The 66,255-nt window shown below is 37.7% G+C and overlaps 1 protein-coding gene across 1 annotated transcript; it reads right to left on the bottom strand.

Moving 5' to 3' along the window:
* Positions 1-6,412: 6,412 nt before the first annotated feature.
* Positions 6,413-37,799, bottom strand: LOC103253234 (succinate--CoA ligase [GDP-forming] subunit beta, mitochondrial; the record flags this gene model as incomplete). Its single annotated transcript, XM_008051639.2, has 7 exons — positions 6,413-6,588; positions 8,785-8,946; positions 18,813-18,909; positions 25,246-25,335; positions 28,783-28,935; positions 36,730-36,820; positions 37,700-37,799. Coding segments are annotated over 7 exons (869 nt in total), but the record flags the coding sequence as incomplete, so codon positions are not given.
* Between the last annotated feature and the right edge of the window lie 28,456 nt (positions 37,800-66,255).

The raw sequence follows: 66,255 nt of genomic DNA, 5'->3' as shown, positions 1-66,255 counted from the left end.
CAAAACACCTCTTATCAACAGGGTGCCTGAATGAAACGTAATTGTACACCTAACCCTTAACTGTACCCCACAAAACCATAATAAAAAATACTGATTAATTATTAAAAAAAAAGAAAATAACACTTCAAAAAGAATAATAGTAAAACTTTCAGATGCCCTGTCATCATACAACTATCCTTAAGATTCAAAGATTCCTGATATTATTCCTGGCCATTATTGATCGTCTTACTAGAAAATGTGCTATTTTCTCATTGTTGAATTCTAACCCTTTTCTCAATGCAGTAACATTAAGGAAAAAAATACTCTAATTCCTCTAATAATTATATATTATTTTCAATTTATATGACATTATGATTTGATTCATGGTCTATTTCTCATTAACAGTCTACAAAGGCGTCTGCATACAGGATTCATAACATTACTGAGCATGCTGGAATTGATGACAACATTTACTAAGATATCCCAAAGTCTACTAAATTCTTTAAAACATTTACCATAAAAAAAAATGTGTATTGAAATCTGAATTATGAGAACAGATGAAAGAGTAGAAACTTTATTTTTTTTATTTGTTTCTGAGAATATGTCAGGAAGGAGCATGGAAACAGATTTTGAGTATTCCATTAGGAATGCTTTAAAAATATGGTAGCTATCAGACACACCGATTGTGTGTAAGGCATGGAACCAAATGCAGTCGCCAGCACTACTATTACTGAGAAGTATTTGAAGGCAACGTGGAATGAGTGTGAAGTGGGCATGAAGGGCCAGACACTCTTGAAAATTTTAATCAACTGGACATCAAGGAAAGAAATGCAAAATCAACATTTACAAACTCACAATAGTGGGAAAACTACTGCAAGGGAAGGAAGAGAAAAGAGGCCCCGATGGATGGTGTTCCATTCTCTAGCTTATAGAGAGTAGTTAACTTAAATAAGGGGCTATTCAAAGTGGAAATGGAGGCTAAATGACAGGCTAAAAATTCATAAAAACAAAATCATTTTTATTTTTCTTAGACTAGACTATCAGGTAGACTACCATCAGAAAGAATAGCCACCTGAACTTTTAATCTTTTCAATTCTATATGAAAGAAAAATATATTTTCAAGCAGCCTGCAAGAATAGAAATGCGAGATAGTCATTTCAAAAATAATGCTCATGTTGTATAAAGTGCTGGGCACTATATTTGAAAATAAATTCCTACAAGAGTTCCATTACCTTAGAAAGTAAATATTCACTTGTAGATAAGAAATTTCAGCAAATATATGTGGTAAGTAACAAAATGGATTTTGCTTTGTTACAGTAAATTAAAATGGAGACTAGGCCCGAAGAATCCCTAAGCAGACAAAGCCAGTTAGGCCTCATAAGTGAACTTAACCTTGCTTGATAAGCAGACATAAATAAAACTTAATTTGAGCTTTTTCTAGTAAATGCCTATGTTAAAGACAAATAAAACTTAAGGCTAACCAATCAGAAGTGGTCAATTAACTTATATAAGTTATATAAATGGAACTTTTCAGCAGAATAGACCAAATAAGGCAAAAGTATAACTGTAACCAATCAAATATTTATTTTGCTTTACTTTCATGTTTGCCCTTTAAAAAGTCTTCCCCTTATGTTTCCTCAGCAGTCATGGAACCACTTCCGGTTATTCAAATAAACTCTTAAATTTTATGATGTCTCAGTTTAAGTTTTAATAGCTCCATGTCTCTGACATAAGTTCATATATAAAAGAAAAAGAGGATATTCTGCCTTGTATTTAAATACACTCTAAAGTGTATAAAAATTTCAATACATGAAACAGCATATATTGATCCCAAAACACATTTATTAAAATTTAAGGCATTATCCATACATCTCATAATGAAAATAAAGCATGTGCTTTTACTTCTCTGGCTTCAAATTTTAAAGATTCTGAAGCCTAAACCACAGAGCTAAAAGAGCTGCCCTCTTCTCAAATTTACACTAAATGATATCTTGTTCTTTCAAACCTGAGTTTAATCCTCCCTTTATTAAATTGTTTGCTTGGATGTCTGAACAGACAATCATTGCAAGCTACTGAATCACTTACACCTTCCATCAACTTCAAAACAACACATGTGCAAGCATTGATTATCACTGAACCTACTTCAGACACCTTCCAGTTCTGTAGATGTGCATTTAACCCAAATCTAAGTTTTGGAAATGATAATGGAATGAAACACTCAAAAAACACCACAAACTAAATGTTTCACTGTGTCTTAAAAAGAAGTGCAAGTTAGCTGGGCTCGGTGGCTCAGCCTGTAATCCTGCACTTTAGGAGGCTGAGGTGAGTGGACTGCCTGAGCCCGCCGGTTCAATACCCGCCTGGGCAACTTGGAGAGACCTCCTCTCTACAATAAATCAAAAATTAGCCGGGCGTGGTAGCACACGCCTGTAGTTCCAGCTACTTGGAAGGCTGAGGTGGAAGGATCGCTGGAGTCCAGCAGGGCGAGGCTGCGGTTGCCGGGAGCGTGCCACTGCACTCCAATCTGGGCGACAGAGTGAGACTCCAACTCAAAAAAATAAAAATAAAAAAGAAGTGCAAGTTGATACTTAAAACAAGAACTTGAGGGATTATTTTTTTGTCTACTTTTCAGATGAGGCAATGTAAGTTTAAAGAGTATATCCAAATGGGTAATAAATATGTGAAAAAGTGCTCAACCTAATTAGTAATGAGAGAAAGCCCACAATGAGACACTGTCACACACTTACCTGAATGACAGAAACTGAAAAGACTAAACAGAACCACAAGTGAAGTGAAATATGGCAAACACAAAAGAGTGTACAGTGTGTGATTCCAATTACATTAAGTTTTAAAACAGGCGAAACAAATCTGTAATATTAGAAATTACCTTTGGGGTGAAAGCAAGATAGGAGAAGGATTGGGAAGAGGGTGCATGGGAGCTTCTAGGATCCTGATCATGTTCTACTTCTTGATTTGGTTGTAGGTTGCATGGGTATGTTCACTTAGTAATGATTTACCACGCTGTATGCCTAGAATTTGTATTATGTTCTATATATAGGCTATACTTTAATAAAAGTTTGCTAAATTTTTTAAATGATACTGTCATATGAAATGACTGTCCTTCTAAATGAGAAATATGTGAAGAAATATGTGTGTCTTCATTCATGTAATAAAACCACCCTCTGAAGCAAGGAGTTATTATCACCACTTTATAAAAGGAAACATAGAAGTTAAATGACATGCCCAAGGTCCCAAGACCAATAAGTGGTAAAGATAGGATTGGAACCCAGGCAGTCTGGCAACAGAGCCCCACTAAGAATTGCTGCCATTCTTAAACTAGTCCTTGGTGCTTAGGTAACACATTTCTTCGTGGATATTTTAAGAGCTTCAAAATTATGAGTCAAAGTTGGATCTAATACAGGAAGCACAGGCAAATCAAGTGAAGTGGCTTCACTAATGCCAATCACTGACCATTGCTTTTCAAAATCAGGCCTCCCAAAAGCAACAGATTTGCTTAACTTCAGCCTACTGAGTTAGGGCTGTTTTGTGGAGATTCATACCAAATGTCCTTCCCTTGTATTCGTGTACATAAGATGTTTTACATATTCCAGATGTTACAATTCCTATACCTTTGGAATTCTAAGTTCAAACTTAAAAACAGAAGCCACAGCATAATTTAGGAAAACAAAACCCAGTGATAACATTCTATATAGCATTCTTCTATTAAGAGTGTTCAAATTTTTAACAGACAACCACAAAATCTACCTCTATTTCCTATTTTATAACATTTTTACTCCCTATGATTAAAGAATACTAGTGTTTAGAATTATTTAAATCAAAATGATGAAGACCACCAGCAAAACAAACTATTACATTTCTCTCATCTTGAGCTAAGCTGGAAAGTAAGAGAATTATAAAATATTTAATGATATACTTCATATGAAGTTTAGTAAGTGACTTATTGAAAAGACTCTTGCTTTAGATAGTTTAGTAGAGGAATTTTATTTAGTAGAGGAATTTTATTTCACATATATTACAAACAAATAAGAAACACAATTGTTATAGAGATACTTGTGTTAGGTCCACAAAAAAATAGGATTTGGGCTATAGTCAAGCAAAATAAATATAAGTCTCAGCTCTATGGCTGACATTATGAGTGGAAATATATGTTAAACTAATATTTTTATTGAATGATGCTGTGTTTGTACCAACAGAATTATCTTATATATTGAAAAGCAAGCAGTTGTTGCTATTGGTTCATTTGATTTAATGTTAACAATAACTGGTCTTTTATAATTTTGAGTTTCAGTGTATATTGAACTAACTAATCCTTATGTCTAACAAGAAAAGTGATACCTTTGAAATAATTTACTTTGGGCTCTTGGGAATCTCTATGTCTGGGCAAGTGGACAGGGTTCTACTAGAAATAATTACTGCCAGAACTACAACCAGTTTCCTTGCAAAATCAAATCAACTCTTCTATACTATTTTTTAGACTCTGTTTTCTGAATTTTATGAAATGATGCCAGGATTGAAAATACCCATTACATCTCTTATGCTTTTAAACCAGTTTTGAAATTTCAAGATTTGGAAAATGTACTGTGAGATGAGCTGTGCATTCATTTTCCTGATATAGAATGAGAAAAATAAAATAACTCCCACATACCTTTATCTACCCAAGATGACATCTAATCTCAAAAAAGTTTAAATAATCCAAGCATTTGAAAATATTCCATAGGGTAAAGTCAAAATTTTTAAGAGAATGTTTTTAAAAAATGGCTCTGCAGTGAGTTTTGCTCCCTCCCTCCCTATCCTGTACTTTTACAAAATTAAAATTCAAGATCAGCCACCAAGCAAAGATATTTCAAAGAAAACCCAATGATTGTCCTGGTAGATTTAATCCCTTGGTGGCTCTCTATTATTCTTAGCACTGAATTTCAATAGACACTAAAAGTTCAGTATTTTATTACAGTCGTCTGTCCTCTGGGTACTTTGTGGTTCAAGCAGCTTAAAGAGCTGTGTGTTATGTCTCAGTATTTATAGATTTCAATTGGTTTGGGAATCTCTGGGAGGAAAATGATTCTTCCCTTAGAAAGGAGTAGGAAGAAGGAATAAATGAATTAATAAATAATTACAGAGCTACCGATAATGTTTCTACCTAACCAGTGAAAACAAAGTACTCTGTAAACAGAAAAATCTTTCATTTTGCAAGACTTTCCTGATGACTGGATACCTTTGAACTACAATAACTTTGCTATTCCTGAATAACACTGGAGAAATGAAGATAAATGCTGACAATACCCTGCCATATGTTTTGTGAATCAGAAGAAAAGAGTTAGCAAAAATATAAAGTCACCAACTATCTAAGTCATAAGGAAAACAGAAAAGCATGCTACTAATAAAGGATAAAATTTTATGGATGTGAAACAAAATAGGCTATTGCCAATATTTATTGCTAATATACTTAGTAGAAAGCTTCCATATTAAGTTCAGACCATATTTCTTTTAAAAATAAAAAAACTATCGTATGATTTTCTTAGTGACAGTTCAGATTTCCTATGTCTTCAGATAATTTAGTAATCAACAAATTAGATAACCTAACAATACCGAGATAATAATTCTCAAAGTTTGACATCAAATGATTGTGTCTGGCTGAGAGAACTAAATGAAAACCATGTACATCAAACATTCAAAAAATTTCTGGTCTTTCTATGTAATAAGGATTCACCTAAAATCATATTACCATAGACAATTGAGTACCTATAGTTGAAACAAAGTACACTGGTATTTAAATTGGTTATTAAATGAACTGATGAAATATTTATTGAATGCCAAGGATGCACCTACCATGGGTGTGGCAGCAGCATTCTAGATAGCTACACTTAAGTTAAAAAGAAAAGTTGCACAAAACACAATAGAAACTATGTCATCATGTACAGTTATTTGCTACTTAGTGCCTATGTTACAAACTGTAATGGTCAGAGATGAAAATTTAAAAGCACCCAGGAGGTAGGGCCATTATTTCCCAGTGATATATGTATGATCTTGGAATCCTATAATTTTCCAAGATTACAATAATACTCTCAGCATCTTTATGAAAGGAATCTGGGCTGAGTCCCTTCTAAGGCATGTAAGCTTAGGACTAACCGCTACAGTGTAAATTAACCAAATAATGTTTCATACCAACCAACATTTCACTGTTTGGCACCACTGTATCTTTATTATTTCTTTCCACCTCCCAGGACATTGTATATAGAGCCTCCAAAATAAAAGCCTGGGGCTGTTTATAAGTCTTCGACCCAAAATGAGAGTTAAATCATCATATATTTCAATGCAATACATGGCAGCATTTGCATCTAGGACTGCAGAGTACATATGTTGACATATTAATTCTCAGTAGTGGGAACTATTCAGTTCTTGAGGATGAGAAATATTATGCAATCCCCCTAACAAAGAGAAAGGTTACCTTAGGATCAGCTGTGAGCAATTTGAATGCTTGATATACTTGAGATTCCTTCACACCACCACCAAGATCCAAGAAGTTGGCTGGTTTCCCACCGTTAAGAAAAATGATGTCACAGGTGGCCATGGCCAGTCCAGCACCATTGACTGTGAAATGCAAATGGCATACAAGACAGAATACATTTAGCAACAAGAAGGGTCCGCAAACTTTTTCTCTCCCCCATGCTGTCAAAGAACCCTGTCACTGTCAGACCAATTTCCTACCTGTTTGGAATTCCATTCAACAGGATTAGGACAAATCACAGACTTTTAGGACAAAGAATCAGAAAATGTGCATACAAAGAATGCACAAAAAATAATTGGGGATTAGGAGAAGGATTTCTTGAGAAGTTAAATCAATCTGGGACACAGAAAGAAGAGTTTAAGTGGGTAACTAAGTTGGGCTGGTAGTAAAGTAGGGACGTTTAGGATCCAGAAAACTTAAGTTTAAGAGAATTAGAAAGGAGAGAACAGGCTATGAGAAGTTGCTAACGTCTATGAATTACATTCTTTTTACTATCCTTTAAGAGACTGGAGTAAAGAATGAAAATCTCTTAACATTTTGCTTGCTGAGAATATACTCTTTTGAATGTGGCATCTCTTTGAGATTGAACCACAGGGGTCTCAACTTCGATAGGATTTCATACAGCTTAGTATAGTCTTGAATGTTCATATAATATAATACTATCTGAATAAACTAAGAAAACAAATGAATAAATGACAGCACCAAAAACAATATTCCTATTCCCTTTTCCGCTTTCAAATTAAAATAAACAATGTCCACTAGCAATGCAATCATTAAAACTAGAACCAAAATGTGCCAACATCTTAAGAGTCTTTCTTAAGAAACCAAGCAAAGAGTTTTGACATCAAAATTTTTGTTTTCTAGAATTAAGTTTTATTGATCAATTGCACTTCTTTGCTTTTTAGATATAATTAATGAAATTAGTTTTATCAATTAATGAAGTTAATTACTTTTCTCAGGTTAGTAGGAAAAAAAATCTCCCAAACAAATCTTTCATGCTAAAGTACCCTTCACTTTTCTGACCCTTGAATTCCTCAGAAAATTCTATAAACTGTGACTAACTGAATTAAGTTTGGGGCAATTAAAGGAAAAATGGTTGATATAGTCTTAAAACAATTTGAAGTGTGATAAGTTGTAGCTTTTAAGGTTGCCACTTGGTCAAACAATACACATTCCTACAGATGCTGCAAAGAATCTGTATTTAATTTGTTCTAAACACACCATTATGTCTTTCCCCTTTCTAAATGCCTACAAATATTGAGAGGGTATTAGCTTATCAGGATCACAACCATTTGAGTGATCTGTTATATTACAGTTATTGTCCCAATACAAAGAGGGAGCTTTTGATATCACTTGTAATTGGGTATCATTTTCTATTGTATTGAACAGATAAGGTCTCTTCAGCTCTGAATATAATGATACTGTTGGTTTAATGAGCTACAAATCTTTTTTATTTTAATTCCATTAAGATTAAAACCTCAGTTTCCAGTGCAATGAATTGATAGAACCAGAAACATAGTCTAGTGCAATTAAGCCAAAAGCATATAAATCTCTGCACTATAAGCTGTGAACAATAACAGAAACTGTATTGCCTCTATAGACTCATTCTTATCTCAGTCGAATAAGCCATTTTCACAAATTTAGATAAGTATGATGAAATCAATTGTTTTATTAATAAACTGGCATAATGGGTTATTTTGTCATTTGTTTATCACAGAAGCAGAACTTTAGTATAATGATTAAAGTATACGTCTTCTTTTACTCCCTCTGAAAAAGAAATTGTTTTAAAACCAAATTTCAGAATAGTTCTTAGCACGTTAACACTGACTTGAGTAGCAAAGGTTCTGATTTATTACTAAGCAAAGTTTAACTGAGATGTTTAAAATCAATTGTCTCAGGGCAATTTTACCTACCACAGACATTTGGAAATGTCTGGAAGCTTTTATTTTAATTTATTTATGCCTGTTTATTTTCATTTAGAGGCCAAAATACTGCTAAATTAATTATAATACACAAGACAACCCCTACAGCAAATATTTATTCTACCCCAAATCTCAACAGTGCAAGAGCTTAGAAACTCTGCTTTCAACCAGTGACCACTGAACAAAATGAACTTTGAGAACTCTGGATTGTTTCCTAAGGTTTTTTTGGCTATAAAAGAAAAAATCCCACCAAAAACTCATGTTTACTTGCTACTGGTAAATAACATTTCAGAAGTCAAGAGTTCCTAAATTCTGTAAAAATCTGCAAAGCATTCTTTTGACGGAACTGCTTCTTACCAAAGCAGGCAATGTTTCCATCCAGTCCTATGTATTTTAGATCATATCTGGCAGCTTCATTTTCAATGGGCTCATTCTCTGATCTGTCATCCATAGCAAATATGTCCTTTTGTCGGAATTCTGCGTTGTCATCAAAGTTTATCTTGGCATCAAAACAGACAACTAAATAAAGAAAAAAGGAACATATCTGAATATCTCTTGAGGATCTATAATTAAGTTCTCCAGGCTGGTGGGCCTAGGAGAAAGAAGAACAACATGCTGACAATTTTCCTCATGCTACAGGCAGGAAAGGATGCTGTGGCTTTCTTGACCTTTAAACCTCAGAGCTACAAACATAAGCATGACTTGGTCCCTGTTCTTAAGGGGCTTGCGTTCTAGTAAAGAGCATAGTAATTTGCATGTGTTGATCTCTGTTCAAGAAAACAACAACAAAAATTGCCATCACCCATTAAACGCTACAGACTGGCATAACTACACACAGCTTTGATTCATATTTTTATTATATTTCTTGTTTTTAGTATTTAACCGCTAATTATCACTCTTCCCTTCTATGCAAAGAGAGACTAGACAATATACTAATCCTTTTATCTTTCTTTGTCCTTCTTCTGACATTGCAAAATGAAATTTTTATTGACTCAATATACTGTCTAGTATTTCCAAAAGATTTAGTGAAAAGAATGCTGGACCAGAATCACTCAATTTTTATTTGATCCTTAAATAACTCTGTAACCTTTTTTTAACTTTAAAATTTTTTTAAAACATAAAAATCACATACAGTTGACTCTTGAATGACACAAGTTTACATTGTGGACTCCACTTATATAATGATTTTTATTCTCTGAATGTGAAATCCATGTATACCGAGGGCTGACTTTCTGCATACATGGTTCCATCCAGGAAATGAGTATGTGTAAATTTTGGTATATGCAAGGGTCCTGGAACCAATCCACCACATATACCAAGGAACAACTGCAAGTCAACAGCATGATTTTATATATATATATATCATGACATGATTACCATAGTGAAGCAAATTAACATGTTGATCTCACATCATTTTTGTTTTTTGTTTGTGTATATGTGTGAGAGCAGTTAAAAAGTACTCTTTTAGCAGTTTCCAATATATATTACTAACTCTGTAACCTTGATTAAAATAACCTAGCTCCTCTCTATTGACATTCTTGCTTAGGTGTCTCCTAGAACTAGGACCATGCCTTAATTTGTCCTGGACAATCTTATGAGTCTTCTGATTTGAGTTATAAAACACTAAGATATCCAGACTGTCAGTTACAATGTCAGGATGCCAGTCATTATCAGCACTATTGACTCCAACCTTTGATGCTGGTAGAAATCTCAATCTCATATTGGCCAAGAGCCCCGGACACAGCAAAACTCATTTAATGATAGGGATAGAACACAGAGCACTTTTGTGGATTTACAGATCCTCTACACATACAGATAGACTGCAGCAAGAATGGTGCATTATTGGTATCTGGGTTCTGACCCCTTTTAGTATCTCCCTTAGAGTATAAATCAGCCCTCTGTGATGCTATGCCATCATAACATTCTTTTACTTAACTTAGGATACTGATGGACAGAATTCTTTAACCAAGAACCTATAGATACTGCCCATTCTCCTTTGGCATTGCCAACAGGCACCTGACTCTTGAAAGGGAAACAAGCACCCTGACATTTCTCACTCAAGGGAAAGCAATGGCCATAGTCTACTAATTCCACCTGCTTCCCATGGAAAGAAAAAAATGCTGCATATGGCATCCTGGGTAATAGACCCTAGGTAGAAGGCCTTTGCCAAGGGGCTCTCTACCACAATATTAAAGCAATTAGATACAAATCTGTGTAGAACTGCCACATTAACATCTACGAACACTTGTCATAAATATAAATCCAGACCACAAATTAAAGCAGCAATAAGTGACAAGACAGAATCTTACATGAAAGTTAATGTCTGTTTGAATCCTTAGTTTTGCCACAAAATGCCTAACCACTTTGCCCACACATTGTGAACACAGAGTGAATGAGTAATTACTTTCCAGAATATTGAAATCTTAATGATGGAATCCTACAATTACCAAAGGAATTGGCCAATGTTCTCTGCTTGCTACAGTGGCATTTTCTCAGCAGTTAATGACCGGTATAATAATCAATAGAAAAGCAACTTCATTCTTGGCTTTCCACTGGGTTTATAAATACATTCTAATTAATTTATTAGTAATTTCAGCTCCTCCATTACTCATTGGCTAGTCTACTTGTAACTGACACCTTCAAAATGAATAGGCAAAGGCTATCAAATTGACTTCCTAAGTGAAGAGTTTCAAATAAAAGAATTCTTGGTCGAGATCAATAAACCAGTAAATCAAAACAGCTCCCAGATGACCTTTGCTCCTTACACAGACTACAATTACAGGCTGCTTCAGTGAGAGCATAATTAATGGATATGTATGCAAAGTTCAGAAGGCAGTCCCCACTAAATGCTTGCAAAGCCAGATTTTCAAAGGATGCTTTCCTGTGGTGTGATGTTCTCTCAAGGGGACCACCATGGCAGAACTTTACAGTTAACCCAGAGATTCAAGATGGTGACTGTGAGATGAAAGGGGTATGTATCTACGATGGCCCCTTGCCACCTCTTCCCTCTCTACAGTCAAAACTATATAATTTAATTGGACTAATATATGGATGTCCAAGAACTTTGGGAAGTTTAAAACTCTACCTAAATATGAAGTAAGAGGACTTAGGAATTAAGAAAGGGGATCCTAAATCATATTGCTGCTCCTAAGGCTCAAGTACTTTTTTGGTGAGATAGGGATGGAGGACATTAAGGAGGTAGGGATACTCTCTGTAAGACATATATAGTTGCTAAGTATTTTAAAAGTAGGCCAGGTGCAGTCACTCAAGTCTGTAATCCCAGCACTTTGGGAGGCTGAGGTGAGGGGACTGCCTGAGCCCATGGGTTCAAGAACAACCTGGGCAAATTGGCGAGACTTCATCTCTACTATAAAACAAAAAAATTAGCTGGGCGTGATAGTGCATGCCTATAGTTCCAGCTACTGGGAAGGCTGAGGCAGAAGGATAGTTGGAGCCCAGCAAGTTGACGCTGGGATGGCCAAGAGCATGCCACTCCAGTCTGCAACTGGAGTTGAGAGTGAGACTACAATCCCCCCTCCCCCGAAAAAAGTAGTCTGTTATATTGTGATTTATAGCAAGAAATGCCAGTTCCTGGCATAGTGCTCCTAAAACCCTGGTAATTACCTGAGCAATAGGGGTGCTAAAATAGTTTTTTGTTCTAATATTTGGCCTTTGACCCTGATTCATGATACAGAGCTCCTAATTCTTTGGAATTTCCTGGGACACAGAAAGCATTTTTTGCTCTAATACGACAACTCTTGGTGGGTTCCTGGATGGGGCTGGTCGCCAGAAAGACCAAATTATGCTTAGAATTTTTAGCTCCACTCCTCATTTTTCAGAGTGGATAATGGATCACTACTACATGATGAAGCTTCCATAGTAGGAGTGTAGTAGGAGAAAACTGTTATATTTTTCTTCTGTTATACATAGTTCCAAACAAAGAAAGTGCTTTCCTGCCTTACTATCTACAATACTGTATCATCTAAATACTTTTCCTGGAACTTGACCAATTACTGTAGACTCTGGCATCAACAATATCTGGGAACAAATTACAACTGTGGCACTTGCTAGCCAGTTAGCCCTGGGCACACTCTTAAGCCCAGTGGCCTTCTCTACACAATGGGGATCAGAGAATGTTCTATTGTATGGTGTTGGTGGGAGGGGAGTCTGCAGGGAAAACACTCAACCTCCCAGACAGCAGCCCCTCACTGTTTGTAGATTCCCCGCTATCTTCCTACATGCATGTGCTTTTTAACGCTTAGGGTTTCCCATTATGGCAGCCCAGAATATAGAACTCTCCTCTTTTCCTACTGCTGAAAGTTACCTGTACTTACTTTGACCCACTGCTTTATAATCCCAGATGTCTATTTAAGAGCAAATGTCTATTGAAGTATCCACAGGTTAACTGGGGTTGTCAATAAAATGTTGTTTTCTGAATACATAAGAATTTTCCCAAAGGAAGGATTTTAATGGTTGGAGCATTTGGAGCATCATAACTGATAGAAATGAAGATTTTTGGCTAAAGAATGAGGGTGAAACAGAGGCCTTTGGTGACCTTCAAGTCACATCATGCCTTCGCATAAGGCCAAGGTGGCTAAAGATTGGTACAAAACAGCCCCAAATGATAATCTAAGCTGAGAATGGCAAACTATGGCCCTCAAAGCAGCCCACCATCTGGTTTTGTCAATATAGATTGGAAGACAGTCACCCCATCATGTTTACATATTGCTCATGGCTGCCATTCCAAGACAACAGCAAAGGTAAATAGCTACATAGAGACTGAATGGCCTGCAAACCCCCAAATATTTACTAACTGGCCTTTCACAGCAAAGGTTTTGCCAATCCCCACTATGTCACAAATCTCAACACATTTGCATCCTGTTTTAACCAACTGATAGGTATAAGAACCACAGGTATATTTTTTATAGTAAAGGAAACACCTAGAAAAAGTACATTATACTAACATTAAAAAAGAAAAAAACAAACAAAAACCTGCAGCTACACAAAAGGAGTAGATGAATCCCTGAACACTGCCTGACTCTTATACACTTATTGTCCCTTCTACATGTACTTCCAGATCTGATGGGTTAAAAATGAATTGATGTCTTTGTCAATAGCAGGGCAATAAAAATAAACTTGTTTGCTCAAACCTTAGCTTTCTTATTTAATAAAACAACAAACAACTATGATAAAATGTATTTTTGGAGGCACTGAGCTTGGTCCAGACATTAAGATTTTCAATGTCATTTTAATGAAACCTCAGTTCTATAGAAAACGCATCATGAACAAAGGCCATTCTATGCATAAAGTAGGTGAAAAAAACCCTACCTATTAGTATTTATAAAACAATTTTCACCATCAAAAGCACATTGTTACATGCTTGATAGATTATACAAATGAATTTTCCTTCTGAACAAATATCAAAGAAAGCTGTGGCACTTATATGCATAGGGTGTTTTGTTGTTTTGTTTGGTGGTGTGAGGTTCTGTGAGCTGCTAATTCAACAATCTTAACAGAGAACAAGACTGGCAGTTAGAGGCCTCTGACCCTAGAGTTTTACCAGAAGAATGTGCCACAGAATTAAACAAAAGAAAAATACATTTCAGAGGGGAGACTTACACATAAAAGAAACATAAAAACAGCAGGAAATAAGACTGTCATAATTAGTTTGAAAAATAATCTGTCTTTAAGCAATGTACTGTGTTTGATTTGTGATAAATAACCATAATGTGCTATTGAAATACATCTTGCCAAAAATGGCCCTAAAATGCTGATACTTTCAAATTAGTCCCACTTTCCATTAAATATTGATGTTCTGAGAGTTGTATACTTTTTTGAACTTTTTTTAGTTGCTGTGAAAAGAGAAAATAGATATGGAGCGAGCAGAGGGTGGGGGAGGTAAAAAAAACTGAAAATGCTCTTGAAAATAGAGTCTTGTGTATAAAGACAGAAACAGAGAAACACCCACCAACAACATGGGTACTTGGTAACAAGAAGCAACAGGGTAGTTATTTAGGGAAATCAAACTGAAGAAAGAAAGGAATTCGGTATTCTAGCTAACTCTGGATCATCCAGCCTTAAATCTCAAGGAATCTTAGCCAGATAGTCACTGCTTCAAATTGGATCTCACTCTGTTAGCTCAATGACTGGATTTGGGCTCCAACTGATAAAGATGCCTTAAAGCAGTAATTAATCTCTAGACTGTAGACATACTATGTGAAATCATTCTCTCTTGTCAGGGACTCTCCTGTGCATTACAGTTTGTTTAGCATCCCTATCCTATCCCCACCATGTGCCAGTAGAACTGCCTTCAAGTTGTGATGGCAAAAAAATATCCCCAGACATGGCCAAATGTCCCTTGGGGACAAAATGCCCACCCTCCCCACTGTACCACTTGCTTTAAAGATACTTTAGAAAGAAGTCTATGTGAAGACAAAGCTGGCTGAAGATGGGACGAAATATGACATAAAATTTCACAGTTGCTAGCAAAATGAATGGGTGAATGAATAGGTGAGTAGATAAATAATAAGACGTTGCTTCTTACATGGCCACATGATTGACGAATAAACTGGCAACACAGTTGGGCAATAAAAAAAATACAGTCAACTTATCTTTGACTATTTAAGTAACAGTTCACTTTTGTTTCCATAAAGTTGGGCCATTCTGGTAGGCGTGTTTTGGACACAGCAAACCTTCTTCCAATAGAAAACTGTATCTCTCCTATTTCATGTTATTCCTGCTCAGTGATTGGCAGAGGCACAAACTTGTGACTTAGGAAGGGCCAATCAGAATGGTCTAAAGGGATTTCTGTGGTTGCTGGAGGAGAGTGATAAGCACTGGGAGCCATCTTTGCTGCCAGCTGCAGAAAGTCTGTGAGGAAGAAGCCAATTCAGAGGCAAGCAGAGCGAGAGAACCAGAGAATTCCTGATTCTCTTCTGGCCTTAAGCCAGTTCATACCTTAGAATTCCTTGTTATACAAGGAAAATAACTTCCCCTAGGGTCTTTTTAACAATAACTAAGCCGATGGGGATGTTTGTCACTAGCAACCATTATAATCCTAGCTAACACTAAACTCTGTTATAGTTAGAAGTATCAAATTATATATTTTTAATTGGATTATTAACCTCATTGGACAAAATGATTCTTGGACTGCAGTTCATTCTCCATGTCTAAAACCCCATGGGTGACTTAGCAGTATAGATGTTATCAAGACTCTTGATCTTCATTCGACCAACCAGACATCATCTGTTATGCAAATAAATGACCAATAATCTGAATGTTTTAAAAACATTCCTCAATGAGTAACGGAAGGTCAAAGAAACTCTCCTACAAAGAGGTGGTATAATAAATAGGGAAAAATGTCTGATGTGATGCTGAGCTCCTTAAACTAAATGTAAATAAAATTACTCCTTAAAATAAAATTTAAATAAAAATTACTAAATGTTCAGTGTTAAAGTTTTAATGTGGAATGGTTCTGTTATTATTGATCTAAACAGAAATAACTTAAATATTCAGATTATAAATATTAAGATTATCAATGCTTCTAAGATATAAATGACTGCTTTTACAGCTCCTAAATAAAGGACTGCTTTAGGGGATTGTGATAACAATAAAGATCAATTTGTACATTTGGTCATTAATCACCATTTCCTAATTGGGTTTAATTTGACTACTGTTCATTAGAGTTATAAACCAACACACACTCATTTAATTGTGATTATTATTCAATAGCTGAACTTTTATGGTACAATGAACAAATTAATAAAGATAATTTTTTTGCTCTTAAAAATATCACATAAGACTTATGTTTTAATGAACTGTATATAAAGGTTTTATGATTATTCCTTCAGCAAAACTCAAGAATTTTCCTTTATATTTATAATTAAAAAGCAAACTTCAGACTTCATGAGATTTTGTAAGCAACTTCTAAGAAAAGGTTCCTATACCTCTGTTCCCTGCAGCCCGACCACAGATTGCAACTGACTACTTTCCAAAGGTTTGAATAAAACTAGTATTACAGTCTGATTTTTATCCCACACCATGGCTGAATTTCCTTTTTTTTTTTTTAAATATGAAGTAACCAGGCTGCTTATGTATACTAGTTTAAAAGGCAGCATATGACCTTTAAAATTTTTTTCTGTTTTAAAATATAAAACTCAGTTATTTAATTATCAGCCAGTCAATACAGCATGAATTTTGACTGGTATTCTCAAACTGGAGACTACTTCTAGGCCACGCTGAGATGAAAACAAATGAGTAGTTTAAAGGGGAAAAAGTAGAAAAGGCAGGCTGCTGTAAGTGAGTCTAGCATATCAGAATCAACATGCATACCGGACTCAGAGAAACAGGGTTTGAATCCCAGCACCCATAACTAGCTGTGCATGCGAGAGTCACACTGACTTTTTGCAATTATTTATAGGAGCATTCATCCTATTTTAAGGAATTAAGTGCTGTTCAATAAAATAAAATTTAAAAAAATTTCTCTATACAAGGGGGATAACAACTCCCAACTTCACAGGGTTGTAATAAAGAGTAAAAAACAATATAAAAGTATGTCATAGTACCTGGCATGTAAGTTTCTTCCTCTCTCCCTCCTCTCTTGATGAAATACTGATTGTACAGTCACAGCAATTTTAAAAAATATTTAATAAATAAAGGTAGTTATAAGTGCTTATAAATGACCTAGCATAGATTTTATCTCGTGATTATGTGTGTAAACCATGAAACATTTTCTTCAGTCCTCCCTCTCGCCTTCCCTCTCTCCTTCCCTCCCCTCTCTCTCTCTCTCTCTTTCTTTCTTTCTTTCTTTCTTTTTCTTGAGTCAGGGTCTCATTCTGTTGCCCAGGCTGGAGTGCAGTGCCACATGATTCACCATAGTCTCAGCCTCCTGGGCTTAGGTGATCCTTTCACCTCAGCTGCCTGATAGCTGGGACTATCAGTGCGCGTGCCATCATACTCAGCTATTTAAAAAAATTTTTTATACAGACAATGTCTCCCTATGCTGTCTGGGCTGGTTTCAGATTGCTGGGCTCAAGTAATCTTCTCACTGCTGCCTTCCAAACTGCAGGAATTATAGGCATGAGCCACTGCTCCCAGGCTCATTAAATATATTATTTCAACGGCTTGCTAAACATAAACTCTTTGCTTATTCTCATCTGAAACCTATATCTTTCCTAGGTTCTTCTTGTACCACCTGAGAAAAGGAATTACATTTTATGAATGTTAGGAATTAGCCTATTTTGGGTCTGACACTGCACATTTACACATTTACCATCTCACCTTATTCTCACGTCACTCTATGAGATAGGTATCATTTTTACCATTTTATTTGATTTAAAAACAAAAGAAACAAAGCTGTGACTTAGAGAGGCTGAGTAACCTGCCCAAATCTGTAGCCAGAACATGGCAAATGCAGAATTTGTACCTTGGCCTCTGTGGGTTCCAAGAAAATGATATTGTAGCTATTCTAAATCTGGCTACAGAATCTCTAAAGTACACTAAGGAGATAACATTGCATCGTCCAACTTGCTCCATAACTTGGTGTGTTTACACATGATGAATAAACCCAATTACCAATTCAATGGCAAATTCCTATTTACTGACTGCCCACAACACGCTATATAGTATGCATGACACTGGGGGTGAAATGCACTAAAAAAGAAAAGGTTCATGTAGCTTACAATCTGGTATTACTACACTCTCCACCTGCTAGCCTACTCTGCAATCCCAATTTTACCCATGTCGCATTCACAAGTTTTTGCTATCAAATTAATAAGAACTTACTGAATGTGGACAAGACACAGTGTAACGGTGGCAGAAACCAACATATAAAACAGTTATTTATACTCTACAAGTACCTGATGGATAGGAGAACTCTTCCCCACAAGAATACCACCTCTTCTTGCCTGAAGCAGAAGCTGCTAAGCAAATAAGGGGAGGCACTAGGTTACCAAAGTGACATGAGTCTAGCATGGGATGCAAGGTAAAATTATATACAGATTTAAGCAAATCAGAAATCTTCAAAAATTCCAGTTCCATAAAAGCAGGTACATTTATTACACCCAAGTGCAGTGGCTCCCATTCCCACCCAAATCTTTATCTTGGCAGCAGCAGCAACGGTCCTGAAAAAACGTGGTGGGGGAAAAGGGATGGATGGATGTTTCTAAGCAAAACAAGAAGTAGCTTCCTCAGAGGCTTGGCATTTGGCTACAAACAAATCCAAGTGCTGAAATGTTCAACTGCATCATGGGAGCATTTGAAACCATGGCAGATATCAAGTTACTGAAAGAAATTAATGCAAAGCTGCTGCTACAGTCTTTTGTGCAATTTAATTTATAGTTTGCATAAATAATTATACTATATTCATTTGTTTTCTTTTTTTTTACCTTGTCCTTCTGGAGTTTCACCAAAGGGATTCACTTCCACCTGAGTAGCATCAATTTTCAGGAAGAGATTATACAGCTTCTTAATTTGATCTGCAGCCTAAATGTGATCAAGTGAAATGGAATTACACCAAAGCAGTAAAGGAGAATTTATTTTGCTAGATTAATGAAACTTTAAAAATAGCAAGTTATGTCTTTATTTTCAGTTAGGTTTTCTGAAGGGAAAAACAGAAAAGCATAATTATTTTAATTTTCACTGCTATTCATTAGAAGAAATTGCTCAACTTTCCTCCAGACACCAGAAGAGACCGTTATCAAGAAAACAAAATATTTTCAGTAAGGCCTAAAATGTTGTTAATCTTTTTGTAAATTATCATGCCACTATTAGCAGAGTTATGCTGCAATATAAGCTACAATCATTAATACAAACAAGCTCCATTTAAGTAAAAGGTAAACATGATTTTGAGAGTTTATAATGACTAGGTTTCCTTATTATGCTAGAATAAAACAGTTATTATATTCATCAATCCAACACATAATCTGAGAAACAACAATTACCAAGCGTCTAATGGAAACTGTTGCAAAACAGGAAGATGAAAGTTCTTAAAGGCATAGTTACTGAATGGTACAGTTTGTCCTAAAGGCATTAACCACAAAGGGCAAGAACATCCAAGGTTGCCCTGAAGTTCTGACCCTGGCTTAGTTTTTCTCACTACTTGAAATTCACTCATTCATTCAGTCTTTACAACCAACACTGATTCACTGTCTATGACACAGCAGGCTGGTATCCCATGAGCTGAGGCTTGAGATGAGAACATGAATGAGATATGACCCCACCCTGGAAAGCTCTCGTTTACAACAAATAGAACATGTAATGCACAGAGTGAGATGGTCAATTATGGTTGAATACTGGGGATCAGTCTCAGTCCTGCCTCCATTTTATCTTACAGCCACGGTTTTCCCTCTGCCACATCTCCCTCATTATGCCAGTCTTGCATTATTTGGCATCAGATCCATTTTCAGCTCTTTCCCATGTCTACTCTGTATATCAGGGGAGCTGACTCTTAGGGGCTGAGTTTTCTAGGGTTCTGGGTCAGCTGGGACACAGAGGTGGGAGGAAGGGAAAAGGCAGGGCATTTCTCTCTGCCTGCCTTGGGCAGCCCACTCCTTGAATCAATTCAGAACTTCTTAAGCCTGTATCAACTTAGCTGAAAATGAAGCTTAAATTTTGTTTTTTGGGGTTTTTTTTTTGAGTTGGAGTCTCACTCGTTGCCCATGCTGGATTGCAGTGGCATGCTGACTGCCACCGCAGCCTCAACCTACTGGGCTCAGGAGATCCTTTCGCCTTAGCTTTCCAAGTAACTGAAACTCCAGGCACTTGCCACCATGCTCAGCTAATTTTTTGATTTATTGTAGCGATGAGGTCTCATCAAGTTGCCCGGAAGGGTCGCAAACGTATGGGCTCAGGCAATCCTCTCACCTCTGTCTCCCAAAGTGCTGGGATTACAAAAGCGTGAGCTACTACACCAGGCCAAAGATTTTATTTTATTTTTTGAGTTGGAGTCTCACTCTGTCACCCAGACTGGAGTGCCATGGCAAACTCACCGCTACCCCAGCATCGACCTGCTGGGCTCCTGTGATCCTTCCGCCTCAGCCTTCCAAGTAGCCGGAACTACATGCATACGCTACCATGCCTGGCTAATGTTTTCTTCACTGTAGAGACGAGGTCTCGCCAAGTTGCTCCGGCTGGTCTCAAACCCGCAGGCTCAGACAATCTACTCGCCTTGGCCTCCCAAGGTGCTGGGATTACAGGCTGAGCCACCAAGCCGGCCCTTCTGTATGTTAATGTCATTGTAATGATACCTTGGCACAGCATTTTGGGGATGTTTGCTATTTTCACTTTTACTGTTATGCAAAGACAGACTATAAACATTTTTGGAACAGAGCTGAAACACAATTAGATCTTGGAGATATTTCTAAACCAGGCTGGTTCTCCTTTGTAAGACCTTTTATTCCAGAGGCTGCACACCAAATGGCTATAAAGGCTAGGCACATAAAATGTATCAGTCTGACCAGATATAATAATAGGAAACCATAGGAAATGGGTTCGAGTGTTAAAAATAAATTAAACGCCCATCAAAGAAAGCATACTCCTGTTCTGCTTGTAGTCAGTTGCTTACTACTGCCATCTACTTTCTATAGCCACTCTATACAAAACATCTTGCTTTCTTTTTGCTACCAACTAGTGTTATTTTAAGGCTGTTTATCAAGCAACTTTTTTAAAGTTAAAATCCATAAAATCAAATATATATACATACAACACACACACACATATATGAAATCTTGACAAGTTTATAAGTACCTTTAAAATGTTTCAATGGGTTAAAAGTTCTAAAATACTTTTCTTGCATTTCAGAAAATATCATCAATATTGCCGTATGATTCTCAAATCTAGCTAGACACACAAACCATTTCTAGGGGTGTTAGAGATTTTGTATTAAGTTGACCCATTATATCTTTTCAATTTATGGTATCTACGTTTTCAGAAGTTAATAGTGCAGATGTTGATTAAGACACACTTGAGAAACTTGTAAATTTTAGCCATACAGTAGTCCCTGCCCCCACCTTCAGTTTCACTTTATGTGGATTCAGTTACTCACAGTAAACAGTGGTCCAAAAATACTAAAAGGAAAATGCAGAATTATGGAATATGATCCTCGGATAGCATGTAGCATTAAAGTTACATGTATGATCACCAAAAGATTCAATCGTTGCAGCAACACTTTGGTGAGTTAAAAAGAAAGAGACAACTACTTCCTATTACAATGTTCTTCCAAAAGTTGTCGCCAAGAAAACCTGCAACTATTGAAGATACCCAACTGTCAACAATGTTTGCTCCTGACACCCAACCACTGACACTGTCATGGCTCCATGATCCGGAATCACCTAAAGCAGATGATCCTCCTCCTGACCTTTCATCAGAAGGTCAGCAGTCGCAGAATCCTACTTCACAATGCCTACGCCATTCAGCTCATGTCATCTTATGCAGACATTGTTTCATTTCAGAGAGACCATATTCACATAACTTCCATAATAGCATATTATTGCTGTTCTATCTTATTAGTTATTGTTCATCTCTGCTGTACCTAACCTATAAACTATTGTCATTATTATTATTTAGTTGAAGTCTCATTCCATCACCCAAGCTGGAGTGCAGAGGCACACTCACGGCCACCACAGCGTCGACCTGCTGGGCTCAGACAATCCTTCTGCCTCATCCTTCCAAGTACATGGAACTACAGGCGCATGGTACTAGGCCAGCTAATTTTTTGGTTTATTGTAGAGATGAGGTCTCACCAAGTTGCCGAGGCTGTTCTTGAACCTGTGGGCTCAGGCAATCCTCTCACCTCAGTCTCCCAAAGTATTGGGATTACAGGTTTGAGACACCACACCTGGTCATAAATCATTTTTTATCATAGTTTTGCATGTACAGGAAATAACAACATATATATCCTATATATAATTTATATAGCTATATATATTACATACAAACAGGATTCATTACTATCTGTACTTTCAGGCATCCACTGGGACCTTGAAACATATCTCATGTGGATAAGGAGCAATTACTATATCATGCTTTCTCATGGCTTCAGTTTTTTTTCAAAAAATTCTTGCGGCAATAGATTTTAGGCAGGAACACATACTTGGTAGTTTTTATGTAGGGTAAAATCCAATCTTTATTTTTGTTATGTCTGATATTAATCATATTTTAGAGATAACAGGCATGAGTCACAGGAAAGACATTAATAATTTTACAAGATAATCATCTAATATGTTATTCATCCATTAGTGAGGCGCCCTCCAAGTGCCTAAACCACACCCTAGATGAAAATTAAGTAACTTTCAAAGTCACATTGAATCTAAGGGTCCTGTAAGATGCCATTTCCTTATAAAAAGATCATTTGATGATTAACGTTTTCCCTTCTCAGGTGGGTCCTCTGCTCACTGGACGCCAGCTCTCTAAAGCATTTTACCAATCCCCACAGTTTAAGCAAGCATTATAAAGCATAAATTCCCAATCTGCAACTCCAGTTTATGGCTTTCCCTGGGCTTCCATGCCATAGATTCCTTCTGCTGAACAAATACACCTGTGTATCCCTAGGTGAACAAATTCTAACACAACTACAACTGAGAGAGCCTTGCTCTCTCCTTCACATTCTCTCTTCAGCCCCTCTTCCTTGACCAGCAGGCTGACCGCTTCTGGTGTGTGAGTGCCTAAAGAACAATGACTATTTTTCATTGTTTCTGTTCCCCAGGGCCCAGGAGAGTGAGCAACCCCCAATCAGTGCTCACTCCTAGCTCCTGAGCAAATGAAGATTTAAAGCCTTTCATGAAGCTGGCAATGAAAAAAAAATGAATTAAAAATTTTCTTTCTTCCCCTGGATAAATTACGTTAAAAATATACTGACAATATAACTACTTAATGACCTCTGAGTATGCCTGTTCATCTTCCTTCTATAGGTAACTCATTTAAAACCTAGAGTGTTTCAGACACTGGGAAAACACAATTAAACCATCTAAGAGCTATAAATAACTCTTAATTTTCTCTTATAATATGTAGCAGGGGAGAGTATCTTATGACATACATAATACTATTATTAACTTCTCTAGAACTCTCTATTGTGTTCACCTCCTGAGTTTTCAAACATGTGGTCAGCAGATTTTGTCCACTCCAGATTTATTTTTCTGACACGTAAAGTCACCTACCACTGACTAGGAAACTCTTCAAAGTGAACAGCCTAGGTGTGTTTTTTTACCTATTCACGTACATGACAAATGGTTCTTGGGCAACAAATAGATATGCCATGCCCTTTGTGAGCTGCTGGCAACACAGCAGTGAGCAAGATGGGTAAAATCCCAGTTGCGGTGAAGATTAGAATCTAGCAAAAGTGACTGCAAATAAACAAAAGAAATACAAATGTGCAGAGTGATATGGTGGAATAAACAGGGTCACTGAGTACACTCTAGAGCTGGCTGTAGGGCTGTGTAGTTACAACACAGTGTCTGTACAGGAGAGGGGCTCTCGGTGGCCACCACTGCTGAAAGATAAGACCCTTAATAAATGTCAGGTGAATAGATAATGTAGCTAGTAGTCTCATTCTCGGGAGGTGAAACCCCGACTGTGGCATGTATCCAGGAATCTTCTAGTATCTTCCTCGCAACAGATCACTTCCCTGGCATCTCTCTGCCAGTCTTAGAAAAGACAATCAGAAAAGACAGTTCCTCTAAGTATCCACTGAATCCTGACCCTTTCTGTCTTGTCCTGACATTTAGTCCTAGATGATCCTGTCTTCTCCAACCATCTTGAATCTTTTGCTTTCCAACGGAGCCTTTACTACCATTTTCAAGTAAGTGTTGTCCTCCCTTCATTTAAACATATATAATTTTTAAAGTCTTATTCTGCTTTACCCTTCGACTTGCCTATTGTCACCATCAATCTTTGAGAGAAAGAGTCAATAAAAATTAAAAACAGGGGGGAAAAAAAGAGTCCACAATCAACTGTTAGATGGGAATAGTATTACCCAACTAAATTAAAGGACTACTCTAAAACCATCATGGAGCCCAGGCCAGGAAACACACACGTGTATACAATTTGAGGTTCTTAAGTTGCCTTCTCTGAGTAATGGAGGAGGAAAAAAGTAGCTAGTACGTTCTGATTTAGCTTTGGGATAAGGAAGCTTACCTAAGTAGCCACAAAATCATGCACCATGGGGTGGACTAAAGACAGAGCAGGGCTCTGATGCTTAAGACAGATTCTGTTCCTCAACAGCTCTGAGGACAATTTTTCTGTCTTTGAAGCCAGGGGATATCATTACTAAATTGGCATATTTTATGCTGTTCTCAGGGAAATATTACCTTCATGCCATCCATATTCATCTCAAATATGCATTAGCTATGAAAGAACAGCAATTAGTTAAGTAATGTGTATTATTAATCACAATAAAAATGGACCTTATAGAGCACCGTAATAAGGAGTTCCACACATCATTGTACTTAGTCCCCACTATAAGCTTCTCAGTTACAAGATATTATCATTCCCATTTTACAGATGATGAAACTGAACTTCAGACAGGCTGATCATACACATGCTAGAGAGCAGCACAGAAAAATAAAGATGATCATATATCATAATGCATATATCTGCATGCAACACACATGCGCATACACACCAAAATATACATAAACACACACTATAAACATTCTCCCTTACAACACCAGGAAATAGTTCTCTTTATCATAAACACCTGGATGAAAAAAATTATAAAACAATCAATAATCCTGTTTCTTGGTCAACACAAACATTAGAGGTAATTAAGTTCCCAAATGTTTTCTTACACAAGTCAGACACATCGTTCTCCAATCACTCATGTACCTGGTTTTTCAAAGGCCCTCGGAAGCCTAGATTTTCTGCCATCCTCTGAGCTTGGCTGTCTTGTATCCCTTCAAAAATGTCAATTTGTTCCTAGTAAAAATAAATCAAATAAACAAAATTCAGACAGTCAAGTGAAAAGATTTACAACTCAAAAGATAGAAATGCTTAGTATTTATTTGCAAATGAGTAATTAAAGTGTGGCACCTTTCCAGAGATCCCTGAGCAGGGCTACCGCAGATGCCTATAGGGTATGTTTTAATTAGCAGACCATCTATGAAACAGTACTTCCAAAAACTACATAATTCTTCAAGGTGGCATGCTGACAAGACAATCTGATGCCAGTTTTCACTTTTAATTACTATACAGATGGCATTGATGAATATTTAGTCAGTTAATTTTTATGACATCTTTTGGAAGGCTTCCAAAGTAAGGTTTTCCTGCCTAATATTACTGTTAAGTTTAGAGCTTTTCATAGAAAGGTTAAATATTACCTTATGATTTAAACACACTATTGACGAGAGGTATTAATTATACTTTAGCTCTACAAAATGCTATTCTCTCAAAGACACTGAGTGCTGTTCATATATATTATTTCATGCATCCTCTTAACAAATGGGATGGCTTGTTTTAAATAATGGTAATTGTGGAAATGGCTAGATATTATTGGTAAGTCTGCATGTAAAGTCTCAATTTCTAAGGTGGTTAACTTAAATACATGGGCTTTCTCTGAGTACTCCAGTTTCCTCTCACATTCCAAAGCTGTGCACATTAAGTGAATTGGCATGTCAACATGGTCCCAGCTGGAGTGAGTGTGAGTGTCTGTGTGTCCTGCAATGGGTTGGTGTTCTGTCCAGAGAGAGTTCCCCCCTTGCACTCAGAGTGGCCAGGTCAGCCTCCAGCCACCTGTGACCCTAAGCAGGAATAATTAGGTAAATTATTATCTTACTTGTTTTTATGAAATTTTCTGAAATGTATGTATAGCTCACATTTATTTCAGTGTATAACAGTAGAAGTGTGTTGATCTTTATTTAGAAGTTGGGTAATGTTTTTGTGACCAGAAATGTGCCATAGGAATTTAACTCTTGTTTCTATAAATCAGTCTATAGTAAAACTGGTTTCATTATATGTCATTTCGATCAAGTCACAGTTTCCAAGGACCTGTTGACAATGTTATGTGAGTGCTTACCGTACATTATCTAGACAAAGTGATTTAAGAAATAAAATCCCTCCTTTTGAAAGGGAAACAAAAGCATTTTCTAAAAGAGATAGGATGTTTCTGCTAGATATTTTTAATGTGATTTTGACACTAAGAATCTTGATTAAAAATGAATTACCGGCCACTGAGAAGAGTGAATTGCCTGAGCCTATGGGTTCGAGGCCAGCCCGGGCAACTTGGCAAGACTTTGTCTCTACAATAAATAAAAAATTAACCAGGTGTGGTAGCACCCACCTGTAGTTCCAACTACTTGGAAGGCTGAGGCGGAGGGATCGCTAGAGCCCAGCAAGTAGATGTTAGGGTGACTGTGAGTGTGCCACTGCACTCCAGCCTGGGTGACAGAGTGAGACTCCAACTCCAAAAAAAAAAAAAAAAAAACCGAAAAACTGGAATTACCCCTATGATCCATCAATCCCCCTACTAGGGATATACCCAGAGGAACTCAAATCATTCCATTGAAAAGACACCTGCACATGCATGTTTACTGCAGCACTATTCACAATTGCAAAAACATGGAACCAACCGTGCTGCCCATCCAATTTGGACTGGATCTTTTAAAAGTGGCACATATACACAATGGAATATTACACAACTATGAATAAGAACAAAATTATGGGCTTCACAGCAACTTGGATGGATTTAGAGTCTATCATACTCATTGACCTTTCACAGAAATGAACTAAATATCACATGTTCCCACTCATAAGTGGACCCTGAACATTTACCATAATACTATAAGAAAGGGATTGGCAGTAGTGGTATACTGCTGAGGTGGGGTGGGGGTAGGGGGGCAAATAATATCAAAAAATGTATCTGATCTCAAACCAGGCGAAGTGAGGACTAAAGGGAGACCCAAACTTTACCTGTGCCATGTCCACTTAAATACCTAATCCTGAATTGTACACATTTAAAAAATAAAATATAAAAAATAAAATAAGCCGGGCTCGGTGGCTCAGCCTGTAATCCCGCGCCTTTGGGAGGCTGAGGTGAGTGGATTGCCTGAGTCCACGGGTTCGAGACCCGCCTGGGCAGTGAGACCTCATCTCTACAATAAATCAAAAAATCAGCCGGGCATGGTAGCGCATGCCTGTAATTCTGGCTACTCGGAAGGCTGAGGCGGAAGGATCGCCGGAGCCCAGCAGGTCGAGGCTGCGGTGGCCGGGAGCGGCCACTGCACTCCAGTCTGGGCGACAGAGTGAGACTCCAACTCAAAAAAAAAAAAATAAAATAAAATAAAATAAAATAAAATAAATTTAAAAAAACTGGAATTACAGTTCTAAAGACCTTATGTTTTTCTTCTCATAGCTGAGGTAGGTCAAGAAGCACTTTTCATACATATTACGTCATTTAATCCTCACAATCTGCAGGGTAGAAATTACTCTATGTTCATCTTACTGATTTAAAAAATGAGGCGTAGAGACTGTGAGAAACTTGCTGATTAACTAAATTTGACCTCAGACATCTCTGACTCAAACTAATTTAATATCAATAAAAGGAACAAGATCTCAAAAACTGAAACAAAGTGACAGAATCCAAACCTCAGAAAGATTCTATTTTATTTATTTATTTTACTTTTACTTTTAATTTTTTTTGAGTTGGAGTCTCACTCCGTCACCCAGACTGGAGTGCAGTGGCCGCTCCCAGCCACCGCAGCCTCGACCTGCTGGGCTCCGGCGATCCTTCCGCCTCAGCCTTCCGAGAAGCCAGAATTACAGGTGTGCGCTACCACGCCTGTAATTTTTTATTTATTGTAGAGATGAGGTCTCACCAAGTTGCCCAGGCAGGTCTTGAACCTGCGGGCTCAGGCAATCTACTCACCTCGGCCTCCCCAAAGCACGGGATTACAGGCTGAGCCACCGAGCCCAACAAAGATTCTATTTTATATCAATAGTATTGAGAGACCTCAAAGAAGTCTCTAGTTCACACGCGGTCTCTTAGAAGAGAATTTCTGGATTATATATAATGTAAAATGTGAGACAGTTAACCAAGAGAAAATGAAAATATCACAGTCCTCTTCCATTGGTTAATTCCTGGGGCAAGTTGGATGGAAAAGAACCAGGAAGGAAGAAAAGAAAGGAAGGGGAAGAGAAGGAAGAGAGGAAAAAAGCAAGAAACAAGAAGGTCCTTAAATACTGAATACCTTGATTCTACCAACTTTCAGCTGGATTCCCAGTAAAAAAAAAAAAAAAAGACTCAACATCTTAATACCCTAAATCACAGAAACAGATTTACTGCTTCCAGCCTTAGACTCCACATTAAATATTCAACACCTTCTACAATAACAATCAATTAATACATGGCAGCCAGGAATTCAAACATACCTTAAAAATAAGTTCTGGATTTGAAGCGGCCACCTCTTCAATGTCAACGCCCCCTTGGGGGCTGCCCACCAGTACAGGGCCATTGCAGGAACGGTCCATCAGAATCGCTAGGTAGGTTTCTCTGGAAATGTCCAAGGCTTCAGCAACCATCACCTACCACATTAGTGGGAAAGTCAAATTAATTCAGCATAGAGCTGATTTCCACTTGCTACACAAATCTATACAAACTTGCTACACAAATCAAACGGCTTCATTTTCAGGCTCTTAAAACCCAGGAAGTTAGTTTCCAGAGATTTCAGAGTTCTGTTCTCGTGATGCCCAGTGTCCGTTTCTCACCTACTTAATTGATCCTGTTAACTTGTTCCAGTGACAGGTATTTGGTTTGCCTCAAGGAACCTTCCCACTTTAATCTTCTTTTTTTCTTCCGTGAGAAACTGTCGCTTAAAAAATACTCTAGGGAAGCAGCTGTTATTTTAATTTGAGATATTAACAGTACATATATATTATTCCACTGACTTTTCTCAGAGTTCAGACACTGGTGGAAAACCAAGTTTGATTGCCAAAGGATTCTTTTACAGTATGTCTTATGCATCATGTGCTTACATACTTCTGTCTCTTGGATCACTGTGTTTTATTTCATTTTATACTCTTTTCATTTACAAACAGAATACTTACTTGTTAAAAAATACTGCAAAATGACACCAAAAAATCCATAAATGAGAAAGTCAAAGGAGCCCTCTGTTGTACACTTTCCACCATATACATAACCCTCAAGTCCCAGTAGTCAGGGTAATCATTAGCCTTTGTAATCATTAGAAAAAGGCATTTTGGCCAGGTACAGTGGCTCATGCCTATAATCTCAGCACTTTGGGAGGCCAAGGTAAAAGAATTGCTTGAGACAAGGAGTTCAAGATCAGTCTAGGCAATAAGAAGACCTCATCTTATCAAAACAACAACAACAACAACAGAAAAAAAGAAAAAAAGAAAAGAAAAAGATATTCAGAGGTCTTTCTGCTCTGCACAACTTCAACTGCAGGCAGCAGCCCCACCAGGAAAAGTCACTACTAACTTGTTATTGTCACTTCTATACAATGGAATCATTCTACATGTGGAAGCACATCATTTATAAAGAATGTCTTTCTTCTTTTTTTAAATCTTAATAGTGAAATTTGGGTATTTCTCTAAGGTCTTCTCTCTTCATTGTGACTACACAATACTTATATGTCAGTATATATTTAATCATGTTCCTGCCGACAGACATTTACGTGGACTTCAAGTTTTCTAAAATGCCATTTTTTAGTGAATATTTTTGTACATATGTCTTTGCTCATTTGTTTTAATATCCCCGTAGATAAGAAACATAGAAGTAAAATGTCTAGGCTTCTGACTATGAATATTTAAAATTTTGATAAGTACTGTCAAATTGCCCTTGAGAGGTTATACCAACTTACGTGCCTAACAAGAATGGTGAAAAGATGTCTTGGATAATTTTTATAGAATATAAAAACAATCCCATAAATAATCAGTAATAGATGTAAAAATAAAAGCATTTTCATTGCTTTTCTTAAAAGTAATTTAGTAATGGATTTCATAAAAAATTTACAGATTAGATAGCATTAGATTTTTAGCTATTCAAATGCCACAAAAACACCAAGTTTTAAGTCACATGAAATGGCATATATATATATGATTATCTAAAAAGCTATAAAAAAATGAACATAGAACTTCTTTTTAAAAAACTTTTATTAAATTTATCACCAGTTAAAAATAAAATATAAGGATCTGCATAATGAATTTTTTAATCAAAAAGAGTATATAAATATGTCTTAGCACATAGTGTTAGGATTATCTTAGAACCATTCTGATTTAAAGTTGGTTGTTCTTTCCAACAATGTAAGTCAATGAAGGTCAAACCATCCACCAGTTCCCTGGAAAATGTTGATTATTAAGAGGTAATTTAAAAAATCTATATACAACAAAAACCAGTTTTTTGATGTCATCATGCCATCTATATGACCCAAGATGTCACAGTATTTTAGGAATTTAAAGAGATACCCAAATGGACTCGACGAACACTCATCCCATGAGAAGTTCCATTACATACATTTCAAAACAGCTTCATCTGTAAGTTACATGAATTATAATAATGGATACATTCATTCTGCACAGTCCTCTAGTAGAGATATTTTTTAAACTTTCTAGGCCCTATTTACCACAAAACAGATTTTTCTTGGCTGGGCACAGTGACTCACACCTGTAATCCCAGCACTTTGAAAGAGGCTGAGGTAGGAGGACTGCTTGAGCCCAGGAGTTCGAGACCAGCCTGAACAACATAGAGAGACCCTGTTTCTTAAAATATATATATGTTTTCTTAAATATATTGTGCTGTTCAAGTTGTAGTCTGTGGATGAGTGCTATTGCACAAACTATTTGTAACAGGACCATGAAGAGATAAGATTAAAAGGACACTCTCAATGTTTGAATTCATTGTAGGGCAATGATCACTAGTGTTGTTGAATCCTGGACCACATGTTGAATAACACTGCCTCACAGCCCTAATACTAGCCCCAGGAACACATACACATTGGCACAGATTTAGAAAACAAATGCCCAATGTATACAAATATATACATGTATTAAATTAGCTTCTCAAATAAACATAATCAAAAGTTTCTATAATCCATGGACTTCTGCTTTTAAGAAGATGGAGCAGGCATATTTTTCCCTATTCAACATGCTAAATGCAAACAAAAACCTTGAACGTTGCATGCACACAAAACTTAAGAAGATTCTGAATGTTACAGAGAAGGCACACCAGCTAAGAAGCTTGAGGTCCAAGGAACGACATGGGGTCCTCTGTATTTTCTTTTGCCTCATAAATCTCAGATAAGGTACGGGGTGCTGGGTGCTAATGAAGCCAGCAACCCAGAAAGAGCAACAGACACAGAAGAAGGAATCTCCTGGCCCACAGGGTTTCACTAGAGAAGTCTAGCAAACATTTAAAAAGGAATTAATATTGATAATAAACATGCTGGACACTGAAATTAAGTATCCAGTGCCACTGACAATTACAAAAAAAAAAAAAGGAGAGAATTATTTACACATAAATCTTTTTGAAAAGTATAACAAACTCATATGATGAAAAGTATACAACACTGATTAAATGAATCAAAGTAGGTCCAAAAACAAGGAGAGAGAGAGAGAAGGAGAGAGAGAGAGAGAGAGAGAGAGAGAGAGAGAGAGAGCGGGAGAGAATGTTCACTGATTTGCGGATTGGAAGACTTAACATAGCAAAAATAACGATTCTCTCCAAATTGAAACCTGCAGATTTAATAAAATTCCTCTCAAAATTTCAACAGATTTTTTTAAGTAGACAAAGAAAAAAATATTCTAAACTGTATATGGAAAAACATAGGAACCATAAAAGCGAAAGCAAGAAGAGTCAGTCTACCCAATTTCAGAACTTGATATAGAGCTATAGCAATTAAGACTGTGTGGTATTGGTAGAGGAATGGACATATAGGCTAGTGGAACAGAATAGAAAACCCCAAAACAAACCCACACTGATATGTTCAGCTGACTTTTAACAAAGGTGCAAAAGCTATTCAAAAGAAGAAAAATATGCCTTTTCAAAACTGGCACAGGACCAAGTGGCTATCATAGACCAAAAAAAGAGAGAGAGAGAGAGAGAGAGAGAGAGAGAGAGAGAAAGACAGAGAGAGAGGAAAAAAAAGAGCCTCAACCTAAGTTTCAAAACTTATTCAAAAGTTAACTCAAAATGCACCAGACTTAAATATAAAACATAAAACTATAAAACATATTTAAAAAATGAGTGAAGTATAAGTAAAGTGTTCTTAAAACACATATCAAAAAGGTACAACCCATAAAGAGATATTGATATATTGGATTTCATCAAAATTAAACACTTTTGTCCTGCAAAAGACCTGGTAAACAGAATGAATAAACAAGTTCAAAGTTAGAGAAAATATTTACCAAGCACACATCCAACAGTGGACTAGTATCTAATATAATTCTCAAAGCTCAATAAAAATTTTTAAAAACTGAATGAGAAAGTGGGCAAAAGATAATGTTTTTGTGCTGCTATAATGAAATACCTGAGACTGGGTAATTTCTAAAAAACAAAAATTTAGGCTGGGTATGGTGGCTCACACCTGTAATTCCAGTACTTTGAGAGACTGAGGCAGGAGTATCATTTGAGTCCAGGAGTCCTAGATAGGCTGGGCAAATTAGCAAGATCCTTTCTCTAAAAAAATTTCGAAATTAGCCAGGTGCTGTGGTGCACAACTGTAGTCACAGCTACTTGGGAGGCTAAGGAGGGAGGATCATTTGAACCCAAGAGTTCAAGGCTGCAACAAGCTATGATTGTACCATTGCACTCCAGCCTGGGTAACAGAGTGAGATACCATCTCTGGGGGGAAAATTATCTGACAGTTCTGCAGGAGGCTAGGAAGGCCAAGATTGAAGCACCAGCATTTTGTGTCTGATGAGGGCCTTCTAGTTGCATCCTGATATGGTAGAAGAAGGAAGGGTAAAAAGAGGCCTAAGCTAGTTCCCTCCAGTCCTTTTATCAGACACTAATCCATTCATGAGAACAGAGCCTTCATAACTTATTCACTTCCCAAAAGATACTCTCTCTCTTAATGCCACACAATGGGATTCAGTTTCATCATGAATTTTGGAGAGAACATTCAGGCCACAGCATCCATGAATAGATAATCCATCAAAGACAGTCTAAAGATGGCAGCTAAGCATATGAAGAGATGTCTGACATCCTGAGCTATTAGGAAAATGCAAATTAAAACCACAATAAAATATCACTATAAACCTGTCAGAATAGCTAAAATAAAAAATAACATCACCAAATGCTGACTAGGATGTGGAGACCCTGGTCACTCACACAATGTTGATGGCAATGTAAAATAGTGCAGCCGATCTGGAAAACATTTGGTACTTTCTTAAAAGATTAATCATACAACTTCTATATACTGCAATAATTATCCTCAAAAATGAAGATGTGTGTTCACACCAAAACTCAGAAACAGTTTAGAGTAGTTTTATTTGTAATAGCAAAAAATGAAACAACTCAGATGTCTTTCAACAGATGATGGCTTAACAAACTGTGGTACATCTGTATCATAGATTGCTACAGCAAGAAAAAGGAACAAACTACTGATACACACAGTAACCTCAATGAGTCTCTAGAATATTGTGCCAAATGAAAAAAAAAATCAAAAAAGTTATATACTATACGATTTTCATTCGTTAACATTCCAGAAATGTTTGTGTCCCACCAAAATTCCCATTCCTATGTCGTGTCTCATCAAAATTCCGATGGAAATCTAACCTCCAACATATGATATATGGAGGTGGGGTTTTGGGGAGGTAATTAGATTATGAGGGGGGAGCTCTCAAGGATTGGATTCACTAAATTCAATGAACCCAAATGACCCCAATGAACACCTTCACATCCTTCACCATATGAGGATAGACACAGCAAAAACTTCCCCTTCAGTGAACAAGGAAGTGAATTTTCAACAGACATGGAATCTGCTGGTGCCTTGATCTTGGACTTCCCAGTCTCTAAAACCATAGGCTGTAAACTTCTGTTGTTTATAGGATACCCAGACTGTTGTATTCTGGTATGGTAGCCTGAACCAACTAAGACAATGCATAATGTTTACTGTGTTAGGTATTTAAGTATGTATTAACTTATTTAATGTATAGCAATACTATCTAGCAGGTTATGATTATGATTATGATTATGACATCCATTTGAAATTGAGGTTACTAAATGTTGGAACATGATTAAACATAATGTTGAAAGGAAAAAAAAACGATTTCTACCAAAAACTTCATTGCTATATCCCAGAATCCAGCACCATGCTTGGTACACTAAAAAAAGCCTCACACATACTTCCTAAACACGTAAATCTATGCTGGTTCTCACACTTACAAAACCCATATATTATTAAAAGTTTACCCTTGATCTACCAAGCTGCATAGTAAATTCTAAATGATAACTTTAATCCCTGACCCCCTGCTCAGTTTCTGATCTTTGGTAACACTTGATAAATCAAAGAAGATACACCAGACACCAAATATCCTGGGAAACAGAAACCCTGGATCAAGCTGCTATTTTTTGCTGAGACCTTCTATAAGTACCCTCTGTTTGTCCATCTGGAAAATGAAAGACATGGTGGTCATCATGAAGTCTAATGCCTGTCTCACATATCAGAGTATTCAAAATATTCACTGCCACACTGCCTGTAAAACACTCCAGACTAAAATGTCCATCAATGGGAGATCTGTTAAATACTAATCGCAGTATACTTCACTGTGTAACACTATGCCGCCATCAAAAAAGACAAGATAGAAACATATGTACCAATGTGGAAAGATGTCCAATATTCTGTAAGTGAAAGTATGGTCCTTAAACTTGTATGTAATATGTCCACATAAAACAATTTCTATAAACAAAAATATTAATCACATCCTATGAGGGCACATTTTTAATAAGTTACACAGGTATGGGCTCATAAGCAGATTTAAAGGAAAAATAAAAGTAGTATTTCATGCCAAACAAGAACATATCCACAAAATAAAACATTTTTGAGTTTTTAATTAGTTCTCACCTCTACTTTGGAGGCAGCAAGAAAGAGAAATAGCCACACCAGTTCAGCTTGTTCCCCCTGCCCTTTTTTTTGAGTCAGAGTTTCACACTGTCACCACGGCTGAGGGCAGTGGCACGCTCATGGCTACCAGCCTCAATCTGCTGGGCTCTGGTGATCCTTCTGCCTCAGTTTCCCTTAACATTGAGAAAAGTTGTACATTCTCAGCCTGATAGAGCCAATGACCCATCAGAATTCCAATCTCCCTCCTGCTCAGTGTCCTTTTGTGGATTAGGATAGGCCATTTCATGGTACACTAAGAATGAGCTGGTCGTTTTTTTAGGTCATGTCAAGAATTTCTCACAAAACTCTCTCTGGAAAGGAAAAACTGAATGTACCACCACAGTGTTCCCCAGCATGGTGCACAGGTAGGGACCGTGAATCTGTGACACTGTGTCAACGGAGTAGACAGTTGCTGCCCCAAAATGTGCAGCCCTAATTCACTGTTAGGACAGGGTCTTCCAACCACTGGCATTTCCCAAGGCTGATGCTTGTGATCTGTGTGGTCACACGGGGATGTCTGCTAGAGCTGCCATGAAATTTAAACAAGGGTCCCTGTCTATTTACTTTGCACGGTTCCTGCAACTCAGGCAGCTGGTTCCGGAGCCTTGACACATGAAGGGTATATGGCAAAGGGTGAATAGACTAGAGAGCTATGTTCTTGTTTCAGTTCTTTCACCCACAATTTCATGACTGGAGCAGGCCACTTTCCTCTGGGCTTTATTTTCTGTGTATATGCGCACGTATGCACCCATGCTTTGTGCATACTTGAGTGTCCCAGCTGACTTCCCTAATGCAATATACTCCTAGTAGTAAGAGTGGCTCAAAATGATAGCAATCTCAAAACAAAGAATAGGGGCACTTAGAGGAAAAAAAACCACAATAGGTAATTCTGACAGACAGACTGAAGGTGGAGCTGTGTGGGAAGAGGGAATGTCCTTCACTGAGTATAAGGCTGTTAGAGCAAGCACTTCTCAGCCTTAAACAGAATGTATCTGTGTTCTGAAAGGGAAACTCATTGCTTCAGTCACTCACTCCCACCTACTTTTACTAAATGCTAATGATAATAAATAATACAACTATAACAGAATCCTTTTTATTCCCCCCAAAACATATTATTTACTTAGCAGAGAGGTTTAAAAAAATAAAATGGCACACTGCCAAAGATTCACTGTTTCATCAGATTTTGTCAAAACTGAAGGATGGTTTTCTTCTTTTAAAAACATACATGGAAAATGACCGAAAGCATCCATATTACCTTGTTAACTTTCACACCTTCTTTCGGAGTTTGTTTTGTTGCTAGATTATACCCAATCATCTGTTTAGCCAGCTGTCCCACAACTTTAGGACTAAAAAGAAGAGAAAAAAGAGAAGAAAATCAATGTCCACTGAAAATAATTTTAAAGTCAAGTCCACATCAGCACCTTATGCCCACACTGCACAGGGTCCACCTTCATCCTCACAGACTCCATGGGTCTTTCCACTCACAAACCACGTGCCTAGCATTGTACTAGAGGCTCATAGAGAGCAAAATAAAGATGAGTGAATGGAAGACATAAAAGATGCTTGCTGACCTCTGCTACCCTCTCCCCCAAATAAGTTGCAGTCATACTAAAGAGATAAGGCTGAAATGCATAGTGGAGTTAGATAAGAACTGAATAAAGACTTGACAGTGGACAAGTTGGGAAGTCTTCAACAATGAGAGGGATAAGAAAGAAGGTAAGATCAAAGTAAATAATGAAAAGATATGTGGCACAAACAGGGAGGAGAGGAAAGCGTTCAGCACTGGGGAATGTGGGAGATGAAGTTGAAAAGACAGGCTCAGATCAACGAACACTTGCACTATCAGATGGGAGGCACAACTGATGTTACTGGTAATGGGAAGCCCCTGCAGGTTCTTGCACACGGGAGTGACATTACAGAAGTAGCATTTCACTTGCAAGTGGTATCATTTCCAACATTTATGATGAATCATTGATCGTCTAAGAGAGAAGAACTGTCAAGTGTTCACCAATTAGTGAAGAAAAATCCTTTTATGGGAGCAGAAAGAAAACTGGGCCATTGCCAGAGCCCTGTACCTATAATTCAGTTCTCTCTAGTCGCTATGGCCTGTTCTGTCCCCCGTACAGCCACCTAGGAACTTCTCAGTGTCAGGAACTGTCAATCATGAGCACGATCTTCCATACCTGCTTGGCCCAGAGACAAGAAATTAAAACCTCCAGACTTACTCTTTCGTTAAGTGAACACCTCCTTTCAACCCGCTATTGAAGACACCTTTTCCTCTTCCTCCAGCTAAGATCTGGGCTTTTAAAACAATTTCTTTTGCATCTGAAAAAGAAAAATCCAGAGTGGGCAGCTTATTTTAAATTCTTTTCTTTCTTTTTGTTTGTTTGTTTTTTAGAAGGCAGGATTTATTAAGAAGACAGAAAAGCTGCTGGAGTGGGAGGGGAACTGAAAGAGGTTGCCCTCTTTTTTTTTTTTTAAGCTACAAAGAAAGCAATAATGACATATAACTTCCAAGTGACTGGTAAGAGTCCTGTCACACTAACTTTGAAAATACAGGCAATAAACAACTTCAAAAAAACATCAGTGTGCCTAAATACAAAGCTTGTTTCCCGAGGACATTCAAATGCTTCCCACCAATTAAATAGGCTAATATTCGAACATGCCAAGGGAAAGCAAGGCATGTATGTATGTGTTCCCTTGCTCTTTTCAGTGTGTCAGAAGACGCTAAATAAATCTTGGATGGAAGTATTAATTTTACTGTGTAATGACACTCCCATGTGGCAGAGGCATCAGTCAGCCAGTCAGAGTTGTTAATGACATGTCCGCCAACTGTCAAAGGGAAGACTGGATTATGTGGGTAAACAGTGGAAAGACAAGGCACACAGGTCATATTTAATAACTGTTATTCCTGCAAACCAACAGCTTTTTGGGCAGTAGTTCTATATGTTGATAGGGTTGGGGACAGGAGAGGGAAGATGGTGGCAGAGCCAGTAAGTCTCCATGAGTCCCTGCGTGAGGGAGCGAGTGTTTGAACAATTTGGCCTACATGTCTGTGAGTAAGCGGGGGTGTGAATGGCTGACTGAGTGGGGACTCGGGAGCAAGCGGCTAGGGCTCGCCTGGTGAAGCGGCTGGTGCCGCAGCTGCTCCGCTTGGCTCCTAGCACGTCCCAGAGTGCAGAAGCCAAGCATCATTTTTTAAAATCTGCAAAGCCCTTCCCGGGAAGCAGCTGCCAGGAGTGACTGCCAGCTCCAGGCTCTGCGGCGCCTGGCCAGACACTGGCAGCAAGGGCTGTGGAGGGAGCACAGCGAGAGAGCCAGAGGCAGAGCCCGCTGGAGAAGATGAAACAGGCACCCTGCCACCATCTTGAAAACTGGGCAGGGAAGTGGTCCGGCTTGCTCACCATGGAGCAACAGACCCGGTCTCTGTGACCGGCGGGTTAACTACAAGGGGGACTGATCGTGACTCAGAGGGGATATCCTGAAAAGCGTGTACTTCTTTCAGACAGGATGAGAGCTGAATTTCAGGTGCCCAAAACCCTACCCAGGTTCAGCCAGGGGACCAAGGGTGTGATCAGAAAAGGACGAGGAAGACCTCAAAGAGATCCACGGTGAGTCCGGGGCTGACCTGACCCCTCCTCCCAGCAACCGTCTGAAGCAGACCCACGCAGCTGGGGCACAACCGAGAGGGACGAACCCAGGTGGAAACTAGACTTCAGCCGAGATAGAAGGAATCTTCTCCAGGATAAGCAGGGCTGGAGTACTCCCACCAATTCCTGGGGAGGAAGCAATCCCACACCTCTCAACCGGAGGGGATCACTCTGACCACGCGGGAGTGGGAGGAGAGGCCTGAAGTCTTATCGTCTCCAGCCAGCCCTCCGCCTTCTCTGGGACCCTCCTGCTGGGGAGATTGTAAATGGGGCCAGCACGGCTCCACAGGAGAGAGCAGAAGGACTTACATCAGTGAGCAGCTGAGAGGAACCATTACAAAACCTGCCACAAGAGGGCGCTTAATGCTGAGAATTTTTTTTAAAAAAATTTTCTTTGTGCGTGAATGTGTATGTAAGTTTGATTTCCGTTTCCCCCCATTCTTTTTTTATTTATTTATTTTATATACATTTTATTTTAAAGATGTGGGGTACAATTCAGGATTAGATATACAAGTGGACATCATACAGGTAAAGTTTGGGCCTCCCTTTGGTCCCCACTTCACCTGGCTTGAGAAAAGTTACCATTATTGATGTTATCTGCCCTCTCCTCACCCCAGCAGTGTCCCATTATTGCCAATTCATTTCTTATAATATTATGGTAAATGCTCAGGGTTCACTTGTAAGTGAGAACATGCAGTACTCACTTTGTTTCTGTGATAGATCACTGGGTAAGATAGACTCTAAATCCATCCAAGTTGCTGCGAAGTCCATGTTTGTCCTTCCTTATGACTGCATAATATTCTGTTGTGTATATGTACCACTTTTTTTTAAGGAGTCCAGCTTCAATGGGCAGCACAGTTGGTTCCATGTTTTTGCTATTGTGAATAGTGCTGCAATCAACATGCACGTGCAGGGATCTTTTTTGTAGAATGAATTGCGTTCCACTGAGTATATTCCCAGAAGGAAGATTGCTGAGTAATATGGAAGGTCAATTACTAGTTCTTTTAGCAATTGCCACACTGTATTCCATAGAAGTTGAACTAGTTTACATTCCCACCAGCGGTGTAGAAGCATTCCCTTTTCTCCACATCCTCACCAGCATCTGTTTTTTGTTTTATTAATGATGGCCATTCTTAATGGGGCTAGGTTGTATCTTAGTGTGGCTTTGATTTGCATTTCTCTGATAATGAGTGAGGCTGAGCACTTTATCATGTGTCTGTTGGCTGCACGGATATCTTCTTTTAAGAAGTATCTCTTTATTCCTTTGCCCACTTTGTAATGGGGCTGTTTGTTTTTTTCCTTTCTGCACATTTGAGTTCCTTGTGGATCCTGGATGCTAGGCCTTTGTCAGATAAACAGTTGGCAAAAATTTTTTTCCTATTCTGTGGGCTCTCCCCCTGCTCTCTTGATGGTTTCTTTTGTTTTGCAGAAGCTTTTCAGGTTGATGAGGTCCCACTTATCTATCTTGTCTCTTTTGGCATGGACATCTGGGGTTTTGATCGGGAGTGGACTGCCTGTAAATTTCTATAAGGGTGTCTCCTGCGTTTTCTAAGAATCTTACAGTTTCAGGTTTTACATTTAGACCTTTGATCCATTTAGAGTTGATTTTTGTGTATGGTGATAGGTAGGGGTTCTGTTTCAATCTTATGCATATGGTCAGCCAGTTTTCCCAGAACCATCTACTGAAAAAATTCTCCACTCCCCAGTAACTGTCACTGGAGGCTGTGTCAAAGATGAGTTGGTTGAGAAATTGAGGTTTTAATTCCAGAATCTCTATCCTTTCCATTAACCCATATTCCTACTCTAGTACCAATACCAGGCGGTTTGATTATTGTAGACTTATAGTAAAGTTTAATATCTGGAAGTGTGATACCTCCTGCTTTGTTTCTTTTGCTAAGGATTGTTTTATTTATTCATGGTAGTTTAAGTTTGAATTTCTGTATCATCATTTCCAGCTCTGAGAAGAATGCTGCTGGTAATTTAATGGTTATTGCATTGACTCTATAGATTGCCTTTGGTAAGATGGACATCTTAACAATGTTGATTCTTTTATCCATGTCTATGGAATCTTTCTTTCATTTTTCTTTTCTATATATGTGTGCACATGAATTGTTGAGTGTTCATCATTCAGTTTCCTTTTGTTGTTTCAGTTACTCTCTTTTTTTAGTTTAATATGTGTGTGAATATATGTGTGAGGGTTCAATCTCCATTCCCCTTTTTTATTTTTATTTTTTTATTTTTTTTTTGATGGAGGTTTTGTTTTTCCTGTTTGTTTTGGAGTATGTGTGTGGTATGTGTTTTATTGGTTTTTTTTACTTTGGTTTCTGTTTTGTTTTCCTATTTTTTTAACTTTTGTTTTGGTTTTATTTCTCATACTTCCTATTTCATTCTACTTTTCTCTGTTCTCCTCATTGCTGTTACTTTGTATTGGACTCATGGGGTACACACACATACCTACTGCATTGTCATATACAGAGATAGTGGGGAGTGGGTCTCAGGGAACCATACCCCAGTCAGTGAACACTGTGATTTGCAAGTAATTTCTGAATCCCAGCTCCCCATCCTCCACCTTATTCAACTCTCAAAACTACAAGAGACAGCAAAGTTTCCCACACTTAGCTCTGTTTCAAAATAGAATAAATTCAGAGACTTGGTCAGGGAAGAGAGGGCCAAAAAAACATCAGAAGTCAAAGCTCCTCCCAATGTCACTAAATAACAGAACTAAAGAGAAAATAAAGTGATCTGTCACAAATGAGGAAAAATCAATGAAAGACCACAGGCAATTCCCAGTGCACCAAAGAGACACCTGAAAAATTAGACCTTAGAGCCCAGATAATGAAGTCATTAACAACTGGCCACAGAATAAAACAGGGCTTAGGTAATGGACAGAAAGAGTGAATAAGACTCAGGAAAGTCAAGATACAACACTGAAAGAACTTGTACCAGAGATTTTCACCATAAAAAACAAAAACTTCATCCAGGAAATAAATAACAAGATGACAAGCAAGGAAAGCAGAATAAGTCAAGCAGAAGAAAGATTTCGGAGTTTAAAGACCAAAACATGGAGTCAAATAGGTCTGTAAAAGTCATAGAAAGGAAACTCAGAAAGAACAAAGCCTCCAAGAGATGTGTGATTATATCAAGAGGCTGAACCTATGCCTGACTGATATCCCAGAAGAAGGGAAAGGGAGAACATCTTGAAGCTAGTATTCCAGGAGGTTATCCAAGAAAACTTTCCCCATTTTATCAGAGATGTGACCATCCAAACACAAGACATACAGAGAACCCCTGTAAGACATCAAATGACAAAACCAACCCCTAGAACATAGTAATCTGCCTACACAAAGAAGGTAAAAATAAAATCCTAAAGGCAGCAAGAAAGAAATGTCAGACTACCTACCAGGGAAGACCAATCAGAATAGCAGCAGACCTATCAGCAGAAACACTACAAGCTAGAAGGGACTAGAATCCAATATTCAAAGTCCTCAAAGACAAACAGTTTCAGCCAAGAATTTCCTACCCAGCCAAACAGCTTCATCAGTGATAGAGAATTAAAATCCTTCCCAGACATCCAATCCCTAAGAGATTATGCAGCTTCTAGACCAGTTCTACAGGTATTAAGCACAAAAGGAAAAAAAAAAGAACAAACAAATACACACACGTCTCAGGAGAACATGAGAACACAGAACCAAAAGAGAATACATTGTGACTGCAAACTTGAAAACATGCACATATATCAGTCCACATTGAAAGAAAACAGAGAAAGAACTTTATAAGAACCTCATGATGGTGATAAACACTCACATTTCAATAATCAGGCGGAACATGAATGGATTAAATGTACCACTGAAAAGACACAGAATAGCAAGATGGATTTTAAAAATGACCCAATAATTTCTGCATCCATGAAACTCATCTCACCACAAGGGATGCACACAGACTCAAAGTTAGAGGATGGAAAATGAATTTCCAGGAAAATGGATCACAAAAGAAGTCAGGAATTGCAATCTTAATGTCAAACAAAACAACCTTTAAGCTATCAAAAATGTAAAAAGATATGGAAGGACACTATATAATAATAAAAGGTTTAATCCATCAACAACAAATATCTATCCTAAATATATATGCAGTCAACACAAGAGCACCAGCATGTATAGCAACTACTAAGTAAACTGAAAAAAGATATTGACTCTAATACCATCATAGCTGGGGACTAAAATACCCCACTAACAACCTTAGATAGATCATTGAGGCAAAAAAAACCGAACAAAGATATCCAGAATCTCAACTTGATGCTTGACCAAATGAACTTAACAGATATCTACAGAACAGATATCCACTCAACAACCACAAAATATACATTCTACTCATCACCTCATGGAATGTACTCTTGAGATCAATCACATCATCGGCCATAAATCAAGAATAAACAAGAAAAAAAAGAATAAACAAATTTCATACGATGGAAATACTACCATGTACCTCCTTAACTACAGTGGAATAAAAATAAATATAAACACCAACAAAGCTATCCCCAAACCCACAAAGACATGGACATAAAACAGCACGATATTGAACAATTCCTGGGTCAACATGGAAAGCAAAGTAGAAATTAAAAGATTTCTGAAAACAAATGAAAATAAAGACACATCTTACCAAAACCTCTGGGATGACATGAAAACAGTACTGAGAGGGAGATTCTTTTTTTTGGGAACACACATCAAGAAAATGGAAAGCTCACAAATTTACAGCCTAACAAATCATCTAAAGAGCAGGAAAGACAAGACCACCAAAACCCTAACTTCAGCAGAAGAATCTGGATCACCAAAGTAAAAGCCCAATTACAGGACACAGAAGACAAAACTACCATAGGAAAAAAATTAGCAAAACAAAAAGCTGGACATTTGAAAGGATAAACAAGACTGATGGACCCCCTAGTTGGACTGACCAAGAAAAATGGAGAAAAAGCCCAAATAAACATAATCCAATCAAATCACGATAGAACCAGAAGAAATACAAAAAGTTATCAGAGATTACTATGCAAAGCTGTATAGAACAAACTCGAAAACCTAAATGAAATGGAGGACTTTCTGACATCACATAACCTCCCAAGGTTGAAACAAGAAGAAATTGAGACATTAAATAGCCCAATAACGCATCAGGAAATCGACTCCGTCATAAGAAACTAACTACCCCCCCCCACACACAAAATTCCCGGACCAGATGTCTTTCCAGCAGAGTTCTACAAAACATACAAGGAGGAGTTGATACCAATCCTACTGAAAGTATTCCAAGCAATCAAGAAAGACAGGACTCTCTCCAAATCACTTTGTTAAGCTAACATCACACTGATACCCAAACCAGGTAAAGCTCCAACGAAGAAAGAGAGCCACAGGCCAATATCCCTGATGAACAGAGATGCAAAAATACTCAACAAGATTCTAGCAAATTGGGTCCAACAACACATCTCAAAAATCATCCACCCTGATCAAGTAGGCTTCACCCCAGGATGCAGGCTGGTTCAACATACACAAGACCAAAAAGGTAAATGAATACATCAACAGATGTAAAAATAGAAATTACATGATTATATCACTATATGCAGGAAAAACTTTTGATAAAATCCAGTATCCCTTCTTGATAAAAACCCTGGATCACCTAGGCATAGAGGGAATATACCTCAAAATAGTAAGAGCCGTCTATGATAAACCCACAGCTAACATATTGCTACATGGAAAAATTGGAAGCATTTTTCCTGAAAACCACAACATAGCAAAGGCTACCTACTTTCAGCCCTCCTGTACAACATAGTGTTGGAAGTCCTAGCTAGAGAAACCAGACAAGAGAAGGAAATCAGAGGTATCCAAATAGGAAAAGAGGAAATCAAGTTACCCCTCTTTGCTGACAATATGATTCTATACCTTGAAAATTCAAGAGAATCTGTCAAAAATCTTCTTGCACTGATAAAGGGCTTTGGCAAAGTCTTAGGGTACCAAATCAACATGCAAAAAGATAATCATTTATACCCCAGCAAAAAACAGGCAGAGAACCAAATAAAAAGCACAATCCCATTCACAATCGCAACAAAAAAACTGAAATACCTTAACATCTTCCTAACCAGAGAAGTGAAAGACTTTTACAATGTAAACTACAAAACATTGCTCAAAGAAATTAAAGATCACACACACAAATGGAAAAATATTCCATGTTCATGAATTGGAAGAATCAACATTGCTGAGATGTGCATCCTACCCACGGCAATCTACAGATTTAACGCTATACTCACTAAATTACCAGTATCATTCTTCTCAGACCTGGAAACGACAATACAGGAATTCATATGGAAATATAAACAACCACAACCGTCAGGAAAAGAAACAAAGAGGGAAGTATCACATTTCCAGACTTAAAACTTTATTATAAGGCTACGATAATCAAAACAGCCTGAAATTGGTACAAGAACAGGCATATGGACCAACAGAACAGGACAGAGATTCCAGAAGCAAAACCTAAATTTCTCAATCAACTCATCTTCCACAAAGCCTCCACCAACAACCACTAGGGAGAAAAGAATCTATTCAGTAAATGGTGTTGGGAAAACAGGGTGACCACATGTAGAAGATGAAAACAAGACCCCTACCTATCACCATGCACAAAAGTAAACTCTAAAGGGATCAAAGACCTAAAAATAAAACCTCTAACTATAACTTAGAAAATGCAGGAGACACCCTTATGGAAACTGGAAATGGCAAACAATTCCTGATGAAAACCCCAAGTGCCCATGCCATAAGAGATAAGATAGACAAGTGGGACCACATCAAACTGAAAAGTTTCTGCAAAGCAAAAGAAATTATTAAAGAGAGTGGAAAGACAGCCCACACACTGTGAAAAAATATTTGCTAACTATATATCTGACAAAGGTCTAACGTCTAGAATCTACAAGGAACTCAAACATGCTGAAAAGAAAAAAACAAACAGTCCTATTAAAAAGTGGCAAAAGATGTAAATAGACACTTCTCAAAAGAAGACATATGAGCAGCCAACAGATAAATGAAAAAATGCTCAGCCTCACTAGTCATTAAGAAATGCAAATTAAAACCACACTGAGATACCACCTAACTCCAGTCAGGATGGCCATCATTAATAACTCAAAAAACAACAGATGTTGGTGAGGATGTGAGGAAAAGGGAATACTTCTACACTGTTGGTGGGAGTATAAACTAATACACCCTCACCCTCTGTGGAAAAGAGTGCTGCAGTTCCTGAAAGATCTAAAAAATCGACCTTCCATACGACCCAGCAATTCCCCTTCTGGGAATATACCTGGAAAAACTCAAAGCATTTTATGAAAAAGATACCTGCACATACATGTTTATTGCAGCATTATTCACAATAGCAAAGATATTGAATCAACCGTGCTGTCCATCAAAACTAAAATGGATTTAAAAAAATGTAGTACATATACACAATGGAATATTATGCAGCCTTAATGAAGGACAAAATTATGAACTTTGCAGCAACTTGTATGGATTTAGAATCTGTAATACTGAGTGATCTACCACAGAAACCAAGAACTGAGTACCATATGTTCTTACTCATAGGTGGACCCTGAAAAATCATAATACTATAAGGGATTGGTAGTAGTGGGAAACTTCCAGAGGAGGCAGGAGGGCACACTTCATCAATAAGGGTACCTGATCTCAAACCAGGTGAAGTGAGAACCAAAATGAGGCCCAAACTTTACCTATACAATGACCATTTATATACCTTACCCTGAATTGTACCTCACATCTTTAAAATTAAAAATTTTAAAAAAAGATAGGGTTGGGCAAGTAGGAAGACACTGATTAAAACTAAAAGCAAGCAAAATTTAAGACACTGACAAGATGATAAAATATCTGGAGGAAAGTGGTTATGGAATCTTTGTTATTCAACATACTTAAGGAAAGACAGAACTGCCTAATCTTGATCTTTAAGACCACCAAAGTTAAAAACACAAATATCTTATGGGTCTTGAAGGAAAGTTGGGTGTGTGAAGTAGCCCAGTGATAAATAAGGCCTTCAGCAAACAGGAGAGCTCAACCCAACCACCAAGAAAAGCAACCTCCAAATCAAATATGCTTAATATACTAAACAGCACACATCTGCAGGCCACAGCTGACAGCCTCTGTTTGTGAGTCATCTTTGTTTAAAATCAGAGAACCAAATCAGACGATTTACTATAAGGCTGTGATGGTTTTCTTGTTCAGCGTACCATGTTTAGAATCTGCAGACCCAGGTTTCATCATTTACCCAGCCATGAGATATTAGGCAAATTACTTAATGTCTCTGATAATCAGTTTTAAAAATTAAATGAAATATATCTAAGCCTGAATTGTACCCCACATCTTTAAAATAAAAATTAGGCTGGGCACTGTGGCTCAAGCCTGTAATCCCAGTACTTTGAGAGGCCAAGGTGAGGGGACTGCCTGAGCCCACAGGTTCGAGAACAGCCTGGGAAACTTGGTGAGACCTCATCTCCACAATAAATAAAAATTAGCTGGGCATGGTAGCACACACCTGTAGTTCCAGCTACTTGGAAGGCTGAAGGGAAGGATCGACGCTGGGGTGGCCGTGAGTGTGCCATGAGTGTGCCACTGCACTCCAGCCTGGGTGATGGAGTGAGACTCCTACTCAAAAATAAAATAAAATAATACATGTGAATGTTTTGTCCCAGAGCCTGAAAACACATGATTAAAGACTACTGCCTTGATCAATTAATTTATTATCTTTATATATTATAAAGAATCAAAAGGCTTGTTCAGAAATAGTAAAAAAAGGAAACTAACGTTTGTCGGTATCTGCCACCACTCATGTAAGTTAAGGGCTCCACAAGTGTTGGCTGCATCAGCTTTGACTGTCATTGTTGTTACATATAGGTAAGCAGGTAAAGGTTCATACCAAGTCACAGAAGTTTTTACCATGAAGGCAAATAGGGAGCTAAAGAAGGATCTTACACTATGAAGGTACTGAATAAGATAGTCATCCAGCGAGTACTGCTACACCATTGAGGCTCACTGTCCTCATTGGTTGATCTTCCTTTCGCCTATATTTGCTTGCGTTCAGAAAGCTGGGGTTCACCTTCCTCTCAGAAGCAAATACAGCTCCTTCTTAGAATGCAGCCTTCTGTACCCTCTACGCTGGTTATGACCCATCACATCAGTCAAACCTTGTCTTATAGTAAACTGGTTCCCATCAAGCTGAATAAAAGACAAGCTAATTATCAGAAACTCACAAGAAAAAGAATAAAGCAAAATAAATTTATTGCATATTTAGGCTACTGCATGTAAGAACAACAGTAATAGAATGGATACAGAAGTTAAACAGACCTGGTTTAACGCTACAACTACAAAAATATCACCTTCTTTGTAGGGAAGAAGAGACTGCAATTCAGAAAGGTAAAAATAGTATAACCTTCTGTAAAATGGTCATATTAAAGAAATCTAAAGTGAAATCTAAAGTGTAATAATGTGAAGAATAAGGGAAATAATAGGTAAAGTGTCTGGTACTTTTTTAAAAGTCAAAATATAATATTATATTTTTAGCAATTATGAAAATAATGGTATTATTTTTCTTTTGAAGACACCAAGTGAAAAACACTGTTTTCTGTCTACTCAAATTTTTAATTGTGATCACTTCAAATTTATTTTTAAAAATAACCAGCATTCCATTGCCATAATCATTTATCATATCCTTGCCAGCCAAAAGAAAAAGATGCTTTCCTCTCCAAGCTTCCCAGCAGCAAAACTTGAAAGCTAGACAGAATACCTAATTGGTTACTGTTAATTGGCACTACATAGGTTCAATTAGATCAGCTTTAGTTACTAATCATCAAGACACAGAACAGTTGTCGCCTCAATTAATTGTTGTCAATTACCCATATCGTTATTTGACTTCTCATCAAAAGGACTCCATGCCACACAACTGGTGGACCAAGCAACCACTTCAGAGACTCGGAAGCCATGCTTCCAAACAGGAAAAGACTATCCAATCTATGCACATCTTCTGCAACTTATACCTCCGACCAAAAGTGAGTTCACTAAAATCATCTCTTCCGATTAGAGCTCAAGTGCTAAATCAATATACAAAGAAGGAAAGCAGCCCAAAGTAAAGCAAGTTTTTCTCATCTTGAAGGAAATGCTCATGAAGTAATTTAATTCAATGGTTATTTACTCAACATGCTGGAAATTAAGTAAAGTGGTTAAATCCTATTTAACTGTAACTAGTTTCTTCATTCAGTATTTACCAAGTTGAGGTATACATACCTAATACCATTGATTTCATTTTATTTAAAGATCTGATTTCTCCAAAATCTCACACAAATTTTCTTTCCTTTTTTTTTGAGTTGGAGTCTCACTCTGTCACCCAGACTGGAGTGCCGTGGCCACTCCCAGCCACCTCAGGCTTGACCTGCTGGGCTCCAGCGATACTTCCGCCTCATCCTTCCAAGCAGCTGGAACTACAGGAGCGCGCTACCATGCCCAGCTAATTTTTTGATTTATTGTAGAGATGAGGTCTCGCCAAGTTACCCAGGCGGGTCTCGAACCCACAGGCTCAGGCAATCCACTCACCTCAGCTTCCCAAGGTGCAGGATTACAGGCTGAGCCACTGAGCCCAGCTACAAATTTTCTTTTAAAAGCTAATTCCTGCCCCTTTTCCCAAACAGAATTACAAAAGAATATCCTATAGATGAAATTCAGTTTTTGTCTGAATAAGTAAGATGATTTAACCATACTTCAGGATAACAAGCTAAAAGGAGAGAAGAAAAAAACGCTACTGTAAAAGATTTTGGATGGATGGCGATCTAGACATTGGATGCAATTCACATAACCCAGGCTTGTACAACTCCAAAGTCTTTGTTCTTAACTGCTCCTCTATGCAGTATCCCAAATATGCACTATACTTTGTTCCTTTCCTGTTGAGCTTCTGGCAAGGAACAGTACTCGTGGCTAGCTTTCCACTCTGTTTAGTAGGAACCAATGTATTATAATTTATATGTATCTTTGTAGAAAACACTGTAAGACATACTTGATAAACTGATAAATATATGACTCTCAAACATCATATCACTTAAAAGAACAATATTTAAAGCCACTGAAAAAACCTAAACAAAACCCAACTCCATGGTCTTCTTTTGCTTCTTAGTTGAATTAAAACAATACTTTTGCAAATGTTTTCCTCTCATTCTTTACCACAAGTGTTATTCTAATTATAATACCATTTTATACCTATTTTTATAGTCTCCCAATAGTCACATGCTGGATAATAAATATTCTTGGAAGGAAGCATTGTTAAATCTAAAGGGGAAAAAAATTCCGTTAAGGAAAACAATCTAAAAAGAATAAATAAGAAACATTTTTAATTAGGAAGGCTATGTAAAAAGTGGTTCACTTTGTTTTTCATTAAAGATAGCATTCTGAAAACATATTTATACAAAATAACATTCACGAGACATATTTCAGAATCATAATGGAGACCACAGTAAATGTCTGAAAATGTTAATCAAGTATAATAAGTTATTTTCAACTATCTTTTAAAAACTGTTTAGTTATAAATAAAATATTTGCATTACCAAGCTGGTTTTTATTCAACATTGCTCTTTTCCAAAATGTAATACTTTTCTTAAAGCTAAATGTAGCACTGTGTACATTGATACTGCAGGAAGATGACTACTACAGTGATCATCTATTTTAAGTCAATAATATTGGACTTGTTGTAGAAACTATTATTTCTATGGCTCACTGGCTGGAGCAAAGCTGGAATATCCAGTTTCCAGTACAATTGTGTTGTGTAATTTCTAACGATCACCTTTTCATAAGGTTTGATAGAATTCCTAATTGAGAAAGTTAAACTGTATTTCAGTAGTTTAGTTTACCTATTACCAGAAGGCAAGGAGAAGGGAGAGGGAAAGGCTGAAAAGAGTCAAAAGAGATATTATGAAGAGATGAAACTTTATAAAGAACATACAATAAGTTAGAGGCCTAAGTGCCAATTTCATGAAGGAAATGACCTCACTTCGGTGTCTTCATTATGACTCCAGAACCCAAACTTAAAAATAGAGAGTTACCAATCTTCAATCATTACTGTAATATCTCCTACAGACTGACACATATTTTCCTCAAGTTGTAACTAGGTCACTGGGAGTAAGCTGATATTGTGATGACTCTTTCCATATGCCTAAAGGCATCTTTGAGACTGAAACTATTATTTCAACTTTCAAAATGTCTGATACAGGCTGATCAACTTCGGGACAGAGACTTTCAAATATACAAGATATCAGAACAAACCATTTCACCACTGGTCACATCACTTGACTGAATGAGACTGGAGATAATTGGGTCTCCACCAGACTGCTTCCCACCCATCAGAGACTTAAACTGCACATATCTAAGAGTCATTCTCAAATATAAGTAAAAGATGGAAATAGGAGCATCTTTAAGACATGAATTCTGTGATACAAATAGGAAGTTATCCAGAGAGCTATTTTTTCCCACCAAAAAATCCTTTACTAGACCAGATGCAGTGGCTCACACCTGTAATCTCAGCACTTTGGGAGGCTGAGGCAGGAGGACAACTCCCAGGTGTTGGAGATAAGCCTGGGCATCACTGCAAGACCTCCATTCTACAAAAAATAAAAGATTAACTGGGCATGGTGGCATCTGTAGTCCCTGATACTTGGAGGACTGAGGCAGAAGGATCGTCTAAGCCTGGGAGGTCAAGGCTGCCGGGAACCATGACACTGCCACTGGCTCCAGCCTGGGTGACAGTGAGACCTCAACTCGAATAAAAAAGAAAGAAATCCTTTACTGATAAAGTTTTAATGTAAGTATTAAATCTAAAATTTCCTATTAAACTATATTAGTTTTATATTATCAAAAATAATTCCTTTATTCAGATACTGTGGGGGCATGATGATGCCACTCTGAACAGTTTATTGATCATAAAAAAGATAATATCAACATAAAACATGCTTATACTTTCAAGGGAATAATTTTAATTTTAGTCTCTCTGAAAAATTCCTAGTTTATTAAATCATCATTTTATCATATTGCTATACTCTTAAAAATATTGTATATTTATTACTACATTATAGGCCTCATTAAAATCTATAATGATAAATTAGCTTCCTTTTCTGATCTTGTCACTTACTTTATTTATTGCTTTCATAACCATTAATACACACGTTGTTGGTGATAAAATTTTTAAAGCTAGATAAAAATTACCTCTAGAAAGGCCCAATTCAGCTGTAATCTTACTATTACTTCTCAGAAAAAGATACAATCTTGTTGTTTTCAGATTAATACTAGTAAACTAAACTTATATTGTGTCAATTAGATTAAATGATATATTTCTACAAGAAAACTTACAGACAGAACCTACCAATATTGATGGCAATAATCACCTCAACTTTTTCAAGCACCTGTAGCTAATCAAAAAATTTCTAACACTATACGATTGCAACCATAGGAAATTAAACAATCCTTTTGCAAATGAAGCCACCTGAAGAAATGACAATTTTTCAGAAGAAAACAAGTTTCTTCAGAAGAAAAAACTTCCAGAAGAAATCTTTACTATGTCTTACACAGATAACAGGATGGACTAATCCTATAATGACATACATTTATGGTAAAAATACCTGTGTAACATTCGTAGCCTTAACAAATCCTGGGAATAGCCATGGAAGATGAAAAGCATTTATGAACACCAAAAGCAGTTCTGCTATATTTCGTGGTACATTTCAGGAGAAGGAAAAATAAACCTTCATGTTTCCCCGATTTTCAGACCAAAGATGTGAGTCAGACAGAGTTCAACTAGGTAAGCAGAACCACGATGAGTTATAGATAAGGAATTTAATATAGGAGTCAAAGCATACATAACTGTAAGAGAAGTTGAGAAAGGAAAGGTCTGCAAGTGTGCGCAGTTGGAGGATCGCTGGAGCCCAGCAGAGGAACCAGCACCTCCAGATGTAAAAAAGTGGGACAGCAAAGGAGGAGCTGTGAAGAACATGGGGCTTGCAGAGTGCTACGGTTTGGATGTTTGCTCCCTGCCCCCAATCTCATGTTGAAATTTGATCCCCAGTTTTGGAAATGGGACCTAATGGGAGGTGTTTGGGTCATAGTGGAGGATCTTTTAAGAGTTAATAGGAAAGAGGATTGTCTGAGCTCAGGGGCTCAAGACCAGCCTGGGCAACTTGGTGAGACCTCATCCCTACAATAAATCAAAAACTAAGTCCGGCATGGTGGCATGTGCCTGTAGTTCCAGCTACTTGGAAGGCTGAAGAGAAAGGATCGTTTGAGCCCAGGAGGTTGAGGCTGCAGTGGCCATGAGCATGCAACTGCACTCCATCCTGAGAGACACAGTGAGACTCCAACTCAAAAAAAGAGTAAATGAATGTTCCTTCCTGATGTTGGGGAGAGATTAGTTCTCACTCTCCTGGCACTTCCCCTCTCTCCCCAGCTGCTTCTCTGCCATGTGACCTCTGCATACACCAGCTCCCCCTTACCTTTGCCATGAATTGGCCAGACTGAGGCCTTTACCAGATGCTCAATATTGAACCTTCCAGTCAGCAGAACTGTGAGCTAAATAGACTTCTTTTTTTTTTTTTTTTTTTTTTTGAGTTGGAGTTTCATTCCATCACCCAGGCTGGAGTACAGTGACATGCTCACGGCCACGCCAGTGTTGACCTGCTGGGCTCAGGCGATCCTTCCACCCCAGCCTTTCAAGTAGCCGGAACTACAGGTGTGTGCTACCATGCCCAGCCACTTTTTTGATTTACTGTAGAGATGAGGTCATGCCAAGTTGCCCAGGCTGTTCTCAAATCCGTGGGCTGAGGCAATTCCCTCACCTTGGCCTTCCAAAGTGCTGGGATTACAGGCTTGAGTCACCATGCCCAGTCAACCTCTTTTCTTTGTAAATTATCCATCCTAAGGTATTTTTTCACTACAACACTAAATAGACTAAGACACCAAGCATCTCATGATGGGCCTGGGTCCATTTAGCTCAGCAGGGTCAGCACTTGGGAAAAATAGGTGGACGCAGAGAAGGAGGACATGCTGGAGCCTCTTGCCAGCATCTCTACGTCTATCACCAACCAATCACAATGGACTTTAGCGGGTAATGGCAAATTCTGTGCAAATAGTTTTTCTGGTCAACTCTAACCCAAATTTATACAGGACAAGAAAGTCTGGGAAACACAGTTCCAGCTTAATACAACACAGTATAAATCACAACACATGACAGAAAAACATCTGATGCCCACAACCATTGCAGGTTCAGAATGAATGCTCTGCAACTTCTCTGAGTGGCTTAAAAACCCATCCTGGGCCAGGGAAAATCTCTCCTTAGTTGCAGATTACTGGAAGCTACCTGATAAGAGAGACGTAAAAGGGATTCTCTTGTCGATCTTAACCAGTAATGAACAAAAGAGGAAGAAAAAGCGGCAGTAGCCAGAACTGCTCTGGGTGTGCACACACTGTCATAGACAGCTGGTGGCCTACAAGCTCACAAAGTTTTTTTTTTTTGAGTCGGAGTCTCACTCTGTCACCAGGCTAGAGTGCAGTGGCATGCTCACAGCCACTGCAGCCTTGACCTGCTGGGCTCAGTTGAACCTTCAACCTCAGTCTTCCAAGGAGCTGGAACTACAGGTGTACGCCACCACGCCTGGCTAATTTTTTTGATTTATTGTAGAAATGAGGTCTTGCCAAGATGCCCAAGCTGGTCTCAAACCCGTGGGCCCTGGCAATCCTCACACCTCGGCCTCCCAAAGTGCTGGGATTATAGGCGTGAGCAAAGTTTTTATTTCTACAGCCAAATGGAATGACCATAAAGTTTTAAATGTATGTAATATGTGCATCGCCTGAGTGCACCCATACTTAAAGATATTTCTTTTACTTTTAGAGCAATATTACTACTATTATGATATTTGCCCACCTTCTTGGCTAGAAATCCCTATTTCTCTTTTTTTATCAGTTCCTTTCTCAGACCCACAACTAGCAATAAGTGTTCTCACATGCAATCACAACTACTGTCCAGAATGTTTTCTCTGTTGTCTGCTGATTGCCATCATTCCCTGCCCATGGTCTGGTGACCACACTACCATCAGTTTCCTCTAAGCTTCTCCTTGTCTACAACTGAGCAAGATTCTTCCAACTTCTCATGCGTGGGTCATTTCAGAGGAGCTCTTAAAGCAGAGTGGCTGAGCACCTAGCGACACAGCTTTTTCCTTTCCAACATAGACTGTATGTCCATAAGTCACATACTCTCCAAAGAAGACACTGGCTTAGTCAGGGACCCCATACTAAACCTGAGGTCTCTATGCCCAAAGAGCTCCAGTCCCTGCTGCTCACGTGTCTCCTTCTCAGAGAGATCACCTCTCAGAAACCCTTTGCCTCTCCAACCCATTCCACTCTGTAGAGGGACTCATTCTCCAGACAGGTCATGCAGACTGAATTCAAATTCCCTCTCACAGACTCCGGAGCCCAGTGTAAACCAAGGAATAGGGCTGGGCACCTGTTCCATGCTGCTAAAAAATTCATGACAGTTAAAAAGTACCTGGAATGTCCCAGACAATTAGGAGATCCATCTGCTCAATGCTCACAGAAAACCCTTTGATAGAGCAATCCCACTTCTGAAAATCAACCACAGAAATAAGAATTTTTCACTTCAGTGTAATTCTAACGGTGAAACATTGGAAACAACCTAAATGTCCATCAATATTTAACCACTATTGGAAAAATAAATTTTAAATATTCATATAATAAAATAATGAAATGCCATACATATAGTCATTAAGTATATATTTAAGTATTAACATGGAAAAATACCCCTGTACAAAGTAAGCTTTTTAAAAAATGTTTTATTTTAAATATGTAGGGAACAATTCAGGGTTAGGTATACAAATGTTCATTATGCAGGTACCCTTGTTGATGAGTTGCTCCCCCACCCCACCTGGCAGTTTCCCACTACTGCCAATCCCTTTCTTATAGGATTATGATAGTTGTTCAAAGTCCACCTATGAGTGAGAACATGTGATACTTGCTTGGTTCTTTGTTTCTGTGATAGATCCCTCAGTATTATAGCCTCTAAGTCCATCCAAGTCATTGCGAAGTTCATAATTTTTCCTTCTTTATGGCTACGTAATATTCCATCGTGCATATGTACCACATTTTTTTATCGAGTCCTCTTTCGATTATAGTGAATAATGCTGAAATAAACATGTGTGTGCAGGTATCTTTTTCACAGAGTGATTTGAGTTATTCCAGGTATATTCCCAGTTAGGGGGATTGCGGGGTCAGATGGGAGGTCGATCTTTAGACCTTTTAGGAATCGCCACACTGTTTTCCACAGAGGTTTTACTAATTTACACTCCCACCAACAGTTAAAGTAAGCTTTAAGCAAACCTTGGTGATTATTATTTTAAAAAGTAAGTACTCACACTTGTAAAGAGCTCCACAGTCATAATGAAATATAAATGAGCACCATACTATTAACTGAGGTTATCTTAAGGGGATAGGAAATGGTGTTATAGGTACAGCATTATATCTTATCAGTGATAATTTAAATTTTTTTGCAATTATTGTATGTTGTCAGAAAAATAAAAGCTTCAAAAATGTAAGATAAGCATGTGCAGCGATCCATAGTAGTTTAGTATTTAAATATTCCTCTCTGTAGTAACCTTTAAGCATTTTAATATATCAGGTCCGGGAATTTTATATTTGAGAAGGCCTCTGAAAGACATCTTCAAGACAAACGGTCCAATGTCTTATAACATTACCTCCTAAAGCATCATGCAAGAAAACAGAGTGGTGGGAACATGTTTTGCCCTTTTAAAACATCTACTGGCCGGGCTCAGTGGCTCAGCCTGTAATCCCAGCACTTTGGGAGGCCGAGGTGAGTGGATTACCTGAGCCTGCGGGTTCGAGACCCACTTGGGCAAGGTGGCCGGGAGCGTGCCACTGCACTCCAGTCTGGGCGACAGAGTGAGACTCCAACTCAAAATAAATAAATAAATAAAAATAAAACATCTACTGAGCATCTACTTGAAGAAAATTCAAAGACTATTTTAAATATCATGTTCACTGCCTTTCATAAACTTAAAATCTACTGGAGGAAACAGAAACAAATAATTAATGACAAATATTAATCTATAATAGGCATTAAGAACAAAATAAAATGGGAAGGGGAAATGATATCAACCTAAACTGAGCAGGAAAGAGGATAGAAGAGTACTCGATAGATGTCATAAAGAAAAGCTACACATTTTGCAAGTAGGACTGATAAGCAAAGACACAGAGGGGAAAACAACTTAGAAATTCTACTCCGCTTGTCAGTTTATATTTGTTTGGCTTTCTTTGTTACCTTTTTAAATTAGGAATTACTACAGCACCACTTCCAATAAACCAGTAAAGTGTGCCAGGATCTAGTATTATACATCACTCAAAATTGTTATTTTAGATCTTTAAAAAACCTCTACGTATTAAAGTGTATCTCCCTATATTCATGAACAGCATATAAATAGAAAAATACATTGATGTGTATTTAAATTAGTTAATTTAGATTTTTTATATCAAATGCTTTTAAGATCTCTAGTAATTTGATCATGGTGGCCTTAAAAACAGGCCCCAACCAAGTTAACTCTCAAACAGAGCTCCTATAAAAGTTCTGCAAGAGGCCAGAGAGATTCAAACTAATCATTGTTTAGTAGCCATATTAATATAGTATGTGTCCCCCTCCTCCCATCTTGTAAAATGAACACAAGTTTCAGGCTTTAAATCTGTGTAATTTCAAATGCTGAAAATACAGATTACAGACAACAGCTTGGTGATGTTGCCATAAAAAAGGAACCCAGAAGGTTTTCATTTTCCATTTTACAGTTTATAAAGTGGTTGATGACATGCCGGAGTTAAGTAGAAGCCAAGAATGACCTACCTCAAGAGAGATGAAACATCTCAGAACTACTTTCCAATGGTACACACATCCACTGAGGTCCAACATAATTTTTTATGCTGCTTTCAAATTGCACTGAGTTTTAAATTGCAATGTCTTGCACTTTTATTGCCTGTCCTGATCCATTCATTGTGTCTGAAATCTAAGTCTATTGCTTGAATGTTAAACACGGAAGGACTTTAGATTACATCCTGGAGGATGAAACTGGGCAGTATCAATGAACTGGGAAGAGTTTATATTGGCTTTCAAGGGTTGTGAAGGCCTGAGAAATAGTTACTATTTCCTTTTATCTTTACGCCACTTTCTTTGCCTGCTTGCCTGCCTGCCCGCCTTCCTTCCCTCCCTTTCATCTTTCCTCCTTTTCTCACTCCCTTCCCTGTAATGCTTCCAAGTTATTTAATTTGCACATTCAACTATATCCAAGATAACTAATTTCAGTATCAACAGCCAGAGAGATCAGCATTGACTATCAATTCCCCTCCATCTACTCTCCCTCATAACCAATCCCAAATAAGAAATTATCCACTTTAACCCTTGTGAACTGGAGAGCTCATTGCCAACTTGAGAGACCTGACCTCAGAAGCCACAAAACCTGCACCTACTTTCTTGAACGGTTTTCAAAACATTTCTGATTGTACTTGAGCCTCAAGTCTCTTCTGGGACATTCTGCATCATATTTTTCAATGCCTGGCTTGAGCTAGAATTCATACTGGGGAAAGCCAGGACAAGTATTATAAATGGGAAATTAGGGAATTAACAAGCTGGTATAAATTTTACTTCTTGGAGTAGAATAACAAAATTTTTTAAATTGAGTTTGGAATTGTAATACCCAAGACAGCACAGGAAAATACTCTAGAGCCAGCATCCATATCTGGTAAAACTAAAAGAAAATTCTGGCAGCTTTTAAGTAGTTCCCCAATAGTATTAGCATGACAGAAAAACCAAGTCCTATTTCATACTTGATGAACCTATATGAGGATACTCTTTGAAATTCCAATAATTACAAGAAATTCACACTCTAGATTCATATTTCATAATCATAGCTGGAAAGCTAACATATAAGTCCACTCCTGCTACCCACACACAGCTCGCTAACAAGGCTAGTATAGTATTGTTCTATACCCCTAAACTTCTGCTATGGTCTGAATGTTTGTGTTCTCTCCAAAATTCATACATTTATATCCTGCCCCCTAAGGTGATAATATTAGAAGGCAAAGGCAGACCCCCTCATACATGGAATTAGTGCTTTTATAAAAAGAGATCTGAGAGAGACCCCCTCACCCTTTCCACCATGTGAGGACACAGCTAGAAGGTATCATCTGTTAACCAAAAAGTGGACTCTCATCCAATACTGAATCTGCCTTAACCTTGGACTTCCCATCCTCCATAACTATGAAATTTCTGTTGTTTATAAGCTATCCAGTCAATACTATTTTGTTATAGCAGCCTGAATGAACTAAGATACTCTCTCAACACCATATTTTTTTACTCTGCCACCTTTGATTCCAACAACATGGACATCTAGAAGTAAACAGCATATCCATAGCGTTACCTGAATGATTCTCCTTCATCTCCCAGTGCTGGTGTCCTTAAATCCAGCTGCAACCTTTCAGGTTCCTGACCCTTCATCTTTGCCTTCCAGCATGAGGTGAAACAGTCTGTCATAATGCATAAACATGATTCAATGATGGGGAGGGGACAGATCATCCTACTCTAGAAGAATTTCCCAGGACACTTATCCAAAAAGCCAAAGCAGAATAACTCCAGAAAATAAGATGTCCTATCCTTATGCAAAGGGAGCACTTTTTACAAATCAACTAAATTAACATTGACTTGAGAATGCTACCAAATCTAACAAAGCAGATGCCACCTCTCCTCTGAAGGCCCTTTGAGTTCAAAGGAGAGGCCATGCCAAGGGAAAATCCACAAAGCCAGGGAGGGGCTCTGTCAAATTTAATGAAGCCACTCTTGAGTTATGCTAATCAAACCCCTCATACCTCCTCTGTGTGGAGGTTTCTACTGAAAGACACACACAGCATAGATGCAGAATTAGATCACCTCATTCTCCTAAAAATGACAAAATGAGAATACCAGGTACACAGTGGTCCCTCAGCATATATATGGGCAGTCATTTATAATCATCACTTCCTTTGTCCTATGAAATCATAATCACAGTATATGTTAGGAATTTACTCAGAACTATGATTTATGTTAAGTGTGTTCATTATCTCTATTTAACAAATAACCCAACTGAAGTTAAATGAGTTTCCTAGAGTCACACAGCAAGAAGCAAGAAGAAGACTCAAGGTTTTTAAGTCAGAAAGATCACACTAGAGATTGTGCTCAATTACCCCCCTTACATAGAGCCTTGTTTCTTGTTTTTCTTTCATCTTTGCATTACTAAAAGCATTACTAAAATTTCCTATCACATAGCAAAGCTAAACAACTAATATATTAAGTATCCACATATAATCTAGATTCTACAACTCTTCACATTTTGCTGCATTTGTTTCATCACATAATTCTCATGCACTTCAAAGTTGCAGACATCAGTACAGTTGCTTTTAAACTCTTCAGCATGTATATCAATAACTAGAGTTCAATATTTGTTTATAGTTCCTTTTGGGGAAAAGGTAAAATTTAGAGAGCAAAATACCCAAGTCTGATGTGCATCATCAGTAAGTCTGATAAACGTACATAACTATATGACCCAAATCCCAATCAAGAAATATATTACAATTTTTCTGAGACTATATTACAAGAGTACGCTTGGGATAAAATATCTAAAATATTTTGACAATGGGGACCATAAGTATTTTCTTGACTTTTTACTGAAATTAAACATAACAATATATTAAATTCATGTGCCTTAGCACAAAACTTAATGTATAATGCTTGATCTAGAAGTAGACATTCAACAGGTATGTGACTATTTGAGGTTGTATAAAAAGGAATCAGCTTCCCCACCCCCACCACCTCCACATCAGAATCCTGTTTGAAGGATCCCTATAAATCATAGTCAATGATATGCAAAATACTGGGTTTAAAAGGCATTTTTAAAAACATCACCAACATATGTGTCAACATATGTAACTCTTTGAAAATAGAAACAACTAATTCTTTTTAACATGAGTTTTTATAGTAGTAATGTGTAAACGCAGTGAAAACTATACGTAATAGCTGCATCCAAGTGTTTCCTTGCACCACACCTGCCCAGGTATCTTTGTGTGACTATTCCATTTTGAACAAGGAATTGAGTTTTCCTAGAAATACTTGCAACCTCCGGAAAAGCTAGGCTGATGTTTGGAGCTTAAGTCTGATGCTTAAGTGATGGAATGATGAAAATGACTATCTTTAGCCAAGCACGAATATGCTGTCAATGTCACTGTCACCTGCCTGAAGCTTAACATCATGGGACTCCAGACTTTCGATAAGCCTGCAGGGTTTTTGAAAGGAAACCACCAGAAAGTATTTATAAGATAAAAGCCCAAACATATCTGTGTTACAAACCAGAACACATTACTTTTTTCCAAACTTTAGAAAATACAGATATAAATGCCTAAAAATAGTCTGAAATGATACAAAGCCCACATCAACAGTGGTTATCTATAAAGAGTAGGGATTCGAGTGATTTTTTTACCTCCTCCTTTGTAGTTATGATATAACTGGTATTCTTTACAATGACTATTTCTAATCAGAGAAAAACTATTTTCAGATTTAAACAAAAGATGTTTCTTTGACCTGGGAAGAACAGTAACAGTATATTGCTAAGAGGGAGGAAAGCTTGCTCCAGTCCAAAATATGTACCATTAAATATATGTACATATACACATACATGTATACTGAGGATAAATCTGAAATGAAATATACCAAAAGTACTAACTCTGATTAGAGATAGGGGAGCACTGTTATAGGTAATTTTTTCTTCTTTTGTACTTCAAATTTGCTACAAGGAACATACATAATATCTGTAAGCAGGAGGATAAAAGCAATTATGTTTTAAAAGGACTTAACTACACATTAGATTAAAACAACTGTCTGAGATACCATTCAGATGATGCCATTCAGCTGGATTGGGCAACTGCTTTTTCATTTCTTGACAGGTGTGACCCAAAATAAAGGAAAAGGGACAACAGTGACACTTCTCAATTCAGTTGCTAATTCTCAATTCAGTTGCTAAGTCAGTCTTGGAGTTCCTCAGGTGTGAGGGCACACACACCTGCACTTGCCAGAACTAGCAGATCTAGTTCACACAGGAAACATGAAGATTCATCCCTGTGTGACTCAGGTCAAGTCACTACATCTCAAGTCAGTGATTCCTTACATGTAACATAAAGGGTTGACATGCCTGTTTGAGGCCCCACACACACCAACAGTTTGAAATGTAAGTGGAATTATTAAACCATCTCCTTTCTATGTACAAAAATTTACCATCTTTCTTTAGTTTCCCCTAAAGAAGAAAACATACTAGGGATTATTAGAGTGTAGTAAGTAAGTTCATAAGCCATGGATCAGATAGTCCTGGATTAAAGTTCAGGCTTTGTCCCTTACATAGTGACTTTGGCCAAGAAAACAGAGCCTCAATTTTCTCATCTATGAAATGAAGCTGATAAATATAGTGCTTACCTTTCAGAGCTGCAATAATTACTAAATGAGAGAAGAAAATGCATGGAAAGTATTTGACACAATGCTTGATTTATACTTATATTTATGTCATAAGTATCAAATAAATGGCAGATACTGATGGTAATGATAAATATGCTGACCATTGGGCAAAATAATTGTTAAGTAAGTAATAAATCTATTATAAACATTTGTAAGTATTAAGAATATATAGAAACTTATATCTTGTAATATTTCCAATTATTCAGATATGATAAATAAAACATGTTCATGGCTGATGAGAACATAAGAAGTCAAAAAGGATTAGATGCCTTCAAAAGCAGATCAAATTCTGTAGACATTTAGCACTACCCTGCCACCTCCCAGATAGTCTTATGCTTTAGTACCTAAAATGAGTATCTCTGGATACTAGATAGGATTCTCCCACCACAAATGCACACCATGTTTTTATTTACATTCTGATAGCTTGTTTAGTTCCAAGGCCTGTGTCTTTCCTTGCTTTTTGTTAGTCTCTTTTTTTATATCCATGACTGTTGACCTAGTGCCATTAGCCTTGGAATCTACCACATTTTCTGGCAGAGAACCCATTACTTGACTCCATCTGGAGCTGCTCAACTTTGTGCCTCATTAGCAGACTGAGGCTTGTACCAGTACGGCACATCCTTCCCCCAACACTGATGCTGGGACCACTCCAGCCAGCCTTGTGGCAGTCTGTAGGGGAAGGAAAATTAGCTGGGAAGCAAGCTAGACTCTGAAGCTTGGCTGGCATTTTATACAGCAGAATTAGCACACACGACTAACTGTCCTTTAGTGTTATTACTACTATGATTGCTGGGGTTGTTGCTTTATGTCTCAAGGACACCACATACTCAGCACTGACTATGCACCAGAGCTCTTTAAAGGACTTTATAAACCTCACTTCATTTATCTTCACATCAGTTTTCTGCAGGAGACACTACTAATCTTAGCGGTCAGGACACTGAAACTCAGACATAAAGTCACTTGTCCAAGATCATATATGCTATAAACTTTAGAGCACCAGATCTACCTAGAGCTGAAACTCCTCACACCACCTGAGCATGACTGCCCATGACTCCATGTCTCTGGTTCAAGTTTCAGGGAGTCAAAGAGGGTGGGGGAATATCAAGTGACAGTAGTCAGTGAGAAGGCAAGCCACCCAGTTTCAAATCCTAATGATGGCTTCTCAGGTAACTGGCTACCAATTTAATGAAGAAAACACAATGACCTATACACAATGAGCTATACCCATCAGGTAGCTCGTAGGTATTAACAGCTTCAAGAACAATTCCTTTTATCATCTACATAATTGAATATTTTTGTCATTTAATATACCTGATCACCTTATAATATAACACAGCCTACACCATTAGTGTATTCACTCAGTACTTTTATTATGTATGTAAAGAAAAAGACAGCAGTCTGAATTGACATGGGCAAAAGTCAGAGAGCAATTCTGTAAAGTAAAGGCAATACTTGCTGGCCTTACCTTCTCTGAAGAACTGTACTGAAGACACATATGTTTGTAGCATAGGAATACAAGGCTGTGGACTTGAGAACAATAGTCTAGCATTAGATTTTGTGGATTACATGCTAGTTCAACTCTTCTACTTAACTGTATAAAATGAGAAAAGTCACTTAACCTCTCTAAATCTCAGTTTCTTCATCCGTAAAACAGAGGATAATGGTAAACATCTCATGGGGTATCAGGAGACTTTAAGGACACAATCTATGTAAAGAATGTACAACGTCCGGCAACACAGCAGATGACTGATGAATGTGAACTACTGTGGATTTTAAGTCTTAAATCCTCTGTTTTGGCTCAGTTTCTAAGCTATTTCATCAGCTTCATCAGCTTCCTCTAACAAATGCCATTGTGTCTGAGCCCCTGGTAGGTGCACGCTTTATGTCTATTATTTCTAATCCACTATTATTGCTAAATCACATAATTCTGAAATCATTGTCCCCAGTGTACAGTGAAAAACACTAGAGTTCAAAAGACAGTAAGTGATTAGTTGAGGGCTGTGACCTCCAGTCCATGCTTTATCTATGACACCTCCCATCCCAAAGGGTGGTTATGAATGTTACCTTGGTGAATATGAATGCCATCTTGCTGCCTAAGGCATCAGTTCAGGTACTCAGGTACTGAAGACTGACAATCCTCAACCTCACTATGTTACCCCAGAGAATGACACTAGAAATTCGCTTTATCGTTCAATGTGGCATCTAGTCCCTGCTAGGACAGCATTCTTGTCCACCACAGATCTTCCATTATGACTACTGCAGCAGAGAAATGTTCTCTTTGTTCATGTGTTTGGGAGATCTATTGTGGCTTTGCTGCAAAGAAGAACTCACACGCAGTTTTAAATTAAATATTTGCTTTAGTGAAATAACAAATGTTTAAAAAAACCTTTTTTTCAGAAGTCTTTGAGTTCAATTTGCAAATCTTATCATTTTATTTATAAGTTTAAAAATTTAACTCACTTTCAAGGGGGCTTTTGATTAAAGTTCAAACAACTCAAGTTGGACACTAAACTCCCTTCAGCAATGAATATCACTTACAAATTTAATTTTTCTTAAACATTTTAAACTGCATTTATGAATTCAACATATCCATTTTCTTTTCATAAGCACATCAATTGTCTGACCCAGCAAGCAAACTCTTTTAAGTACTAAATTGCACCAATTATTCCCTAACAAATTAAAATAAAAGATTCAGTAAATTTTAAAAGCATTATAACACTATTTATGATCTTTGTGAAAAGAAACTTTATCTTTAAACATAAAAATTACAAGAGTAATGTCAATTACTCAACTAAACATAAAAAGCAGAATCAGATTGCTAGGCTCGGTGGCTCAGCCTGCAATCCCACGCCTTTGGGAGGCTGAGGTGAGTGGATTGCCTGAGCCCGTGGGTTCGAGACCCGCCTGGGCAGCGAGACCTTATCTCTACAATAAATCAAAAAATCAGCCGGGCATGGTAGCACATGCCTGTAGTTCCGGCTACTCGGAAGGCTGAGGCAGAAGGATCGCCGGAGCACAGTAGGTTGAGGCTGTGGTGGCCAGGAGCAGCCACTGCATTCCAGTCTGGGCGACAGAGTGAGACTCCAACTCAAAAAAAAAAAAAAAAGTAGAATCGATGTCCACTTTGTTAGTTACTTTAATAGGCCAAATTCTATTAAATAGTATAAAAACATCAACCAAAAAAAAGTATGCAGTTCATTAATAATCGATAAAAATTAATTAACATGGGTTTCAGGAATTTCATCAGCTGTTTACTAAATTCGAAATCCTTCTGGTTAAAAGTAACATAACCACTTTTGGATCCCATGTCATACATGAGATCACAACTCTAAGGAGCTGGGGTAGCCTTTTCAGCCAAGGTCTCGTGATTTTTATGTGTGCTTTTGAGAGACAGATTGTATGTTTTTAACAGTTGCCAAGACAAATGGGGACTAGTGATCTCCAAGATGGCATCCCTGGGTTCACTCAGGATATACCACCAC

This window comes from Carlito syrichta, unplaced genomic scaffold (genome assembly GCF_000164805.1).
Source record: "Carlito syrichta isolate Samal-C Ts95f unplaced genomic scaffold, Tarsius_syrichta-2.0.1 Scaffold213071, whole genome shotgun sequence".
Lineage (NCBI taxonomy): Eukaryota > Metazoa > Chordata > Mammalia > Primates > Tarsiidae > Carlito > Carlito syrichta.
The sequence above is the reverse complement of the archived record's forward strand: the minus strand, read 5'-3'. Positions and strand labels throughout refer to the sequence as shown.